The sequence below is a fragment of the Oncorhynchus nerka genome, linkage group LG8 (genome assembly GCF_034236695.1).
Source record: "Oncorhynchus nerka isolate Pitt River linkage group LG8, Oner_Uvic_2.0, whole genome shotgun sequence".
Taxonomy (NCBI): Eukaryota; Metazoa; Chordata; class Actinopteri; order Salmoniformes; family Salmonidae; genus Oncorhynchus; species Oncorhynchus nerka.
The window spans coordinates 70,515,762-70,587,850 of NC_088403.1; the positions used below are offsets into that span (position 1 = coordinate 70,515,762).

The 72,089-nt window shown below is 42.6% G+C and overlaps 1 protein-coding gene, 6 non-coding genes and 6 pseudogenes across 7 annotated transcripts; all 13 read right to left on the reverse strand.

Moving 5' to 3' along the window:
* Nucleotides 1-1,101: 1,101 nt before the first annotated feature.
* Nucleotides 1,102-1,173, reverse strand: trnat-cgu (transfer RNA threonine (anticodon CGU)). The gene has a single exon. It is a non-coding gene; the product is annotated as a tRNA-Thr (tRNA).
* A 454-nt stretch (nucleotides 1,174-1,627) lies between these two features.
* Nucleotides 1,628-1,699, reverse strand: trnaa-ugc (transfer RNA alanine (anticodon UGC)). Its single transcript has one exon. It is a non-coding gene; the product is annotated as a tRNA-Ala (tRNA).
* Nucleotides 1,700-6,470: 4,771 nt separating this feature from the next.
* On the reverse strand, nucleotides 6,471-6,543 carry trnaf-gaa (transfer RNA phenylalanine (anticodon GAA)). The gene has a single exon. It is a non-coding gene; the product is annotated as a tRNA-Phe (tRNA).
* An 82-nt stretch (nucleotides 6,544-6,625) lies between these two features.
* Nucleotides 6,626-6,699, reverse strand: trnai-aau (transfer RNA isoleucine (anticodon AAU)). Its single transcript has one exon. It is a non-coding gene; the product is annotated as a tRNA-Ile (tRNA).
* A 12,533-nt stretch (nucleotides 6,700-19,232) lies between these two features.
* LOC115121277 (uncharacterized) lies at nucleotides 19,233-30,864 on the reverse strand. Its single transcript, XM_065022036.1, has 21 exons — nucleotides 30,705-30,864; nucleotides 30,544-30,602; nucleotides 30,374-30,454; nucleotides 30,150-30,274; nucleotides 29,359-29,502; nucleotides 28,960-29,058; nucleotides 28,688-28,849; nucleotides 28,449-28,548; nucleotides 28,049-28,269; nucleotides 27,238-27,394; nucleotides 26,826-27,049; nucleotides 26,353-26,473; nucleotides 25,844-26,040; nucleotides 25,618-25,732; nucleotides 25,242-25,411; nucleotides 25,049-25,146; nucleotides 24,755-24,885; nucleotides 24,245-24,431; nucleotides 19,613-19,754; nucleotides 19,424-19,520; nucleotides 19,233-19,350 (listed from the first exon to the last, which is right to left on the reverse strand). Exons 1-21 carry the CDS (start codon nucleotides 30,725-30,727, stop codon nucleotides 19,343-19,345), a joined length of 2,661 nt encoding a protein of 886 aa, XP_064878108.1. The 5' UTR covers nucleotides 30,728-30,864; the 3' UTR covers nucleotides 19,233-19,342.
* Nucleotides 30,865-53,745: 22,881 nt separating this feature from the next.
* On the reverse strand, nucleotides 53,746-53,864 carry LOC135573033 (5S ribosomal RNA). The gene has a single exon (XR_010464612.1). It is a non-coding gene; the product is annotated as a 5S ribosomal RNA (ribosomal RNA).
* A 232-nt stretch (nucleotides 53,865-54,096) lies between these two features.
* On the reverse strand, nucleotides 54,097-54,213 carry LOC135573049 (5S ribosomal RNA; annotated as a pseudogene).
* Nucleotides 54,214-54,467: 254 nt separating this feature from the next.
* Nucleotides 54,468-54,585, reverse strand: LOC135573039 (5S ribosomal RNA; annotated as a pseudogene).
* Nucleotides 54,586-60,975: 6,390 nt separating this feature from the next.
* LOC135573042 (5S ribosomal RNA) lies at nucleotides 60,976-61,084 on the reverse strand (annotated as a pseudogene).
* Nucleotides 61,085-61,310: 226 nt separating this feature from the next.
* On the reverse strand, nucleotides 61,311-61,428 carry LOC135573053 (5S ribosomal RNA; annotated as a pseudogene).
* A 247-nt stretch (nucleotides 61,429-61,675) lies between these two features.
* Nucleotides 61,676-61,794, reverse strand: LOC135573043 (5S ribosomal RNA). The gene has a single exon (XR_010464614.1). It is a non-coding gene; the product is annotated as a 5S ribosomal RNA (ribosomal RNA).
* A 260-nt stretch (nucleotides 61,795-62,054) lies between these two features.
* On the reverse strand, nucleotides 62,055-62,173 carry LOC135573036 (5S ribosomal RNA; annotated as a pseudogene).
* Nucleotides 62,174-62,415: 242 nt separating this feature from the next.
* Nucleotides 62,416-62,534, reverse strand: LOC135573041 (5S ribosomal RNA; annotated as a pseudogene).
* Nucleotides 62,535-72,089: the final 9,555 nt, after the last annotated feature.

The window sequence follows — 72,089 nt, forward strand, 5'->3', positions numbered from 1 at the left end:
TTTATTCCTCTTCATGCAGTGATATCGATAGACCGGTCGTAGTCAAGGTATTGTAGCCCAGGAGTATGCTAGGAGCTCTGGCCGGGCTAGCTTCAAGCTACGTGGGTGGAAACGCTAGCCAGGAGTAAACAACCAGGGTTGCTGTTTAGCTCGATAGCTAGTTGCGAAGATCCAGCTGAAGAATGTTCTGTTTGTGGTGGGAATCTGGGGGTAAAAAAAATTAAATAGGTCCGTTATGCTCTGGTTAGCGTCGCGTTGTTCGAACTGGCGGGAGCTTTCCGAGCTAAAGGTTAGTTGATGACCGGTTAGCTGAAGACCGCTAGCATAGCTGGTAGTTAGCAGGCTAGCTTCAGTTGAGGGGGTCCGTTTCCGAAGTAAATATAACTACTTTAGGAAAAGTAGCTACATTGGCGGGTTGCAGAAGAGTATTTGGAAGCTTAGGTTTAGCAATATGTTTTTAAAGATATGCGAAGAAAAAATATCTAAAAATATCTAAAACGAAAAAGAGACGATATTTACAGAGAGACGATACGACAGGACACTTACTGCTACGCCATCTTGGAAGAACAGGACTTACAGATGACCTGGAGCCAGTGGTTCTGGCGACGAGTTACACATGGAACAAACAAGCGCACAGTCAATAACAAAATAGCCAGTGGTTCTGGCAACGAATATGTAGCGAGGGCCAGCCGACTAGAGCATACAGGTCGCAGTGGCCATATCAAGACAATTTACCTTTTCTTTACACTGTTGTGATGAAAGTACATTTCCATAATATCAGCTATCTACCATAAACGTCGAACAGGGATTGAACCCATGTGCTTCAGTTAACAAAAACAGATGGCTTTGCGCATCTATTTCATTCTTAGAATGTCAACATTGTGGAAAGTGGGAGTTGTGCAAAAGCTAATTTAACAAGTGAATACTCTCAAAAGACAAGTTGGGGAATACTGTAGGACAGGAAACATGTAAAGTGGCTCTATCGTAGAGATACTTCCCCTTAATATAATAGTTGTGTTCAAATATTGTTACAACATGATTTGTCTACAAAAGTCCTCCAATGAATGTAAATTTCCATGGAATTTAAAGCTTTTTCTATAAAGGCACGGATGGGATTTGAACCCATGATCTTCGGTTTACGAGACCGACGCCTTACGACTTGGCCACCATGCCACTCTATACTGCAATATATATATATATATATATCAACATTCTGGAAAGTAGTAGTTGTGCAAATGTGAATTTGGCACACAAACTCAGTGGAGAAAGGACCTCATGCATATATAGCATGCCCTCCCCTCTGAGCTTCCATTAAAATTTAATTTGCAGATAAAACGCAATATCAATACACTGTACTTTATATATACACCACTCCATTGAAACTACAATGAAATGATAGCAGCAATTCTTAAAACAGGTACGGACAGGGATCGAAAACATGAACTTCAGTTTTTGAAAATGATGCCATAAAAGATGGGAACCATGCCACTTCTGTTCTATAAATGTACTAACAGGGATTGAACGCGTGTTCTTCAGATTAAAAGACCAAATTATTTAGCACATCTCTGTTTCCTGCTTAGAATTTCAACATTCTGGAAAGTAGAAGTTGGGTCTTTGCAAAAAAACATGGAGAAGCTGGGGATTGAACCCAGTACCTCATACATGCAAAGCATGCGCTCTACCACTGAGCTACACCCCCTTTCTGGGAAATAAAAAATTGTTTCTTATTTTCTTACATTTCTCCTTTATTATAGCAGGTAAGCCAGTTAAGAACAAGTTCTCATACACAACTGCGACCTGGCCAAGGTAAAGCAAAGCAGTGCAATTCATTTGCAGTCTGGACGCGGAGGGGTGAACATCTCCTGCTCTGACTACAGCTGGAAGGGACTGCTGCGAGAGGACTAGGCCGCCTGTGATTGCCTTGATAAGGCGGAGCTTTACCTAGCATAGACTTACAGATGACCTGGAGCCAGTGGTTCTGGCGACGAGTTACACATGGAACAAACAAGCGCACAGTCCATTTGGTCCACATGTCCATTTGGTGATGTTTTTTCACTATAGAATCATATTGCAAATGCACGTGCATTTGCAATATGTTTCAATGGGCATTTATCATATGAAATTTGACATGCTCAAAAATCCTGCAGAAATGCAAAATTGACTGGCCAGATGAACTCGGGATGGCCTGGCAGTGATAGTTGCTCCTTTCCATCGCTCATTGTGTTGACTTCATCATGTCCATTTTTTGATGTTTTTTCACTGTTGAATCATATCGCAAGTGAACGTGCATTTGCAATATGGTTCAATTGGCATTTACCATATGAAATTTGACATGCTCAAAAATGCAAAATTGACTGGTCTGATGAACACAGGATGGCCGAGCAGTGATAGTTGTACCTTTCCATCACTCGTTGTGTTGATTTCATCATGTCCATTTGTTTATGTTTTCTCACTTTTGCAAAGTCACTGTGCATTTGCAATATGGTTCAATGGGCAGGTACCATCACGAATTTGTCATGCTATAAAAATCCTGCAGAAATGTGAAATTGACTGGCCCGATGAACTCGGCATGGCTGGGCAGTGATTCTGGTTCATCTCAATGGCTCGTTAGGGTTGATTTCAGAATGTCACTTTTGGTGATGGTACCTCACTGTTTAAACATATTGCAAATGGACAAAAGTCACCAGCAAGTCACCGTCCATCAGTCAATTAGATATCAGTCTGACACCAAACTGATACAAACTGACACTAAACCCACTTTTTCCAACTCGTTTAGTAGCCAACTATCACATACTTCAGAGCTGGCCCAAAATTCACAACGCCTTTGGTTCAAATCATAAAAAAACATAAAACACGTAGTTACGTTCTAGCTGCGGGTCCATTTCTTATGTTACGTGTAGGCCTAGCTGAGGCGACCCCGAATCCCAAGTTTCGGCTCGATCGGTCATTTGGTGTCCGAGCAAAACCCTAATTGGTGCTGAAAATCCACTTTTTTCCATGACTTGCTACGGGGTCCTTGAATGAGCTATCGGACAGAAACGTTGGGGTCTGTCTATATGGGCCGAGACGGTCGCAATGCACCTAGGCTTGTGACTCTGAGACATTTCTAAATGTCGCTATTTTCGTAATGGTCAAAATGAATTGAAGTCATTGCAAATGTACGAAGCTGTTTCTCGGTCCGAGAACCGTGTAGAGCCACGTAACTCACCACGCACTATCGACCTGACGTCTAGAACAGGATTCTAAAGTTTCGGAACTCTAGGTCTGACGGTTCTTTAAAAGTTCCAACAAGGTTAACTAATGCAGGCAGTGTATGTCTCTACGCACCCCAATGGGTCCCTACTTCCAAGCTGTGTGTGTGTGTGATTTAGTTTTCCTTTGAAATTTTATGGGAAAAATGACTGATTTACAGTTCATGGGGGTTGCCTAATCACATATATGAAGTTTTGGAAAGATCTGACTTTTTTAACCCCTCGAAACAGCCCAAGAGACACCAATTATGGTACTTCCGGTTGGCACAGGAAGCTATAAGTAAACACATATCCTCACTGGGGTATGCTTTTACAGAATCCTGAGTTTTAAGTCCTTACGTTAAGAATTGACTGATTTACACAGGGTTGAATGCACAATGTCTATCAAACTGCAGGCAGGGTATGGATAAACACTTTTAGGGTGATTTTAACCACTTCCGGTTGGTCCAGGAAGCTTAGAATCAACACAGGTAGACCTCATACTAGCCTGATGGACTGTTACCAAAGACAGGTTCATACGGCATTCATAACCCATATAGGCTTCAGGTTGAATTTAGGGGTGCAGGCAATGTAATCCTATGGGGAGAGAAGTCAATGCAAACTCTTTGAAGTAAACACCTTCTTTTAACTATTAAGGGTTAATGCCACACGGTCAAGGTTAGGCTTGCACAGATCAGAAGGACCTTAGGAACATACCTGAGGTCGAATTGTGCTTCTCACCCTAACGGTTCTCTCACTGTCACCCAAAAGCAAATGACGTTGTGGGGCAGGCTTCATTTTGGGCCTACTTTTCTAATGGTCGCTGCGCTTAGACCGAGCGAGCTACGGTCAAGCGGGATATCTCGTTGAACTCGGCACGGCCTAGAGATTATGTTTATGCCATTGCCTGCTCTCTGTGTCTTTCAGCACCGCACTTTTTAACTCCATCCTTGCTGTGTGTGCGTGTGAGAGCTTTTCTTTGACATCTGTTGGGAGAAATGACTGATTTACAGTTCATGAGGGTTACCTAGTCACACATATGAAGTTTAGGAAAGATGTGACTTTTTTTAACCCTTCAAAACAGACAGTGTGACCCCATTAAAGGCACTTCCGGTTGGCACAGGAAGCTATAAGTAAACACATGTCTTGATTGACATAGACACTTACAGAATCCTGAGTTTTAAGTCTTTAAGTTAAGAATTGACTGATCTACGATCTACACAGGGTTGAATGTAGTCATTTTCACCTTTGAAGGTTATGTACATCAAAACACCTTTTGGGTCAATTTAACCACTTCCGGTTGGTCCAGGAAGTTTAGAATCGACACAGGTAGACCTCATAGTGGTCTGATGGACTGTCATAGAAGACAGGTTCATTAGGCATTCATAACCCACATAGCCTTCAGGTTGAATTTAGAGGTGCAGGTAATGTATTCCTATGGGGAGAGAAGTCAATGCAAACTCTTTGATGTAAACACCTTCTTTTAACTGTTAAGGGTTAATGCCACAGGGTCAAGGTTAGGCTTGCACGGATCGGGAGGACCTCAGGTACGTTCCTGAGGTCGATTTGTGCTTCTCACCTTAACGGTTCTCTCACTGTCACCCAAAAGCAAATGACATTGAGGGCCAGCCTTCATTTTGGGCCTACTTTTCTAATGGTCGCTGTGCTTAGACCTAGCGAGCTGCGGTCAAGCGGGGCATCTTGTTGAACTCGGCACAGGCCTAGAGAATATGTAAATGCCATTGTAGGCTTTGTGTGTCTTTAAGCACCGCACTTTGTCACTCCATCCTTGCTGTGTGTGTGTTTCTGTGTGTGTGTGTGTGAGAGAGAGCTTTTCTTTGACAACTGTTGGGAGAAATTACTGACTTACATTTTATGGTGGTTGCCTAATCACACATATGAAGTTTTGAAAAGATCTGACCTTTTTAACCCTTGGAAACTGCCACTGTGACACCATTTAAGGCACTTCCGGTTGGCACAGGAAGCTATAAATAAACTCATATCCTGATTGGGGTATGCCTTTACAGAATCCTGAGTTTTAAATCTTTACGTTAAGAACTGAGTTATTTACGGAGGGTTTAGTGAGTGTGTGTTATTTCAGAAAATCATAGAAAATCACAGAAATCTCGCAGAGCTCCGCAGCACACTTTAAAAAGATTTGTAAGAACACCCTGCAACTGGATCTGTAACCGTTGAAAAAAAAAACACCTATCCGTGAACATCACCAATCTGTCGTTGTACGATTTCTCTTAAATGACGAAAGATAAATGGCTGGTTCTTTTTTTATTGACACCGGAGGCTCCTTGACTTTGAGGTGAAGTGGAATTTTTTTTTCTCTATTTTCATTTTGGACCTTTAATCCCAGATAAATGGCCATAACTCAAAAACCGTTGAGGCCTAGACGCCATCTTGTTCGGGGCCAACTGCCCATTATGCCAAACATACGCTCACCGAGTTTCGGCTTCGAAATATTTTCCGTTTTCGAGATAAGGCCCCGTCGTGAATCGTGATGTTTTGTCCAATAGCAATATGATTGCTTATGCCCTCTTGTGGGATATTCCGGGACAGCGGAAAAATTACCAAAATCGTATTATTTTTGTAAAATGGAAACCGAATGTCCGACAAAGTTCATTTGATGACTTCCTGGTAGGTCCGGCCCTGCCGCTCGGCCCGACGCCGTCCGGGAATTTTACAAACGATTTTGGACGTCTAGTAAGGGACCGTACATTTGCAATATGGACTTTCTCACTAACCATACAGCAACTGCCGAAATCTAACCGGCCGCTGGCTACAGAGCACAATTGTTGAGATGCACCGAGCCTCTGCAAGTGCTGGAGCGCAAACTAACAAGTCCACCAACAGCATAGCCTGACAAGACTGGACACGCTTGGTTGCTCCTTGTGGCAATTCCAAACAGCTGGGGAATTTGATCAATTGGTATTGTGTTTGCTTAGCATGCTATAGGTAGTGGGATCGATGCCCGCATTCCCCAAAAACACATTTTTTTGTGGATCCAAGAAAGCTGCAGTTCACACTTCATGCAGCCTTGTCTTACGACAACCTACTGTCATGTAGCAATGACAAGCAACTTTAATGTAACACTGATGTCAAAATGTCAGATGAAAAAGCAAGACATTACTTACTTTCAGAGGAGCAGCGTAGCACACACCATTGAGGCCCACAAACAAAGCTGTGGAAAGTTTCCTTGAAGCCAGAGCATAAATAAAGAACAAATACAAACGCTACAACCTGGGATCGAACCAGGGACCTTTAGATCTTCAGTCTAACGCTGCCCCAACTGAGCTATTCCGGCAATTCACTCAACATAATTCTGTGGCACCCTTGACAATTCACATGCATGTGACTCATAATTTTGACACTCAAAATATACATAATAGCCAGTATGGGGATCGAACCCATGACCTTAGCGTTATTAGCACCACACTCTAACCAACTGAGCTAACCGGCCATTTGCTATTTTGCTCAATTGTTGAAATGCACCGAGCCTCTGCAAGTGCTGGCACGTCAACAAACAAGTCCACCAACAGCAAAGCCTGACAAGACTGGACCCTCTTGGTTGCTTCTTAAGGAAATTCCAAACGGCTGGGGAATTAGCTCAAATGCTTTGCACGCGTGAGGTAGTGGGATCGATGCCCACATTCTCCAAAAGCACATTGTTTTATGGATCCAAGAAAACTCCAATTCACACTTCATGCAGCCTTGTCTTACGACAACCTACTGTCATGTAAACAATGACAAGAAACTGTCATGTAACAATGACAAGAAACTCTCATGTAACACTGATGTCACAATGCCAGATGAAAAAGAAAGACATTACTTACTTTCAGAGAGCAGCGTATCACACACTCTAACCAACTGAGCTAACCGGCCGCTGGCTACAGAGCACAATTGTTGAGATGCACCGAGCCTCTGCAAGTGCTGGAGCGCAAACTAACAAGTCCACCAACAGCATAGCCTGACAAGACTGGACACTCTTGGTTGCTCCTTGTGGCAATTCCAAACAGCTGGGGAATTTGATCAATTGGTATTGTGTTTGCTTAGCATGCTATAGGTAGTGGGATCGATGCCCGCATTCCCCAAAATCACATATTTTTGTGGATCCAAGAAAGCTGCAGTTCACACTTCATGCAGCCTTGTCTTACGACAACCTACTGTCATGTAGCAATGACAAGCAACTTTAATGTAACACTGATGTCAAAATGTCAGATGAAAAAGCAAGACATTACTTACTTTCAGAGGAGCAGCGTAGCACACACCATTGAGGCCCACAAACAAAGCTGTGGAAAGTTTCCTTGAAGCCAGAGCATAAAGAAAGAACAAATACAGATGCCCTCACTTTGAAATAAGTAATCAAGGTTAGTTTGTATTTCATCCAACGTGATTGCTACATTATATGCAATTTCTTCCACTTTTTGAGTGACACAAAGATGCTTATCTAAATGGTGAAACTGCAACATATGTTAAATCAGACTCACTTTGACTTTATATAGTGCACCAAGAGATAATTTCTTGCTTACGGCCATACCGGCCTGAGTGAGCACTTCCTGTTTGGAAAGTGAGACAGGTGTTGGTGATTAAGTCGTGAGTGAGTGTTTGTTTGCTTGAGAGTGTTTGCTTGAGAGCTTTTTTGGTTATTTTCAACGTTTTTTGAAGTATAATTTAGATTTTTGCATTTGAACAAGTTTAAGTTTGCCTCGTTTTTTTCCCCCTTTGCAGTTTTGCTGCTTGGGGGAGAGTTTTTGTTCTCATTTTTGTTTACTATGACGGACAACATGGCAATGACTAGTGGAATGGACAAGGACAAAGAATATTCTCAACGGAAGAAACATGGAGATGAAGGAGGACTGAAATATGGCAAAGAATTTACGGTGGCAGTGGAGTTGATGGGAGAAGATAAAGTTACAACAATGGAGTTACTACGTTCGATTAAAGAGGTGTGTGGGGAGGTGGTGGGATGTAGAATGAAAGGAGAAATAAAGTACGAAATTACAATGCGAAATGGAAAAGGAAAGGATTGGTTAATGGATGGTTTAATGATTAGAGATACAAGGATCATGGCGAGAGATATGATTGCCAATGAGCTAGTTGTATCTTTCATGAATCTTCCGTTATACATCGAAGACAAAGTCATACTGGATAAGCTGAGTAGCTGGGGTGTAACTGCTGTCTCAGAAATAAGGAGGAGAGTTTGGCCAGGTACAGAGATCGTGGACGGGACGAGAATCTGTAAAGTAAAATTCACTGAAACAGTACAATCGTTGCCATTTTCGACATAATTTGAGACACTGGAGGGAGGAGAGTATTTCCGAGTAATACACGATAAGCAGGTCAGGGTTTGTCGACGGTGTATCCAGTCTGGGCACATAGTCAAGGACTGCCCTGAATTTAAATGTTTCAAGTGTGGTTAACAGGGTCATTATGTGAGGGAATGTGTTGGAGGGAAGGGCAAGGTCTTTTTGTGGTGGATGCTGAAAGAGACTAGAGGAGTGCAACTGTGGAGAGGTTTTGGCTGAAGAGGGGAGTAAGGAACTGATAGAGGAATTTTAGATTCCTCTATGCTTTAATTGCCAAAACCAATTAGCACTCATTTCTAAATTCATTAATGAATTGTAAGTTCATTAATTATGCATGAAATAGATTGAGACCAGTCTTAAAAGCCAGGTAAGAGTGTTTAATTCCAGAGAGTACTGACCCAAAATACAAAGAACATTACATTATAAAGAAAGTGAACATAAAATGACGTCATCAGTTTCACACCCTCTCCCAGCCTTACAATGGCGTAGTATTCGGTCCTGGAGATAGTTTCACTCCCCTCATAAACTACATTCCAACCTGTCTAAAGGATATACTTCTCTCCCCTAATGGAATCCAACCAAAACATTCTTATCTGTTTGAAAAACTATCTTATCCCTCCTTCTTAAACTTTCCCAGGAGACACAGACACAATTCATTTCTGCTTACATTTTCAGTAACAGTTCAACTAAAAACCCATACTTTTCAAATCATAACATAATAGTATTAGCATAAATGGTTCTAATCATTAATGTATACATAATTGATCATCTAAACTATATTTTCCTCTAACAGGAACTTTTTGAGGAAGCAATTGTATCACCACAAGAAGGAGAAGAAGATGGAAGAGAGGACGTGGTGGAGGGTGGAAGGGAGAAGATGAAACAGAAGACAAATGAAATAGGGAGCAGTATGGATTCAGAAATAAGAAGAGGGAGTTTTCAGGAGGAGGGGGGAGTGGGCTGGGTGGAGGAACTGGGGACTCACAGACTTTGGGGGGACCTCGAGCGATGTGGGTGCCTCGGAAGGAGGTGAAGTGGAGGGGAGTGGGATGCTGACAACGATACAGGAGACACAAATGGGCACAGGAAAGAAGATTTTGAGTTGGTTGGATGAGATGGATTTAGAGTCAATTTCAGATTCAGTTGACATGGAAAATATTGATAGAACAAGGGGAGGCTACAGGAAGAGGAAAGCGGCGGTGGAGGTGAAAAAGTGATGATTGATATGTGGAGAGGAAAATCCAGACAAAAGATAATTTTCTAGAAGGCAGGTGGTTTTAGGGGATTTGAAACAAACAAGGATAGATCTGGTTTTAGTAAAAGACGGTTGAAGGAATTTCATGAAGGATATTATGTATGTTTTGCAACTTTTAGTGCTCATGCAGGTTTAACATTTTCAGTGGGCTTAGATAAGGAAAGAGCAGGGGGTGGAATATGGTGTATGAATGCAGGGTATTTAGAAGATGAGGAATATGGGAAACAACTTAAATATTTGATAGCATGTGAAATGGAGGACAAGCAGAAAGAGAATGATAAGTGTTTATGGTGGGACAAGGTTAAGGAAAAAATAAAAGTTTTTAGTATAAGATATGCAAGGAAAAAGAGGGGTAGGATGAAAAGAAAAGAAAATGAGTTGAGAGCTAAATTGGAAGAAGAAATGGGGAAGTGTGACAGTGAACCTAATTATAATATAGAAATGTTTTTAGAGTTGAAAGAAAAATTTAGTAAATATGAAATAGATAAGTGTAAGGGGGCTTTTATAAGAAGTAAAGCAAAGTATTTTTGAGGGGAAGAAATGCACTTTGTTTTTTCTTGGATTAGAGAAGAATAAACAGAGGAGAACATTCCCTGCTCAAAAAAATAAAGGGAACACAAACAACACAATGAAACTCCAAGTCAATCACACTTCTGTGAAGTCAAACTGTCAACTTAGGAAGCAACACTGATTGACAATACATTTCACATGCTGTTGTGCAAATGGAATTGACAACAGGTGGAAATTATAGGCAATTAGCAAGACACCCCCAATAAAGGAGTGGTTCTGCAGGTGGTGACCACAGACCACTTCTCAGTTCCTATGCTTCCTGGCTGATGTTTTGGTCACTTTTGAATGCTGGCGGTGCTTTCGCTCTAGTGGTAGCATGAGACGGAGTCTATAACCCACACAAGTGGCTCAGGTAATGCAGCTCATCCAGGATGGCACATCAATGCGAGATGTGGCAAGAAGGTTTGCTGTGTCTGTCAGCGTAGTGTCCAGAGCATGGAGGCGCTACCAGGAGACAGGCCAGTACATCAGGAGACGTGGAGGGCAACAACCCAGCAGCAGGACCGCTACCTCCGCCTTTGTGCAAGGAGGAGCAGGAGGAGCACTGCCAGAGCCCTGCAAAATGACCTCCAGCAGGCCACAAATGTGCATGTGTCTGCTCAAACGGTCAGAAACAGACTCCATGAGGGTGGTATGAGGGCCCGACGTCCACAGGTGGGGGTTGTGCTTACAGCCCAACACCGTGCAGGACGTTTGGCATTTGCCAGAGAACACCAAGATTGGCAAATTCGCCACTGGCGCCCTGTGCTCTTCACAGATGAAAGCAGGTTCACACTGAGCACATGTGACAGACGTGACAGAGTCTGGAGACGCCGTGGAGAAAGTTCTGCTGCCTGCAACATCCTCCAGCATGACCGGTTTGGCGGTGGGTCCGACATGGTGTGGGGTGGCATTTCTTTGGGGGGCCGCACAGCCCTCCATGTGCTCGCCAGAGGTAGCCTGACTGCCATTAGGTACCGAGATGAGATCCTCAGACCCCTTGTGAGACCATATGCTGGTGCGGTTGGCCCTGGGTTCCTCCTAATGCAAGACAATGCTAGACCTCATGTGGCTGGAGTGTGTCAGCAGTTCCTGCAAGAGGAAGGCATTGATGCTATGGACTGGCCCGCCCGTTCCCCAGACCTGAATCCAATTGAGCACATCTGGGACATCATGTCTCGCTCCATCCACCAACGCCACGTTGCACCACAGACTGTCCAGGACTTGGCGGATGCTTTAGTCCAGGTCTGGGAGGAGATCCCTCAGGAGACCATCCGCCATCTCATCAGGAGCATGCCCAGGCGTTGTAGGGAGGTCATGGTTTTCCACTTTAATTTTGAGTGCGACTCCATGGGTTGATAAATTTGATTTCCATTGATAATTTTTGTGTGATTTGTTGTCAGCACATTCAACTGTGTAAAGAAAAAAGTATTTAATAAGAATATTTCATTCATTCAGATCTAGGATGTGTTATTTTAGTGTTCCCTTTATTTTTTTGAGCAGTGTATATTAGAAAGATATCAAATGTAAAGGGTGAAGTTGTCAATGTTTATGTAGAGATATTAGAAACAGTGCAGAATTTTTATAAGGATTTATTTAAGAAAGGGGAGGTGGATGAGGGGTGTGTAAAGGAGATATTGGATAGTGTGGATGTGCAAATTGATGTAGAGGATAAACAAATGTGTGATGGGAAGATAACAGTGAATGAAGTTAAAGATGCGATTAATGGTTTACAAGTAAATAAGAGTCCTGGAGTAGATGGGATAATTGCAGAGTTTTATAAAATATATGAATGTTTTTTAGCACCTATTTTATTGGAAGTTTATCAATATATGGAGGATAATAATAGTATTTCAGAATCTATGGTGACAGGGCTGATTTTATATAAAAATAAGGGGAGCAAATTGAAACTGGAGAATTATAGGCCAATTAGTTTATTAACCTCTTAAGTCGACCCTCTACTTTTTTGAACATTCTGTTAAAAATCGCGCAACATTTCAGCGCCCTGCTACTCATGCCAGGAATATAGTATATGCATTTGCTTAGTCTGTGTGGATAGAAAACACTCAGACGTTTATAAAACTGGTTAAATCACTGCTGTGGCTTTACCAGAACGGCATTTACATCGAAAAGCACAGGAAAAACTGATCACTGAAAATGGGAAAATATATCCATGCGCTACTTGAACCCATTGATAAAGGTGAACCACAATTAATTGACTGAGGTTGCAGTACCTACAGCTTCCACACGGTGTCTAGAGTCTTGTCATTTCCCTTCAAGTTTTTTCTTGGTCAAACACATGCAGGGCACCGTATCTCCTTAGGTCTAGGACCGGATATTTTCGTTGAGTTTCTAGCCGGACATTTTTCCAGACGGACAGCTAATGATCTTTACATCGCCTCCTGATGAATTTTATCGCTTATTAACGTTTACTAATACCTAAAGTTGCATTACAAACGTATTTCGAAGTGTTTTGTGAAAGTTTATCGTCGACTTTTTGAATTTTAAAAAATGACGTTACGTTTTGAAACGATGTTTTTTTCGTTTATCACACAGTCTACATATAACGATATCTAGGCTTTATATGGACCGATTTAATCGAAATAAAGACCCAAATAGTGTTTATGGGAAATCTAGGAGTGCCAACAAAGAAGATGGTGAAAGGTAATGAATGTTTTCTATTTTATTGTGCGGTTTGTGTAACGCCGAAATGCTAATTATTTTGTTTACGTCCCCTGTGGGTCTTTTGGGGTGTTACATGCTATCAGATAATAGCTTCTCATGCTTTCGCCGAAAAGCATTTAAAAAATCTGACTTGTTGCCTGGATTCACAACGAGTGTAGCTTTAATTCGATACCCTGCATGTGTATTTTAATGAACTTTTGAGTTTTAACTAATACTATTAGCATTTAGCGTAGCGCATTTGCATTTCCAGAGTTCTAGTTGGGACGCAAGCATCCCGAGTAGAAGCAACAGGTTAAATTCAGATAAGGTATTACACCTAAGATACTGGCAAATAGAATGAAGCAAGTTTTAAATGATATTATAGCACCTACACCTAATTATAGTGTGCCCTGGTAGAGATATTGCTGATACAATTAGAGATGTGATTTAAAAAAATTAGTTTTAAGCATAGATTTAAATAAAGCTTTCGATAGGGTGGAACATGATTTTATGTTTAGGGTAATGGATAAATATGGTTTTGGTAATAGAATAGTAGGATGGATAAAATTATTATATAAGAAGGCAAGAAGTAGGGTGAAGTGTAATGGGGTTTTAACTGATTATTTTATTCTTGAGAGATCTGTGAGACAGGGGTGCCCTTTATCAGCTTTATCGGTAGAACCTTTAGCAGCATTTCTTAAAAAAATATCTTATAAATTGTGTACAGACTCCACAAGGACGTTTTAGTTTGATTCATCAATACGCAAATGATACCACTATAACAGTTAGAGATGAGGGAAGTGTAAAAAGGGTGATGGAGTGTTTTAAAGTATATGGACAGGCATCGGGTGCAAAGGTTAACATGGATAAGTCAGTAGTAATGAGTAAGATTAATGAGGGGAATTTTGTATTAAGTCATGCTAGATATGCAATAAGATTAAGGAATTTAGGTCATTATGAAGGGAAAATTGAGAGTGTGGATTTTTGTTGTGGTATTTTAGAGAAAGATACATAATATATAGAAACGGTGGAGGAAACTGTGTGTGAGTACTGTAATTGAAATTCTATCAAATGGAAAACTTGTAATTCATTATTAATTGGTTTTAGTGGATAATTGTGTTACTTTTTCTTTTTCTGATTTTGTTAAAGGGTGAATTGTTCATCTTTTATTGTCTGAATGTTGTAAATAGTGTGTTTTTTATATTATATATATATATATTTTTAACCTGTTAAGACTCTAGGGGCAGTATTTCATTTTTGGATAAAAAGACGTGCCCGTTTTAAGCGCAATATTTTGTCACGAAAAGATGCTCGACTATGCATGGAATTGATAGCTTTGGAAAGAAAACACTCTGACGTTTCCAGAACTGCAAAGATTTTCACTGTGAGTGCCCTAGAACAAAACCTTCAGGCAAAACCAAGATGTTTCAGCAACCAGGAAATGAACAGGATTTCCGAAGCTATGTTTTCCATGATCTCCTTATATGGCTGTGAATGCGCCAGGAATGAGCCTGCACTTTCTGTCGTTTCCCCAAGGTGTCTGCAGCATTGTGACGTATTTGCAGGCATATCATTGGAAGATTGACCATAAGAGACTACATTTACCAGGTGTCCCGCACGGTGTCCTGCGTGGAAATTGGTGCGTAAAACTCAGCTACTAGTATTTTTCCATGCGATTCTGAGGACAAAGCAAGCTTCCAGGAACGGCATTTCAATGAAGAGATATATGACAAAACACCTTGAGGATTGATTCAAACAACGTTTGCCATGTTTCAGTCGATATTATGGAGTTAATTCGGAAAAAAGTTCGACGCGTAGGTGACTGAATTTTCGGTTAGTTTCGGTAGCCAAATGCATAGTAACAAAACGGAACGATGTGTCCTACACAAAGAATCTTTCAGGAAAAACTGGACATCTGCTATGTAACTGAGTCTCCTCATTGAAACATCTGAAGTTCTTCAAAGGTAAATTATTTTATTTGATTCCTTTGCTGGTTTTTGTGAATATGTTGCGTGCTAAATTCTAACGCTAAATGCTAAGCTAGCTATCAACACTCTTACACAAATTATTGATTTTCTCTGGTTCAAAAGCATATTTTGAAAATCTGAGATGACAGGATTGTTAAGAAAAGGATAAGCTTGAGAGCAGGCATATTTATTTCATTTCATTTGCGATTTTTAGAAATCGCTAACGTTGCGTTATGGTAATGAGCTTGAGGCTGTAGTCAGGAACCCGCATGCGGGGGGGGGGGTGTGTAGTATGAAGTTAATGTGCCCGATCTCGGAAGCTAAGCAGGGTCGGGCCTGGTTAGTACTTGGATGGGAGACCGCCTGGGAATACCAGGTGCTGTAAGCGTTTTGCTCCAGTAGAGGGTTCTCTTGTGTCATGCGTGGAGCAACTGCCTTTTATTTATCACCCTAATAACGTATTTTTATTGGACTAAAAGGCAGTTTGTTAGTGCTTCCCTGCCATGCCCTGATCAAATCCAATAATAGGCAGTGCATTTCCCTCAATCTAGGCAGTGCATTCAGCATTTGTTTTTAGGCTAGGAGACTGTCAATGTCTGTAGTCATTAGGGCCCTGTAAAATCCCTTCAATGTTTTGCCTGATCCCCCCCAAAAAAAAAACAATTCCCCCTATTCTCCATTTACATTTCCCCGTTGACTGTTTGTCCCTGCATCTGTAGGTTTTTGCTCTCAAAAGAACCCCTTTTTATAACATGATTGGATGTTCTGTCCACGACAACGTTTAAAACCCTAGCAGGAAACTACTTTTGAGGTCTGGGAAAAACGGAAGACATATCGATTTTTCAATAAAGCGTTTCACATTCTCCACTGGTTGAAATACTATCCTGTGTCCTCAGATTAATGGAGTTAGATAGGTTTTTTCCTCTATATATGAATTAAGAAATCAATCATGTTTAGTCTATTGTATAGTTACAATGTGTAATCATTGATATCCCAGGAGCAGTAAACACTTTAAGTGTATAATTGTAATACATACATGCAGACACCGCATCGTTTGATATGACTGAAAGTGTGTCATACCTGAACCGCACCTTTATTTGCCAGGGAAGAGTACATGGTCGGTGAATATATTCAATGTACAGGCTACAATATGGGAATCTCATACGTGGTAATAACTAAAATACATGTGTATATAGGTCTTGCATCCTTGGCACAAAAGGTATATTCTACTCTTGGCTTCATTAATGCCATTCAGACTTGCGGTTCATTGATTGGTATGAATATTAGTTTAGAACTGTTTTAGGGTCCATACCCAGAGCGGCAACAGTTATTTTTTAATCCGACTCAAGCAAGTAAATAGCTAGCCATGTTCCTTCAGCTGCATTGCAAGGCAAGCTTACAATTGTGCAGTCAATGCTATGCGGATTCACAGCTGTACATTTCAATGAAACATGGTGAAGCCCCAAAATTGCCCTCGCTAGAAGCATGTGTTTCAGACATAAGGAAGTGGATGGCTGCAAACTTTCTACTATTAAACTCGGACAAAACAGAGATGCTTGTTCTAGGTCCCAAGAAACAAAGAGATCTTCTGTTGAATCTGACAATTAATCTTAATGGTTGTACAGTCGTCTCAAATAAAACTGTGAAGGACCTCGGCGTTACTCTGGACCCTGATCTCTCTTTTGAAGAACATATCAAGACCATTTCGAGGACAGCTTTTTTCCATCTACGTAACATTGCAAAAATCAGAAACTTTCTGTCCAAAAATGATGCAGAAAAATTAATCCATGCTTTTGTCACTTCTAGGTTAGACTACTGCAATGCTCTATTTTCCGGCTACCTGGATAAAGCACTAAATAAACTTCAGTTAGTGCTAAATACGGCTGCTAGAATCCTGACTAGAACCAAAAAATTTGATCATATTACTCCAGTGCTAGCCTCTCTACACTGGCTTCCTGTCAAAGCAAGGGCTGATTTCAAGGTTTTACTGCTAACCTACAAAGCATTAAATGGGCTTGCTCCTACCTATCTCTCTGATTTGGTCCTGCCGTACATACCTACACGTACGCTACGGTCACAAGACGCAGGCCTCCTAATTGTCCCTAGAATTTCTAAGCAAACAGCTGGAGGCAGGGCTTTCTCCTATAGAGCTCCATTTTTATGGAACGGTCTGCCTACCCATGTCAGAGACGCAAACTCGGCCTCAACCTTTAAGTCTTTACTGAAGACTCATCTCTTCAGTGGGTCATATGATTGAGTGTAGTCTGGCCCAGGAGTGGGAAGGTGAACGGAAAGGCTCTGGAGCAACGAACCGCCCTTGCTGTCTCTGCCTGGCCGGTTCCCCTCTTTCCACTGGGATTCTCTGCCTCTAACCCTGTTACGGGGCTGAGTCACTGGCTTACTGGGGCTCTCTCATGCCGTCCCTGGGGGGGGGTGCGTCACCTGGGTGGGTTGATTCACTGTTGTGGTCAGCCTGTCTGGGTTGGCGCCCCCCCCCCTTGGGTTGTGCCGTGGCGGAGATCTTTGTGGGCTATACTCGGCCTTGTCTCAGGATGGTAAGTTGGTGGTTGAAGATATCCCTCTAGTGGTGTGGGGGCTGTGCTTTGGCAAAGTGGGTGGGGTTATATCCTTCCTGTTTGGCCCTGTCCGGGGGTGTCCTCGGATGGGGCCACAGTGTCTCCTGACCCCTCCTGTCTCAGCCTCCAGTATTTATGCTGCAGTAGTTTGTGTCGAGGGGCTAGGGTCAGATTGTTATATCTGGAGTACTTCCTCTGTCCTATTCGGTGTCCTGTGTGAATCTAAGTGTGCGTTCTCTAATTCTCTCCTCTCTTTCTTTCTCTCTCTCGGAGGACCTGAGCCCTAGGACCATGCCCCAGGACTACCTGACATGATGACTCCTTGCTGTCCCCAGTCCACCTGACTGTGCTGCTGCTCCAGTTTCAACTGTTCTGCCTTACTATTATTCGACCATGCTGTTCATTTCTGAACATCTTGGTCATGTTCTGTTATAATCTCTACCCGGCACAGCCAGAAGAGGACTGGCCACCACACAAGCCTGGTTCCTCTCGGTTTCTTCCTAAATTTTGGCCTTTCTAGGGAGTTTTTCCTAGCCACCGTGCTTTTACACCTGCATTGTTTGCTGTTTGGGGTTTTAGGCTGGGTTTCTGTACAGCACTTTGAGATATCAGCTGATGTACGAAGGGCTATATAAATAAATTTGATTTGACTGCTTTAGCCAGCTCGATTCTTTACATCCACTGTTTCACAAGACAACTGCCTGGTTTGTTGGTTCTCAGGAGTCCCTGAAAGACGATTTACAAATTCATTCTCCTAACACCAGCTAGTCTAACTTGCTAAATAGAGATTTGTAATTTAACTTTGACCAAAAAAAGCCATTTCTCTACATTATCACATTCCTCTCAAATTGTACATTTGCTTGACTCGTTAAGGCAACTTCCATCTGTTTTGTCAGCAATCTTCGTTGAGCGCCACAAGGCAAGGGTGGCTCGTGTCAAAAGTAGTCTTTGGTCATCAAAGCCTTGGGACCCAAATGCATAATGATTGCGCAAACTCCCCCTTGTGGTGGTCTGGAGCAATGAAGCCGTCCTGCGGTGCAAGCTCGCAACTTTTTAAGGAGTGTCTTCAGACCCCGCTGTTCCGTACGGTGTGTTTGAAATCTTATCCTGATGCGGAATAGATTGCAACGTAATCATAGAGACCTTCGTAGTTCGGACTTGGAGATTGTGAAGAGATGTCTTGTGGGGAATGCATGGGTGTCTGAGCTGTGTGCTAGTAGTTTTAAAAAACAGACAGCTCGGTACATTCAGCTTGTCAACACTTCTTACACAAACAAGTAGCGATGAAGTCAAGCTCTTCCCATTTGAGCCATGAGAGATTGACATGCATATCATTAAAGAAGAAATGTCCATATTTGGATGGAAACCAAGCGGTATCAAGGAAAGTTGTAATTTCAGTTGAAAATTACCAACACTGCATCCAACCACAGCCCTGCTGGTTTCACTTTGGCAAACCACTAACATTGAGTCAGTTCATCCTACTGGACATTGGAAAGCTTTTGTTTTGACACCCATCGTTTGTCCTAGACGGGAAATTGGTGTGCAACACTTATCTCCCTCCGGTGGATGGTTCAGAGTTCCATGCTGATTGATACATGTCAGATGACAAGCCTACTACATGCCCCTTGGTGTTAAATGCAAATCAGATACAATTAAGGTAGCTCCAACGGTTAGGATTGTTTTATATAGAACACTTTATTTGACATGTTAGAACAAGACATTACACCCAAAGAATGTATCCAGAAGAAACATATAAATGACGCTCCTCAAAGAGGTCTTTGACATGTCATTGACCTGTTAAAAGAGAGAGAAACTATTAGTTCAGTTATGGTCTGGCAGGGTCTGAAAAGCATGAAACAAGACCTACCTCTTTTCGAGTTCTCCTGATTCACACATTGTCCACTACAGGGGCCGCCAGAGGGACTACTGGCATCACAGATGACCACATCACAATGGACAAAGACCTAGGAATCAAAGATTTGATGGTGTCATAAAAATGTATGATTGCCACTCACACAAAATTAACCAATAAAGATTGTTGGGGTAACTTTGTTACCTGGCCACTCGGCTCAACCGCATCCTCGGCGAAGGAAAACATATAGGCCTCAAAGCGTTTGACGTGAGGGGGGAAGTGGACCCTGGCATCAGCTACTACCGGGTGGAAGACGACACGGTATGGATCCTCGGGGTTCTCACAGCTGCCAGTGTAGAGAGAGGGACTAAGTTAGGAACAAGAAAACGCTGCAAACCCCAACCGCCTTGTGTACGAAGTCTTGTGGTGGTGTCATGACTGTCCTGTGAGGATCAGATCAATATACAGCAGAAGTGGGTTCTTTCTCCCCCTCCAGTACAACTAAAGGAATGTTTTTGCTAACAGGCTTTTCCCAACAAAAATAACCTGTCTTGAAAAAACATATTTCATATACAATGTAAAGGCTCGAGACTTCCTACCTGTAGAGTGAGGACGTTTCTAGTAAAAATAAAAACCAATAGGAATGGTAACAGAAATTAACATTAACCAGAAAACAGTGAGGCGCAAGCTACACGTTTGGAACTTTCCTAAACTCACAAGTACCTAGAAAAATGAACTTAAGTGAGATCATTCTGCTACTATATCCAAACCATCCTACTCATCACCCACTGAGGAATCAGCGACAGGGTTGATTAGCCCATCTTCCAGAACGAGTGAAAGGAAAACCCATCCTGTAGTTCTGTTCAAGACTGGAGCCACGGACAACCAACGACATTGTGATCTCATGTAGCCAATCAGAGAGAAGACCAACCACCTACCTTTCCACGTCGGGCATCCCGCATAAATACATTCATGCTTTTACTCCAAGCTGGTGCCGGTTCGTGTGTTCAAAAATGTAGCAATGATAAGTGTCCCTTACGGAACGGTGGGGGGTGTGAAGAGAAACCTTGTAACAAGCTGTCATATTGTGTCACCTGTGTGTTTAGCCTGTGTTATTTAGTTAGCTAGTAATTCAATTAAACCAACTTGTATAGTACTGAATCATAAGGCTGGGGTTTTTGCAGCTGCAAGGAGGATACGATGTAAGGGTTAATAAGTTAACTATCAATTTAATAGATTTATACCGTCTAGAGTTTAAGTCGGGAGACGGTAACTCTAAAACCGCTTCCTCGGCACCCCAAATCCTAACATGATTCATTTAGAGTCGGCTAACAATTAAACAGTCCTCAGATAATTCAAGGTCACGTCACGACAGTGGTTTGTTGGTTTTAATTTCTGATCTTTTGGCCCATCAGACGTGGATGAATCTGATTTAGTACGTTTTTATTTTATAGAACAGAAATTGGGCTTTCCATCAACAATATTTATTTATTTTGGTCTACTGCAATGGCTTGTTAAATGACGGATGTCAAACATGTATATTCAAGTCCATTGACATGAGGTGAGATGTCCCTCTAAATGGTTCTTAAAATTCTAAATGACCCAGAATGGTCAGACTACAGGCGACCTGAATATTGATCAATTGACCGTGTTTTAACCAAAGTTGCCGAATAGACAGTCGGTATCATCAACAAGGCAATCATATTTTTCAACACGAGTACTTCATTTTAAACAAGAATTTCATGCAATGCGCCAGAGCAAATCTTCCGCTGTTGGAATAATTGGTCACACATAATCAATTCTACACCCACGACATCGGATTCACATGTGGAGGACTTCTGTGAACGGCGCAGCTCTACTATACAAGTAACCTACGCAGACAGTTTAGGCCTACTTTTTTTATTTGCATCTTTGGGAGGTTTATCCTTTACTGTTTAACTGCCAGATATTAGCAAAAAGGAATTTGTGAAATCTGAAGACGTTACATTAAGAAACAAACGCCCACACCAGTACAAATCCACTTGAGCTGAATGACGATGGTCAGGATTTTGCACAACGAGATAGTTGCAGTTGCAGCTGAAGTGACAAATCTGAACTGCCCATTTAGTGCACAGCCATGTGAATATTGTGCCTTTTCCTATGATATACAAAACATTTCAGCCTGTTTCAAAAAAAAAACTGCTATGACATTGCTGATTTAATAAACAGCTGCAAAATTACTCCGTGTCCACATGGCCAAATTTAGGTTTTTGATTCCATTTCATAAAAATGGTAAAATAGCGTGATTTCATAGCATTTTGCAAACCCGATCCCCCAAATGAATGGTTTTGACCAATAAAGTTGCTTCACTACACTGCTTGGTGTAACATGCATCCACATACTGAAAAGGCACCCGCAAAATAAAGTCATTTGCATTTGCAGCGTGCATAATCACGGTCAAAGTCATTGTAGCCCATTACAATGTAGTAAAAAGTCATCTTTCAATAGTTAACCAATTTAAATTCTTGAGATAAAAAATTAGGCCAGCGTGTCCATCTGTGGCAAAGTGCTCACCCAAATCAAAAATGTAGTAACATTTTTTCAAATATGAACATTAGCTAGCTAAATAAGGTTAGCAAGATGCTGCTACACTTGACCGTGGTATTTCTTCATGTTTAGCAACTCCCAATTAGCGCATTCCTCTAGGACAGGAAATTCAATTGAAAGCGGCATCAACTTCTGGGGATCCTGTCAACTTATCCTATTCAGTTTCAAACATCCATGCTGCACAGGCATCTGAACCATCCTTTAGGTTTAGTGCAATAACTGAATTCAACCCAAAACCAACAACTATTCAGTCAGTGTTAAGAGCAGTTGTATGAAACCAAATCGGAAAGCCAAGCCAAGCTTGCCAGCCGCTCTTGATTTCCATTCGACTGACCATCAGCTTGGCACAACACGCAACTGTAGCAAACCAAAAGGATAACATTGAGTAAAAAGGTGTAGGTAACGCCAACATTAACCTTTTCACACGCGAGTTCCAGATATCTTCAACAGTCGCCCCAGTGGGAGTTGATTTTATGCGCGTGATGTGAGAATGCACTCACTGTTCCAACATGTGGACAGTTAACCCGCGCTGACCTCAGACCAAGGCACACTACCTGCTAATTTTCTATAGGCTGTTTCAACTTCTAATTTTGCCTCATTCATTCACAAAAGTAGCCCATTTCACTGTTGCAGACCATTTCTATTTGAGAATTTAATGAGCCGGACAAACTTTCCTTCAAAAGAAAGCCCAAGCACTTCCCCAGATCAAGTATACAGTCCTTGCCTTCCTTACAAATAACTGTGGACATGTGCATTCCTATCAAAGTGCCTTATTTTCTGTGTAACGTGTTGTCGTTTCTACTGAGTACCGTAAGTATAATGTACTTAGCGTTTTATTAACGCGTTCTGATTCTTCCCTAGATTGTAATGGACACGTGTGTAAAACACTTTTGAAGGTGGTACTGAATATGAGCTAACATCATACAATCACGTAAGCGTCTGTCAGACTAATATTGATCTCAACTGGAGTACCCCCATTGTCTTAACACTGAAGTCGTCAGTTGATTTCAACACTGCATAAGAGTGTAAACTATGGTACCTCCGTGTTGCCAGATAAGACCGCCCTTGCCAGGGGTATATAGCTTAGAGAAACTGTCTTCCCCGCCATGTATAGTTGATAAATTCCCAGATCTTTGTAATATTTCCTGCATCATCCTCTTCACAATACCTTCCCCAAAGGACTTAACTATATCTTGCAACTCTGTTTAGCTTTCGTGCTACGGTTGTATTTGGGGAGGTGACGACAATTGGCATTTTGTATAGGTACCTGTAAACTACTTGTCATGTGTATGTCATAACAAGTACAAAGATTTGTCACATGCTGAAGTGGCCAAACTAAGTTAAGATCTCAGGCAACGGGCGCAGTGAACGGCATTCTAGGAGTTCTTGCTTGACAAACATGGCTGCCATAGTTTCTAAACTAGATTTACATGGCTCCCTTGTACCGCATCATACTGTAAAACAAGTCAACCTGTTATTTAGACTAGATGATAACGTTAACATTTATATATTTTACAAGCAAAGGTGGAATAAAGTTGTGAAGACCTTTATTTATCATCAGTACAAAACATTGTTTAGATGCTTTTCAGACAACGCGGTTTAGAGTCGTTTGATGCAGCATACGTTCCGTTCCAATGATACGCTGCAGGGACCACTCAGTGATAACAAGCATGTGATCGTACCCGCCAGAATCTCCCATAAGTGTTCAATTGGGTGGAGATCTGGTGACAGACCGCACATGGCTCACATCGTTTTTAAGCATTGTGACCACTCGACCTATGGATGGGGGCATAGCCACGGTAGCCAAAGTAAATTGCCTGCCAAGCATGATAGGTTGCTAATTACTCAGGAACCACACCTGTGGAATAACATCCACCTCTGGCCTGCTCGCCTCCCTACCACTGAGGAAGTACAGTTCCCGCTCAGCCCAGTCAAAACTGTTCGCTGCTCTGGCCCCCCAATGGTGGAACAAACTCCCTCACGACGCCAGGACAGCGGAGTCAATCACCACCTTCCGGAGACACCTGAAACCCCACCTCTTTAAGGAATACCTAGGATAGGATAAAGTAATCCTTCTCACCCCCCCCCCTTAAAAGATTTAGATGCACTATTGTAAAGTGGCTGCTCCACTGGATGTCATAAGGTGAATGCACCAATTTGTAAGTCGCTCTGGATAAGAGCGTCTGCTAAATGACTTAAATGTAATGTAAATGTAATAACACTTGTTTAGGCCCAAAAACAACATGTTACCCATTAATGATGAGATTCCACCGGGGTCGGGAGTCGCGGTCCTCGTTGAGGGTGGCCCAGCAGTGGTCAAGCACCAGCGCTACCTTGGGATCAGATGTGGTCAGCTCCACCTCAAAGTGCAGAGGCTGTCTCAGGTACCTCACCACTGGATAGTCCTCCTCCTGGTGGAACGTGTTATACGAGGCGTCTGGAACACAGAACAACCGGGGGTCGTGTTCAGTGGGCAGCATCTGAACTTGTCCATTAAGAAATGCTCATTTATCATATCCTGTTGTGCCTTAATGAACACAATCCATTTATAGCTAACACTACCCACCCCCCACCAGAGGCTTCTGACAAATTCCCACATCAGCTCCTCACCGTTACTCCATAGCCACACCTGTAGATCTCAGAAAGCAAGAGTAATATATCATAAGGTTTAGATTTTTGGGAATGGTTTTGTAAAGGAGACCTTCCAAGATACTTTGAGGCTAGGGGTCAAGTTGAAATTCTGAATTTGTACACGCTTACCCTGAGCGAGTCTCATTCTGACCATTAGTCGACCCGTCCCAGTCTCGGCAAAAGGCTCATTGTCACGCGGCCTGGTCAGGAAGGCCAATGTGCGAGTGATGTTGGCCACATAGTAGCAGGAAACCTTTAACCTAAAAAGAGGGATGTAAGCAACTTCAATAGGGAAACTTCAAGCAGTGGAGTGGACACTGGTAGTAGAGGCACATTTTCCCTGTATACAAAGTATTGAGCAATTGGTGAAGAGAAATAAACCTATGAAAGCTAATAGCTACAACTGATGAGTAATGCACTTACTGATATTCATCCTCTGAAGACGTCGTGGCATTCAGCTTCACCTCAAGTTCATCTGGCAAGGAGATTTCGTTCTCATACAGCATGACATTGTTGATAAACTATGTAGTAGAGGGGAATTGCTTATTACAGCCTGCAGAAGCAAACAGTCCGTAAATACACAGTACCCATCACCTCAGGGTAATAGTCATTTTACCTTCCTGGTGGTACCACAGGAGTTAACAGTGAAGTGGAAGTAGGCGAACCGATCGTCGCTGTAGGTGGGACCACAGGCGGGGTCGCTCAGGGTCAGCTGACCGGGGTTCAGACCGGGAACAGCCTCCACCTTAACCGCCAGCGCAGTCATCGTTCCGTTAGAGAAACACTCTTGGAGGTGGGGGAGCAAAAGACAGGTAGCCATCAGACCTGGGTTCTGTATTTGTTACACTTATTGAGCTTGAACCAATGGAATGGCACCAAAAGTGCAAACCATGCCCATCTGGTACTATTAGACTCACAGTATTTGCAAGGAACCCAGGTTTGGTAACCATGTTAAACACCTATTTATCGGAAGTAATTGTTTGAGAACCAACCAGTCAGCGTTTTGAGGAAGCTGCAAGCCAGGGAAAAGTATTTGATGGTCATGTTGTTGTAAGGATTCAACAGAGCCACATCCAGTCTGCTCCTGACAGAGGACGAGTGAACTGACTGGGAACCAATGGGAGAGTTCATTAGTCCAATATTGTATGCATGTATACAGGGTAAGGAAAGCGAGGCTAGCTAAAGCAATTTAGGTTATGTTTTGGGAGAGCGTCGTACCTCAAACACTGCGTCCGGCGAAGAGAAGGGCAACGTGATGGTGAAGTCTGTGTCGCCTTCTGTTAAATACTGTTGAGCAAACTCATGGTTAAGCAGCCGCTTGCCAACCAAGACCACAAAAAAGGGCTCTTGGTTCCTGTAGTCCACAGTGATGTGGAAGTTCTCCGAATCACAGTTGCCAGTGACTGAGGGTGGCACTACAAGGACAAACAGGGTTGTGTTCATTAATTAAGCACAGAAAACAGGAAGGTACTACTTGAACTGGTCCAAGAAGAAACCCTTGTTTAGATTGCAAAATGTTTTGCTAAGGTGGGACTGAATAAACACGATCCTGGCAAATCAGGAACAGGGTCCAAATACTCTAAAGCTTAACATTTTCTTTGTAGAAAGACCGCATAGGAAAACCCTACAGTATGGCTAGTTGGGCTTTCACTGCCCATTTCCTTTCAGGGCAATTATTAACGAGAGGAAACCATTCAACAGTAGTTTGGCGTAGTCCAGAGGCATACCAATGTCCAGCAGTACAGCGTCCACAACGGCAGAGTGAGAGAAAGGAGCGTACTCTGGAAAGATGACCAGGCCGTAGATCAGCTGAAGAGTGAAGGTTGTGACACCTTGTTCCGCCCTTCTCTGTAGTGAGGTTAAAAGCATTGGTCAATTGGTCAGCATTATTGTTGTAACAGAACTCTATTCAACATCAAGTGACAACTAAGTACATATGGGGACTATTAAAACAAACTATATACTTAAAGTAATGTTGCCCTCATTCCTCTAAATCAAATGCATGCAACTGCCAACATAATGGATACAAAGTACATTTGTGCCATTATTTATTTTGTTGCCCTCATTCCTCTAAATCAAATGCACGCAACTGCCAAAATAATGGATACAAAGTACATTTGTGCCATTATTTTGTTGGTGGCCCACTTATTAGGGCATGTACAAATCACTGTGCGTGGCTTTGCATTTAACAGAAACACACCTCCTTAAAGACCACCGGGTCTGAGAAGGGCACCTCCATCCTGAAGGTCTTCAAGGTGTTGTCCGGGGATCTCTGCTCATGAACATTGAAGCCCCTGGCGTTGCACTCTGCAACAGTTAGCACCATGGTGGGAAAGGTGATGTTCAGCAGCTCCACATCAAGGTTGAAGGTCCCCAACTCAAGCACAAACACTGCCTGCTCAGGAACGGTGTCTAAGGGCGTGTCTGTTCATTGGCAAACAAAGGAAAACATTTTGAAATGCGGTAAAATGGAAGTTGAAAATTGACATTTGTTATTGGGTAAGTCCAGGTATTGCCTCCCCATTTCATTACATTTTCTTCTGTTTTGTGCCTAATGAACAACCCAGGCATCCCAAATTACCATAGTCTGGTTTAGTTAAATAGTGCCTCACAGTTGCGAACTTGTGGAGGCCTGGCCATCGGAGGCGTTGTGATAGGGAAGAGGACTTTATAGCTGGTGTCCTCATGTGCGACCTCCTCGATCCACAGCAACTCAAGCATGGGCTCAATGGTGTAAGTGACAAAGTACTGGTCATCCTGAATATGGCTCTGTAAGGGAGGCAAGTGATGAAGTCAGGCTGTAATACACAATTTGAGTGCAAAAACAGGTAAATGTTCCTTATAAGCCAGAAAGTTAAATACAATTATTCCACCGCTTGTCTTTTTGCCGCTCGTAATGTAAGACAAAATATCCAAAAGGAAAGTATTGGTTACCAGACTTTAGAGAGCTGGTAGGTGTATGGTTGTCAACTTGCATTTCCGGCGGTGTGCATTTTCAAAGCAACTGACACGCAAAGTAAACACTTGCACAATATGTAAACAGCAGCCGAGTGTGGCTTGCATTCAGTCGACAGTGGCAAAGCTACCGGCTACCTAAAAAGTCAGGTAAACAATCCTTTAGTGTGGATATTTGGTCTCAAATTTCAAGCGGCTAAAGGACAAACTGCAAAGACAAGCGGTAGAGTATGTTTAAATGTAATTTCATGCAACATTCACACAATTTTGCAATCCATTGTATATTAGCCTGATTAAGCAGACAATTGCTCAATAAGAAACATTTTACACAAGACAACGTTTCTAGGAGTTTACCCATGAGAGATGGCAAAGGGTTACTGCAAAGCACTGACAACTGCTGTAGTAAAAAGGGCTCTACAAATAAGACTTAGAAATTAAACAGGAACATTTTACTCATCCAATGCTGACCTTGAAGTAGCCGCCAACCGCCCCCACTGGAATTTTAACAATAATATGAGCCTCTGTGACTAAAACCGAGTAGTTTCTGGCAGCCATTTCCTCAGTGTCCAGCCTCTTAGCGTCAATTCCCATGTACACCTCCAACATGGTGAAGGCATCAGAGGACAAAAGTGGGTCTATGTGCTTGGGCATGTACCAGGTGATCACTTCTGGAGTAAAGGTCACTGCCTCTGCAGTGAAACAAGAAGCCAAGTGCACATCAAAACAGAACATTTTGCAACTGAAAACAACTGTGCCATTATTTGGAAAAAGTTCCAAAACATTTTTCCAACTGAACACTACATGAAAGTCTTGTCTGGAGCCAATTAAGAACTGGGCTTATAGGATCTTAAATTATTTCGCACTCAACCTGGTGTTGGACAAACAGCCGTGGCATCTACTCGAGTAACCAGCCACTTCTGCTCAAAGAAGGTTGAGGTTGAGAGCACCCGCATCGGAACCCCAGCTACCTGTTCAGGGGGCAACCACACCAGGGCCGTGTTCAGTAGGGCACAACGTATTAACAATATGTTGTAGAGTTCAGGTAGGGCCACCGTTTCCAAATGTTTGCTCTACTGAACATGACCCAGTTCATGGAGGTCAGCTTACATTCTGGAGGTATGTCTCCTCTGCATTATGAGGGCTTCTTAACACCAGCCGTGTGGGAGTGTTGGCTATTGCATAGCCCTTTCTTTGGACCTCATCCACATTCATGACATTCTTGCTAGGACTAAAGACGACTGCTGTCATTTTGTATCCTGAAGCAACAGCCTGTCTCAGGAAATGGAAACATGAATTAAACAAAATGTTCAACAAACGCACATTGTTTAGCGCCATCCTGTCATTTTGTAGTGAAATTACAGAAACTGAAATACGGCTACCTCAGCTCCTCTCCGGAAGTTGCCGCTCCTTGCTTTCGGGCGCCCAGTGGGCTGTTCGGGGATGGTTTGGATGTCTGGAAGAGTCCTTCTGACAGACACCTAGAGAAGAAAGGCCATTATTCCCTATGCATTTTCTCCCTCCCATACAATAGGAAATCAAGGGCCAGTTCTCAATCTGTCCACTCGCCTCCTTAAATGCATTGAGAATAGGCCTCTAAAGTTCTCCTATGTGCATTTTGAAGAGGCGAGTGGAATTGAGATAGAGAGTCAAGACCTCTACGTTGTGTCGCAGAAGAAATGAAACACTGGACAGTTGTAGCTCTAGACAGATCATTTATACAGGCAGTACGACAAGCACGACTGTAAACATGTCCATTGGGGCATGCTCTGCTCACTTGCCTCCATGTAGTTGCGGGCGCACAGAATCTCTCGGGAGGTCCAGGGGGTGTAGCTACAGGTTTTGCCCACTCTATACACAGGGTCTTCAGTTATGTGGTTTCCTGGCAGCCTGAACTGCATGACCAAGCTGAACATCTTATCATCCTAAAATGAAGGGGGAAGGGAAAAATGGCTTCATTATATAGCAAAAAACTAAATTCAGGTGACATTCATGCAAGTTATAGACTGTGGAAAAATTGGCTAGATGAATGCAGCTGCCACTGTATTGAAGCCACACTACAGGAGTAGAGCTCAATAGTTCACATCACTGCAGTCTGTATCAGAAAGTTGGCTGGCCCTCTGAAAGCCCTCCATAAACTTCTGCTGTACCTTACGTCATCGTTAACTTAGAGGTAAGAGATACCAGACCCAGGGGTGGCGGACAATGGAGATCCTTTTGATATCCACAGAGTTAAGTAAAACTGCTTCAATGTTCTGGAACCAGACTTCTAATAACATCCATGCGCTAAATTGTATGTATTAGCAACTCTACGGCAACTCAGGCTTATTGAGGACATTTTTTTACTGAAGAATGGGTTTTCAATTATTTCATTTTTCCATCTAGTGATGCAAATATTGACTTGTATCTTTGTGTATACAGGGCTCATCTGTAAAAGAGCCTGGTCTCAGCATGACTCCATGTCAAAAGTAAATAAAATGACCTTGCTACAGTATGAGTTGCAAATGCAGTGACACTGAAAGGCAAACTGTCAATTTGAAGTACAAGCAAACGCTACAGTTCTTAGGGTTACCATGTTTTGGGAAAAGCAGTTTTGAAGAGAAGCAAAAAACATGGCATTCCCCATGGGGTCAAATTTAAAGCTGAATCCACACTGAGTAGCAAGGTCAGGCGTCAGGTTTATGATTTGTGTGTCATCTGGAAGGGATGGAGATGGTGTGAACACAATAGTTGACAAGCAATATCAAGCCATGAATTATGAAAGGAGAGAAAGAGAATCATAAGAGGCAAACTCACTGAAGACAGCATCAACCTCTTCAAAAAGAGGAGCGACACTCAAACGAATAACGTTACCAAGGCATTCAGCGTTGAGGTCATCTGGAATAGGAACGGTTAGTTGAAAAAAAATCTTTTACAAAAATAGTCAAACGCTTAGTCCTTAAATTTGCAAGGTACAAAATGCATACTTATAGAAGGTGTCTGTTGTGCTTGTATGCCCACAGCTGCCATCAATAGGCAAAACAACCTGTAAGGCATTTGAGAAATTATTATGATTGATTAAAAGGAGGAAGAACACAACTCAAATGTTTGCGTCGCATAAGACTCTCCTAGGCCTGCTACTACTTACCCTGAGCTAAGGAAAATAATCATTGTAGAACAGATTTGTTCTGATAAAATACACAGCTACAGAACCTGATATATGACCCAAAGTGTGCAGCCTACAGCCCAGGGGTATGCAACTTTTACCCTATGACAAAGGCTTCCCACATTCAGTCACCTGAACCCCAAACCCCAGATTTTCTTTTTATTCCCCTAGCCCTACAAAGCTGATTCAAATAATAATCCAGCTTTGTTAATCTGAATCAGCTGTGTAGTGTTAGGACAAAAACCTAAATGTAAGGCAACTGTTCAATTTTAGAAGGGTGCTCCGCCCTCACCGCTTTTATCCATTCATGTCAGGGGCCATGGACCGGTGCACCTCGGCTCAGGTTAATAGAACTCCCTCATTAGCAGCACAACAGCCTTTCACAGGTGAAAAGCATAATTACCCAACCGTCTACAATTGTAGCCCAGACAGAGAGAAAGATATTGGCCTCTAATGGCCAAAATGCTGCATTTGCATGCACTTTCACAATTTGAATGTAGTCAACTGGGTGGGACTACCAACTTCATTGGCTGAGCCCTACTGGTGACCCTGTTGAAGTCATGTCCAATCGGGTCATCAGAAGGGCTCAGACAATTGTGAAGAAGAAATGTTACTACTTTAATGTGAAGATAGCCTCATTGGCGCTGCCCATGCTGTCACAGACACTATATTGGCACAGATACATAGATGAGTCTTTTGGCTTCTTATTATCTTCTTGTCCAGAGGTGCCCAGAGTAAACTGCCTGCTACTCAGTCCCAGAAGCTAAGATATGCATATTATTAGTATATTTGGATAGAAAACACTCTGAAGTTTCTGAAACCGTTTGAATGATGTCTGTGAGTATAACAGAACACATGGCAGGCAAAAACCTGAGAAAAAATCCAACCAGGAAGCGGGAAATCTGAGGTTGGTCATTTTTCAACTCATTCCCTATTGAAGACACAGTGGGATATTGGTCATGTTGCACTTCCTAGATGTCAACAGGCTTCCACTAGATGTCAACAGTCTTTAGAACCTTGTTTGATGCTTCTACTGTGGGGTGAGGGCGAATGACAGGGAAATGAGTCAGAGGTCTGGCAGAATGCCTTGAGCTCGTGACGCTCGTTCACATGAGAGCGAGCTCTGTTCCATCGCAATTCTACAGACAAAGGAATTCTCCGGTTGGAACATTATTGAAGATTTATTTTAACAACATCCTAAAGATTGATTCTATACATCGTTTGACATGTTTCTACGGACTGTAACAGAACTTTTTGACATTTCGTCTGCTCCTAATGAACACGCTTCGTGAGATTGGATTTGTTTACAAAACTCGCTAACAAAAGTAGCTATTTGGACATAAATGATGGACATTATCGAACAAAACAAACATTTATTGTGGAACTGGGATTCCTGGGAGTGCATCCTGATGAAGATCATCAAAGGTAAGTGAATATTTATAATGTTATTTCTGACTTCTGTTGACTGCACAATAAGGCGGATATCTTTTTGGCTTGTTTGGGCTCTGAGCGCCGTACTCAGATTATTGCATGGTTTGCTTTTTCCGTAAAGCTTTTTTGAAATCTGACACAGCGGTTGCATTAAGCAGAAATATATCTTTAATTCTGTGCATGACAATTTTATTGTCATCACCATTTATTATGAGTATTTCTGTAAATTGATGTGGCTCTCTGCAAAATCACCGGATGTTTTTGGAACTACTGAACATAACGCTCCAACGTATACTGAGATCTTTTGATATAAATATGAACTTTATCGAACAAAACATACATGTATTGTGTAACATGAAGTCCTATGAGTGTCATCTGATGAAGATCATCAAAGGTTAGTGATGAATTTTATCTCTATTTGACTCTTCTCTTTGGCTGGAAAAATGACTGTGTTTTTCTGTGACTTGGCTCTGACCTAACATAATCGTTTGTGGTGCTTTCGCCGTAAAGCCTATTTGAAATCGGGCACTGTGGTGGGATTAACAAGAAGTGTATCTTTAAAATGGTGTGAAATACTTGTATGTCTGAGGAATTTTAATTATGAGATTTCTGTTCTTTTGAATTTGGCGCCCTGCACTTTCACTGGCTGTTGTCATATCGATCAGCCCTAAGAAGATTGATCTATCTCTCTGAGGCAAGACAATTGTCATTCAGGATTAAAAGGTGACTGCACTTCCTGATTTGGCCTTAGCTGTGTTCGAATACTCGCACTAACTGTACTGTTTGTGACATGAATTGAGTATTTAGTATGCTTATTGGTCATAGTATACCTGTATAAATATATCATAGTATACCTGTATACCTCTGGCCCTTCTTTAGACACTGTGTTAACTAACCTCCAGATGAGCTTCAATGCCATGCAACTCTCCTTCCGTGGTCTCCAACTGCTCTTAAATGCAAGTAAAACTAAATGCATGCTCTTCAACCGATCGCTGCCCGCACCTGTCCGCCCGTCCAGCATCACTACTCTGGACGGTTCTGATTTAGAATATGTGGAATACAAATACTTAGGTGTCTGGTTAGACTGTAAACTCTCCTTCCAGACTCACATTAAGCATCTCCAATCCAAAAGCCCCATTTACTACCCACCACTGCAACCTATATGCTCTCGTTGGCTGGCCCTCGCTTCATACTCGTCGCCAAACCCACTGGCTCCAGGTCATCTACAAGTCTCTGCTAGGTAAAGCCCCGCCTTATCTCAGCCTACTGGTCACCATAGCAGCACCCACCCATAGCACACGCTCCAACAGGTGAATCTCACTGGTCACCCCCAAAGCCAATTTTTCCTTTGGCCGCCTTTACTTCCAGTTGTCTGCTGCCAGTGACTGGAACAAACTGCAAAAATCACTGAAGCTGGAGACTCAGATCTCCCTCACTAAGCTTTAAACTCTAGCGTCGAGCAATCCCGTATCCGGGAGCGTAATCATAGCCTCAAGCTCATTACCATAACGCAACGTTTCCTATTCATGAAAATCGCAAATGAAATGAAATAAATATATTGAAACACAAGCTTAGCCTTTTGTTAACAACACTGTCATCTCAGAATTTCAAAAAATGCTTTAACCAAAGCTACACAAGCATTTGTGTAAGAGTATTGATAGCCTAACATAGCATTAAGCCTAGCATTCAGCAGGCAACATTTTCACAAAAACAAGAAAAGCATTCAAATAAAATAATTTACCTTTTTGAAGAACTTCGGATGTTTTCAATGACGAGACTCTCAGTTAGATAGCAAATGTTCATTTTTTCCAAAAAGATTATTTGTGTAAGAGTTTTTTTCTTCTTTTTTCTGTAACATCAGTTCTGTGGCACTCACAGACAATATCTTTGCAGTTTTGGAAATGTCAGAGTGTTTTCTTTCCAAAGCTGTCAATTATATGCATAGTCGAGCATCTTTTCGTGACAAAATATCTTGTTTAAAACGGGAACTTTTTTCATCCAAAAATTAAAATAGCGCCCCCTATATCCAAGAAGTTAAGCACCAGCTGTCAGAGCAGGTCACAGATCACTGCACCTGTACATAGCCCATCTGTAAATAGCCCATCCAACTACCTCATCCCCTTGCTGTATTTATTTATTTATCTTGCTCCTTTGCACCCCAGTATCTCTACTTGCACATTCATCTTCTGCACATCTACCATTCCAGTGTTTAATTGCTATATTGTAATTACTTCGCCACCATGGCCTATTTATTTAAAAAAAAAAAATTTTTACCTTTATTTTACTAGGCAAGATCAGTTAAGAACAAATTCTTATTTTCAATGACGGCCTAGGAACAGTGGGTTAACTGCCTGTTCAGGGGCAGAACGACAGATTTGTACCTTGTCAGCTCGGGGGTTTGAACTTGCAACCTTCCGGTTACTAGTCCAACGCTCTAACCACTAGGCTACCCTGCCTTACCTCCCTTATCATTTCCTTATTTGCACACACTGTATATAGACTTTTTCTACTGTATTATTGACTGTATGTTTGTTTATTCCATCTGTAACTCTGTGTTGTTGTATGTGTCGAACTGCTTTGCTTTATCTTGGCCAGGTTGCAGTTGTAAATGAGAGCTTGTTCTCAACTAGCATTAACTGGTTAAATGAAGATGAAATAAAATAGAAATAAAAAAATACTATGGATATATTTAGTATGCCAAATGTTCGAGGATGTCGTACTAAATTAGCCAAAATATGAGGAATACACGAAGAGGACACTATTTCCGTACTTTAGGGCCAATAATGCAATTCTTCGGGAACTGGGTGTGGCTTCACATCGTTTCCAGATTTGTTGAAAATGGCGGAACATATGCAGTCGAAGTACAACGAGAACGGATACAAATTCATTGCTTTAACTAATTATGACAAATATTAAGAAAATGTTGAGCAATGTAATAAAGTAATTACTTTTGAAATAAGTTAACTTACACGTTATATTGGCTGACAATTTGTTAGTTACACTGGTCTTACGAACCACATAGCGTATCAGTACAGCAGTATGTACCGGTATGTTGTTAGCTAGATACCTAACGTTAGTTGGCTACTTATAGATCAAACTTGACAATATAATAACTATAGGCTATCTAACTAACTACACAATGTTTGACGTGATTATTCCCGTCATTCTGAGCTTAGCTAAATGGTATAGTCATTGTGCGTTCTCAATGGACATTCGGGTGCTTTCGTAAATTCGCTCTGGCTGTCTACTCTGCTCTGAATTTACAAACAGACAATCTGACAACGCTCTGAATTCATGAGCGCATTCTGGAACTCCCGATTGAATTTAAGAACACCCGAAGTCGTATAATGTCTAACCAGTCATTTGTTATGCTAGATAGCTAGCAAGAGGTTGCATAGCAACAGCATCAACTTCCGGTAGACAGGTGAAAAGCTAGTGCGCAATTGAAAGCATACTTTTATCTCCCTCACCAACTTCAAACATCAGCTATCTGAGCAGCTAACCGATCGCTGCAGCTGTACATAGTCTATTGGTAAATAGCCCACCCATTTTCACCTACCTCATCCCCATACTGTTTTTATTTATTTACTTTTCTGCTCTTTTGCACACCAATATCTCTACCTGTACATGACCATCTGATCATTTATCACTCCAGTGTTAATCTGCAAAATTGTAATTATTCGCCTACCTCCTCAATGCTTTTGCACACATTGTATATAGACTCCCCTTTTTTTTCTACTGTGTTATTGACTTGTTAATTGTTTACTCCATGTGTAACTCTGTGTTGTCTGTTCACATTGCTATGCTTTATCTTGGCCAGGTCGCAGTTGCAAATGAGAACTTGTTCTCAACTAGCCTACCTGGTTAAATAAAGGTGAAAAAAAAAAAAAATTGTAGCTATTAGCTGTTATAGGGTGTTTTTTTTTCCTTCACCAATTGCTCAATACTTTGTATACAGGGAAAATGTGCCTCTACTATCAGTGTGTCCACTCCACTGCTTGAAGTTTACCCTATTGAAGTTGCATATTTCCCCTATTGAAGTTGCATACTCTTTTAAGGTTAAAGGTTTCCTGCTACAATGTGGTTAACATCACTCGCACATTGGCCTTCCTGACCAGGCCGCGTGACAACGAGCCTTTTGCAGAGACTGGGACGGGTTAACTAATGTTCAGAATGAGACTCGTTCAGGGTAAGCGTGCACAAATTCAGAATTTCAACTTGACCCCTAGCCTTTAAAATAATCTTGGAAGGTCTCCTTTACAAAACCATTCCCAAAAATGTAAGCCTTGTGATATATTACTCTTGCGTTCTGAGATCTACAGGTGTGGCTATGGAGTAACGGTGAGGAGCTGATTTGGGAATTTGTCAGAAGCCTCTGGGGGGGGGTAATAGTGTTGGCTATAAATGGCTTGTGTTCATCAGGGCACAACAGGATATTATAAACAAGCTTTTCTTAATGGACAAGTTCAGATGGTGCCCACTGAACACGACCCCCGGTTGTCTTGTTCTGTGTTCCAGACGTCTCGTATAACACGTTCCACCAGGAGGAGGACTATCCAGTGGTGAGGTACCTGAGACAGCCTCTGCACTTTGAGGTGGAGCTGACCACGTCCTCTGACCCCAAGGTAGCGCTGGTGCTTGACCACTGCTGGGCCACCCTCAACGAGGACCGCGACTCCCGACCCCGTTGGAATCTCATCATTAATGGGTAACTTGTTGTTTTAGGGCCTAAACAAGTGTTATTCCACAGGTGTGGTTCCTGAGTAATTAGCAACCTATCATGCTTGGCAGGCCATTTACTTTGGCTACCGTGTCTATGCCCCCATCCATAGGTCATGAGTGGTCACAATGCTTTGAGCCATGTGCGGTGTGTCACCAGATCTCCACCCAATTTAACACTAATGGGAGAGTCTGGCGCGTACGATCACATGCTTGTTATCACTGAGTGGTCCCTGCAGTGTACCATTGGAACATGTAAATTTAGTTTAGAAAATATGGCAGCCATGTTTGTCAAGCAAGAACTCCCTAATCCCAGAATGCCGTTCACTGCGCCCATTTCCTGAGGTCTTAACTTAGTTTGGCCACTTCAGCATGTGACAAATCTTTGTACTTGTTACGGCGTACACATGACAAGTAGTTTACAGTTAACTAATGAAAAAGCCAATACAACCGTAGCACGAAAGCTAAACAAAGTTGCAAGATATAGCTCAATCCATTTTGGGAGGTGAAGTCCTTGGGGGAAGGTATTATGGAGAAGATGATGCAGGAAATATTAATAAGATGGGGGATTTATCAACAATAAGTGGCGGGGCAGACACCCTTTTCTAAGCTAAATACCCCTGGAAAGGGGGTCTGATCTGGCAACCCCGAGGTACCATAGTTTACACTCTGATGCCGTGTTCAAATCAACTAACGACTTCAGTGCATTCAAGACAATGGGGGAACTCCAGTTGAGATCACCATAAGTCTGGCAGAAGCGTACGTGATAACCTGACTGCATTGTATGGCGTTAACATTAGCTCATATTCAGTACCACCTTCAAAAGTGTTTTACACACGTGTCCATTACAATCTAGGCAAGAATCAGAAAGCATGAATAAAACGCTAAGTACATTATACTTACGGTACGCTACAGTAGAAACGACAACATTTTACACAGAAAATAAGGCACTTTGATAGGAATGCACACATGTCCACAGTTATTTGTAAGGAAGACAATAAATGTGCAAGGACTGTATACTTGATCTGGGGAAGTGCTTGGGCTTTCTTTTGAAGGAAAGTTTGTCCAGCTCCCTAAATTCTCAAATAGAAATGGTCTGCAACAGTGAAATGGGCTACTTTTGTGAATGAATGAGGCAAAATTAGAAGTTGAAACAGCCTATAGAAAATTAGCAGGTAGTGTGCCTTGGTCTGAGGTCAGCGCGGGTTAACTGTCCACATGTTGGAACAGTGAGTGCATTCTCACATCACGCGCATAAAATCAACTCCCACTGGGGCGACTGTTGAAGATATCTGGAACTCGCGTGTGAAAAGGTTAATGTTGGCGTTACCTACACCTTTGTACTCAATGTTATCCTTTTGGTTGGCTAGAGTTCAGTGTTGTGCCAAACTGATGGTCAGTCAAATGGAAATCAAGAGGGCCTGGCAAGCTCGGCTTGCCTTTCCGATTGGTTTCAAACAACTGCTCTTAACACTGACTGAATAGTTGTTGGTTTTGGGTTGAATTCAGGCATGAATAGGATCAGTTGACAGGATCCCCAGAAGTTGATTCCACTTCCAATGGAATTTCCTGTCCTAGAGGAATGCGCTAATTGGGAGTTGCTCAACATGAACAAATACCACGGTCAAGTCTAGCAGCATCTTGCTAACCTTATTTAGCTAGGTAATGTTCATGTAAAATCCCCTTTGCCTGATCCACATTTGATATACATAACCTGCAATTTTGAAAATCACTGCATTCAACCCTGTGTAGATCAGTCAATTCTAAACATAAAGACTTAAAACTCAGGATTCCGTAAGAGCCTACCCCAATGAGGATATGTGTTCACGTTCAGCTTCCTGTGCCAACCGGAAGTGCTTGAAAATGGTGTCATAGGTGCTGTTTCGAAGGGTTAAAAAGGTCAGATCTTTTTAAAACTTCACATGTGTGATTAAGCAACCCTCATGAACTGTAAATCAGTCATTTTTCCCAACAGATGTCAAAGAAAAGCTCTCTCACACACACACACACACACACACAGCAAGGATGGAGTGACAAAGTGCGGTGCTTAAAGACACACAGAGCCTGCAATGGCATTTCTATATTTTCAAGGCCCTGCCGAGTTCAAAGAGATGCCCCGCCCCGCTTGACCGTAGCTCGCTCTGAGTGCAGCAACCATGAAAAAAGTAGGCTCAAAATTAAGCCTGGCCCTAAATGTCATTTGCTTTTGGGGGACAGTGAGAGAACCGTTAGGGTGAGAAGCATCATTCGACCTCAGGTACATTCCTGAGGTCCTCCCGATCTGTGCAAACCTTGACCGTGTAGCATTAACCCTTAACAGTTAAAAGAAGGTGTCTACATCAAACAGTTTTCACTGACTTCTCTCCCCATAGGAATGCATTGCCTGCAACCCTAAATTCAACCTAGAGCCTATGTGGGTTAATATTGCCCTGTGAACCTGTCTTCGATGACAATACAATCATGCCACTATGAGATCTACCTGTGTCGATTCTAATTTTCCTGAAGCAACCGGAAGTGGTTCAAATCACCCTAAAAGTGTTTTTCCAAAACCAAACTGATGTTTGATAGAAATAGTGAATTCAACCTTGTGTAAATCAGTCAGTTCTTAACGTATAGACTTAAAACTCAGGATTCTGTAAAAGCATACCCCAATGAGGATATGTGTTCACGTTCAGCTTCCTGTGCCAAACGGATGTGCCTTAAAATGGTCATAGGGGCTGTTTCGAAGGGTTAACAGATGTTGCATTTTCACCATTTAGATAAGCATCTTTGTGTAACTCAAAAAGTGGAAGAAATTGCATATACTGTAGCCATAATTTGTAGCACAGATCGTTGGATGATATACAAACTAACCTTGCTTACTTATTTCAAAGCGAGGGCACATATTTCAGCCTTGTGGGAAAAAAACGGACAAAGAGTTGAAATTCCACAAGGCAGTGATGCTGATGAAATGATGCAAGACAAAAAGCTTATAGCACCTGGTATTCCCAGGCGGTCTCCCATCCAAGTACTAACCAGCCCCGACCCTGCTTAGCTTCTGAGATCAGACGTACTTAAAAAAATATATATATATTATAAAAAAAGTTTAAATTACAATATTTTATAAAATGTACAATACACAAAAACCGAGACTAACATAGGCAGGTGAACAATTCACCCCCTATCAAATCAAAGAACTCAAGTAAATAAAATACAACAAATACTAAGAAAAACATGACATAAATTCTAATCTCACAAAACAGGCATGTTGAAATCAACTTACCAATCAACTATAAAAACCAAAAGGAAATTAACATACCAATACTTTCAAAATGATAAGTAATTCTTCCTCCATCCACCCTTGAAATCAACCCACTCCCTTCCACAAAAGCTTCATCAAACCATTCACTTCCATAATAATGAAACATAAACATATCTATAATCCTTCTCACCCCCCCCCTTAAAAGACCTAGATGCACTATTGTAAAGTGGCTGTTCCACTGGATGTCATAAGGTGAAAGCACCAATTTGTAAGTCGCTCTGGATAAGAGCGTCTGCTAAATGACTTAAATGTAATGTATGTAAATGTCTATATGCTTCTTAAAGAATACTACAAAAATATCCCACACCCTTACCCTCTTCCCCTCAAGAAAAAGCATAATTCCTCCTACAAAAAATAGCATACCTCACAAAACTCAAAGCAACATTCAACAAAACAACATTAACACCCTCGCATTTACCAGCCACGCCAAATAACATCAATTCATTATTTCCACACATATATTTTTTTAAATATCACCCTTCCAGTTTCTATGTATCATTCCCTTTACCTTACAAAATAATTATTTTAACGCCTCACATTCCACAAACAAATGCAGTAAATTCTCCGGTGACTCATGACATAAGTTACATTCTCTTTTTATTTCCCTATTGATTTGATGTAACACCACCTTTGTATATATATGATTATGCCTTATTTTAAAATCGTTACTTTCACATTCCATGCTATTATATTTTACATTTAAAGTTTTCCATATCTTTTTTACATCCAAAGTTGGCCTTTTCAATTTTTCTCTACCATTATTTTATAGAATCTTTTCACTTTAGCCAAGTCACTTGGCTCTGTCATAACCTCACATTTTCTCTCCTATCATTTTATAGAATCACAATTAATCTTCTCCTTTCCCCCTTCTGATGATCAGGTGGCGAATCGCATCTCTGCATGTCTGGCAGACATATCAGTGTGGATGACGGATCACCACCTCACTGAACCTCGGCAAGACGGAGCTGCTCTTCCTCCCGGGGAAGGACTGCCCGCATGATCTCGCCATCACGGTTGACAACTCCATTGTGTCCTCCTCCCAGAGCGCTGATCGTGATGGACAACACCCTGTCGTTCTCAACTGCATCAAGGCAGTGGCCCGTTCCTGTAGGTTCATGCTCTACAACATCCGCAGAGTACGACCCTGCCTCACACAGGAAGCGGCGCAGGTCCTAATCCAGGCACTCGTCATCTCCCGTCTGGATTACTGCAACTCGCTGTTGGCTGGGCTCCCTGCCTGTGCCATTAAACCCCTACAACTCATCCAGAACGCCGCAGCCCGTCTGGTGTTCAACCTTCCCAAGTTCTCTCACGTCACCCCGCTCCTCCGCTCTCTCCACTGGCTTCCAGTTGAAGCTCGCATCCGCTACAAGACCATGGTGCTTGCCTACGGAGCTGTGAGGGGAACGGCACCTCAGTACCTCCAGGCTCTGATCAGGCCCTACACCCAAACAAGGGCACTGCGTTCATCCACCTCTGGCCTGCTCGCCTCCCTACCACTGAGGAAGTACAGTTCCCGCTCAGCCCAGTCAAAACTGTTCGCTGCTCTGGCCCCCAATGGTGGAACAAACTCCCTCACGACGCCAGGACAGCGGAGTCAATCACCACCTTCCGGAGACACCTGAAACCCCACCTCTTTAAGGAATACCTAGGATAGGATAAAGTAATCCCTCTCACCCCCTTAAAAGATTTAGATGCACTACTGTTCCACTGGATGTCATAAGGTGAATGCACCAATTTGTAAGTCGCTCTGGATAAGAGCGTCTGCTAAATGACTTAAATGTAAATGTAAATACTAGATAAATGAGCCTTCTCCTTACTGTTACCAATAAACAATTTAGGAAAGACAAAATTCATCTTCTCTAACAACTTCACTATTCATTAAATCCACCCATGTGCTTGGTATACTTTCTTTTATCATTTCGTACATATTCTTCACTGTTCCCCATACCCACCTCAACATCCCATTCATGGATGGTGTCAAAAATAGCTTCTTCAGGATAAAAAACTGGAATTACCTCATATGTGTAATCTTTTATCTGTCTAAGACCTGCACTCATAAATACTTCACTATATAACACCTTTTCTTCGTACTTAATTTTCTCATTCAGAAAAACAGGATGATTCATAATTAGGTCAATATGCCCACACTCATAATACGCATTAGGCAACAACTCTGCCCATGCATTTAGCACTTCTTTATAAAAATCTGGTACCTTTTCCCACATTTTCCTTTTAAGACCCATCAACAAACCATTATCTTCACATCCACCACTCTCATCCAAATAGACTTTGAAAAAATGTTTCCAGCCATAATCTAAGCTGTCATACAAATATTTCTTTACTGTTTTTATCCTAGTAGCTTTTCTTTTCACGTCAAAATCTACAAGTTTTAAACCTCCATCATCATAGTCTGCTATCAATGTTTTCTACACAATTCTAACACCTTTACCATCCCATATAAAATTAGACACCACATTATTCAATTCATTTATAACCCACTCTGGCATGTCTAGAACTCCCAAAATATACACAAGTTTAGATGATACCAAAGCATTTACATACAATTACTTTACCTTTTAACTTTAATTTTCTATTTTTCCAGAAATTCAAAGTTAGCTTGATTTTATTGAGGATCCCCGTCCAAGTTATATCCCTTGCCTCTTTCTCCTCTACACCAATATTTACTCCCAGCACCTTCATAAAATCCTTAGCTACCTTAAATGGAATCTCACACTTATTTGCATTTCCAAAAAACATAATTTCTGTCTTCTCTATATTAACTTCAGCCCCCGATGCCTTACAGTAGCTATCTATGATTTTCATAATGCTTTCAATGCTACCTACATCCTTCACAGTAAAAGTAGTGTCATCAGCGTACTGATGTATAACACTGACATCACCACCTGGGATTCCAACACCCCTCACCTCTTTGTCTCCAAGTATTAAAACAGCTAAAGGTTCCGTAGAAACACTGTACAATAGAGCTGACAAAGGACAACCCTGCCTTACTGACCTCTCTATAGGGAATGTATCTGTTAACACTCCGTTACATTTAACACAACTTTTTGCTCCACTATACAACAAGTTAATCCAAGATACAAATTTAGGCCTAAAACCAAACCTCTCCAAAGTCTGTAGCAGAAAACTATGTTCCACTTTATCAAAAGCTTTCTTAAAATCTAAACTTAAAACTATACCACCTTCATTTTTAATTTGCTTACAACATCTCTAATTGTACAAATTACATCTGCAACATCTCTTCCAGGTATTCCCTAGGCTTGTGTTGATGTAATAATACTTCCAATCACCTTTTTCATCCTATTAGCTAAAACTTTAGTCATTATTTTATCATCTGAATTTAGAAGATGCTAGGTAGGTACCATAAACATTTATCACGGTTTCTTCACAGAACACTGTCGGTGCTACTAGAACAGTTTTGCGTTACGGAGCTATACTGCTTGAGACACACACACACACACACACACACACACACACACACACACACACACACACACACACACACACACTTGAGAGCTGCTGCACTTTTTTAGTTGCTAATATTCTCACTGGCCTTTAACCTACTGCCTCTATTTTTAAATAAGATGGTTAACATACCAATTGACATAGACTCAGGGATTTCCTTATTCTCTTCCATATACTGAAAAACCTTCAATAAAACGGGTGCCAAAATATCCACAAAAACTTTATAGAATTCATTTGTTAAACCATCCAAACCTGGACTTTTATTTCCTTGAGTATTCTCAATTGCTTCCTTGATTTCTATAATTGAAATCTCTTCATCACACATCCTTCTATCTGTCTGAGATACTTTGGCACTGATTTTCTCCAACACTTTTTCAACACACACTTTATCTACATCATTCTTTTTATAAAGATTTCTGTAAAAGGATTCAACTGAATCTACGATGTCAACAAAATCATTTACCTTTACACCTTTTTCATTTTCCAATTCCACAATATAACTCTTAAATTGCTTTCGTTTTTCAAGCCCCAGAAAAAAGGAAGTACATTTCTCTCCCTCCAAGGCATACTGTGCCTTACTCCTAACAATGGCACCGAAACGTTTCTTTTTTTCATAAAACCCTAGCTCTGCCTGGATTTTCAAATAGTTCACTACATCATAGTCTGGATCAGCATCTGCCTTTTCAAGTTCATGTAACATCCTATTTCTAAGCATTTTTTCTTTCAACTTATCTACACGGTTACGATTTTTGGAGTACCTAATACTCTTGTTTGTTACTTTAACCTTCACTTCCTCCCACCATAAACACACATTCTCCTTTAACAGTACGTTAGACATTTCACCTTCGATACATTCAACAATTTCCTTTATATAACTTTCCTCCTTTAACAGACTGGCATTTAAACACCAGACACCTCCCCCTCTCATCTCCACAGCAAAACCTATCTGGAATGACATTACTGCATGATCACTGTATGCTGTAAAATTATATGACATCTTCTGAACCTGCTGTATCACATCTTCTTTTACTAAACGTAAATCAATTCTGCTTTGTTTTAGTTCATCTTGTTAGAGAAGTGCTTCCGCTGTGGGAATCAAATCAGCGGACATTTCAAGTGCGCCACGTATAGTTTTTGATAAAACTCAAACTTTCATTAAAATTGACATACAATATACTGAATTAAAGCTACACTCGTTGTGAATCTATTCACCAAGTCAGATTTGTAAAATGCTTTTCGAGGAAAGCATAAGAAGCTATTATCTGGTACCATGCACCCTCAAAAATACTTCAATGTCACCTAACGACAGATTTTGCGTTAGCGTCGCAAACGAAAAGGCTGAAATAAAATATAAAACATTTATTACCTTTGACGAGCTTCTTTCTTGGCACTCCTAGATGTCCCATAAACATCATTTAGGGTCTTTTTTCGATTAAATCGGTCCATATATAGCCTAGATATCGAACTCGGAATACTGCGAGTAAAGAAAGAAAAACAGATTTTCATGCACTATTCGACGGAAACGCACGTTCTGTAAATGGCACAGGCGTGATTTAAACAGTTTTGGAAACGTCTGAGTGTTTCCTATCCACACACACTAACCATATGAATGTACTATATTCCTGGCATGAATAGCAGGGCGCTGAAATGTTGCGCGATTTTTAACAAAAACTGCGAAAATTCGCAAGATCCATAAAAGGTCACCACCTGCCTTCTCGAAAACCCTCTTCTATTTAAATTTTCAGCCCTCCATATATCTACAAGATTCTCATTTTTCATTAATTCCCATAAAGCATTTCTAGACGAATCATGTCTGAAGCTATCACATCTCGAGACATCCATTCTAGTACACTTCACGTTAAAATCTCGTACCAGTATACAATTTTCTGAACACAGTGATCTTAGGTTATTAAACATATCTCTCCTTTCCGATTCAATATTCGAAGCATAAACATTAATTAAACGAAAAATGACATTTTGCACTTCAAACTCAATAACAATAAGTCTGCCCTGATTATCTGCATATAGCTGCTTGACATTTTGAACCACATCATTTTTAACCAAAATAGCCACTCCACATGTTTTTTCACTTCCATGACTACAAAACATTAGCTCAGACCATTTGCTCTTAATCTCCAACATTTTGGAGTCTGTCCAATTAGTCTCTTGAAAACACCACATGTCAGCTTTCACAGACACCAAAACCTGCTCCAATTTGTTCATATTTCTCAGACTGTTCCCATTTAGTGATGCAACTTTAACCATTGTTAATGTATGTAGAAATATAGTCAAAGAAAAACACGTCATTTCAAAATAGACTTTTTCTTTTTACCAGATCCCATCACCTCCCTAGCTTTCGTCAATGATCTCTTATTTCTAGCAAACAACTGAAAATCTTCACTACCTATTTCTTCGTCCGACTCATGACTTGGATTTATGAGAGGAGCAACATTCAAGCCTTTTGTAAAATGCGCTTTAACCGTGCCATCAACTCCAGTGGACCCAGCCCTCTCTTTGGTGTTATTTTCACACAGGCTTAAAGCAGCTTCAGGCACCTGAGAAGCACCTTGCACCATCTCTACCTGTGTATCTAATTCACCAATCCTGTGCTGCTGCTCCACCTTGTCAGCAGCAGAGACCAAGACTGCGTCTCGAGTACTGCCAGAAGGAATTACAAACTCTCCAAGCACATCTATAGTTGTCTCTGCAATAACCTGCGACACACTTTCCATATCACTCTCTTCCCCTCTCTCCATAGCCACACTCTCGTCATCTTCTTCAGTAATGAGGTCTATTGTTTGCAGAAATAAGACATCATTCACCTTTTTACATTTACATCTGCCCTTAGGTCTGTCACACCTTCTACACATATCACCAATGTTCGAACATTCCCTGGCATAATGCCCTTGTTCACCACATTTATGACATATAAATTCTGGACATTCTTTAAGTATGTGTCCCGGTTGAATACAAAGTCTACATACCTTAACTTGGTTATCGTGGATCACTCGGAAATATTCAAATCCCTCTACTGTATTGAACTTTGTTGAGTACAATGATTGCACACTGTCCGTAAACTTCACTTTACAAAATCTCGTCCCATCCACAATGTCCGTTCCTGGCCACATCCTCCTCTTGATTGGTGTTGTCGCATTCACTTTCCATCCTCGTAATTTCTCATATATTTCCTCGTCCGTAATATATGCCGGCAAGTTCAAAAAGGACACCACAAGTTCATCGTTCCCCAGTTCTTTCGCCATGACTTGACAGCTCTTTATTTTTAGCCCGTCTATTAGTCTTTTCCCCTCTCGTGTGACATGGTTATTTCGTACTTATTTCTGTCTTTCGTTCTACATCCCAAAATCGTTCCGCATACTTCTTTGATTCCTCTCAGCAATTCCATCGTTGTAAGGGAAGACCCCCCTGTATTGGACAAAAATGAATGGCAAGTCATTGGCATCGGACAAACCATATACACATTGTCCAATACCACCCAATTCAGCGTTGATTCATGCAAAGCATATTGCAAATGCCATATGGCAATTGCCAGTTGTAACACTTTAAAAATTCAACAGGTGGCGAATCCGCTCCACCGTGGTTTTCATATTGGATATGTAACCCAAGTCAACGTCCAAAAGCAAAATTTTGAAAAAATGAATTTTTGTAAAAAACTTATCACCCCTTAAAAAAGTGCTTTCTAGACCATTAGGTGATGTTTTTCACTATAGAATCATATTGCAAGTGCACGTGCATTTGCAATATGGTTCAATGGACAATTACCATATGAAATTTGACATGCTCAAAAATGTTAAATTGACTGGTCTGATGAACACAGGATGGCCGAGCAGTGATAGTTGTACCTTTCCATCACTCGTTGTGTTGATTTCATCATGTCCATTTGTTTATGTTTTCTCACTTTTGCAAAGTCCCTGTGCATTTGCAATATGGTTCAATGGGCAGGTACCATCACGAATTTGTCATGCTATAAAAACCCTGCAGGAATGTGAAATTGACTGGCCCGATGAACTCGGCATGGCTGGGCAGTGATTCTGGTTCATCTCAATGGCTCGTTAGGGTTGATTTCAGAATGTCACTTTTGGTGATGGTACCTCACTGTTTAAACATATTGCAAATGGACAAGAGTCACCAGCAAGTCACCGTCCATCAGTCAATTAGATATCATTCTGACAACAAACTGACACTAAATCCACTTTTTCCAACTCGTTTAGTAGCCAACTATCACATACTTCAGAGCTGGCCCAAAATTCACAACGCCTTATGTTCAAACCATAAAAAAACATAAAACACGTAGTTATGTTCTAGCTGCGGGTCCATTTCTTATGTTATGTGTAGGCCTAGCTGAGGCGACCCCGAATCCCAAGTTTCGGCTCGATCGGTCATTTGGTGTCCGAGCAAAACCCTAATTGGTGCTGAAAATCCACTTTTTTCCATGACTTGCTACGGGGTCCTTGAATGAGCTATCGGACCGAAACGTTGGGGTCTGTCTATATGGACCGAGACGGTCGCAATGCACCTAGTCTTGTGTCTCTGAGACATTTCTAAATGTCGCCATTTTCGTAATGGTCAAAATGAATTGAAGTCATTGCAAATGTACGAAGCTGTTTCTCGGTCCGAGAACCGTGTAGAGCCACGTAACTCACCACGCACTATCGACCTGAGGTCTAGAACAGGATTCTAAAGTTTCGGAACTCTAGGTCTGACGGTTCTTTAAAAGTTCCAACAAGGTTAACTAATGCAGGCAGTGTATGTCTCTACGCACCCCAATGGGTCCCTCCTTCCAAGCTGTGTGTGTGTGTGATTTAGTTTTCCTTTGAAATTTTATGGGGAAAAATGACTGATTTACAGTTCATGGGGGTTGCCTAATCACATATATGAAGTTTTGGAAAGATCTGACTTTTTTAACCCCTTGAAACAGCCCAAGAGACACCAATTATGGCACTTCCGGTTGGTACAGGAAGCTATAAGTCAACAAATATCCTCATTGGGGTATGCTTTTACAGAATCCTGAGTTTTTAGTCTTTACGTTAAGAACTGACTGATTTACACAGGGTTGAATGCACTATGTCTATCAAACTGCAGGCAGGGTATGGAAAAACACTTTTAGGGTGATTTTAACCACTTCCGGTTGGTCCAGGAAGCTCAGAATCAACACAGGTAGACCTCATACTGGCCTGATGGACTGTTACCAAAGACAGGATAATACGGCATTCATAACCCACATAGGCTTCAGGTTGAATTTAGGGGTGCAGGCAATGTATTCCTATGGGGAGAGAAGTCAATGCAAACTCTTTGAAGTAAACACCTTCTTTTAACTATTAAGGATTAATGCCACACGGTCAAGGTTAGGCTTGCACGGATCGGGAGGACCTTAGGAACGTACCGGAGGTTGAATTGTGCTTCTCACCCTAACGGTTCACTCTCTGTCACCCAAAAGCAAATGACGTTGTGGGGCAGGCTTTATTTTGGGCCTACTTTTCTAATGGTCGCTGCGCTTAGACCGAGCGAGCTACGGTCAAGCGGGATATCTCGTTGAACTCGGCACGGCCTAGAGATTATGGTAATGCCATTGCCTGCTCTCTGTGTCTTTAAGAACCACACTTTTTAACTCCATCCTAGCTGTGTGTGCGTGTGAGAGCTTTTCTTTGACATCTATTGGGAGAAATGACTGATTTACAGTTTAGGAGGGTTACCTAGTCACACATATGAAGTTTTGGAGAGATATGACTTTTCTAACCCTTCAAAACAGACAGTGGGACCCAATTTAAGGCACTTCCGGTTGACACAGGAAGCTATAAGTAAACACATGTCTTGATTGACATAGAAACTTACAGAATCCTGTGTTTTAAGTCTTTAAGTTAAGAATTGACTGATCTACGATCTACACAGAGTTGAATGTAGTCATTTTCACCTTTTGAAGGTTATGTACATCAAAAAACACCTTTTGGGTCAATTTAACCACTTCCGGTTGCTCCAAGAAGCTTAGAATCGACACAGGTAGACCTCATAGTGGTCTGATGGACTGTCATAGAAGACCGCTTCATTAGGCATTCATAACCCACATAGGCTTCAGGTTGAATTTAGAGGTGCAGGCAATGTATTCCTATGGGGAGAGAAGTCAATGCAAACTCTTTGATGTAAACACCTTCTTTTAACTGTTAAGGGTTAATGCCACAGGGTCAAGGTTAGGCTTGCACGGATCGGGAGGACGTTAGGAACGTACCTGAGGTCGAATTGTGCTTCTCACCCTAACGGTTCTCTCACTGTCACCCAAAAGCAAATGACATTGAGGGCCAGGCTTAATTTTGGTTCTGCTTTTTTTAAAGGTCACTGCACTCAGAGCGAGCTAAGGTCAAGCGGGGCGTCTCGTTGAACTCGGCACAGTCTGGAGACTATAGTGATGCCATTTTTTGTGTTGATTTCAGAATGCCATTTTGGTGATGGTCCCTCTCCGTTTAAACATATTGCTAATGTACAAAAGTCAACTAGCAAGTCAGTGTCCATCAGTCAATTAGATGTCATTCTGACACCAAACTGATACCAATTGACACCAAACCCACTTTTTAGGCTTTGGGTGTCTTTAAGCACCGCACTTTGTCACTCCATCCTTGCTGTGTGTGTGTTTCTGTGTGTGTGTGTGTGAGAGAGAGCTTTTCTTTGTCATCTGTTGGGAGAAATGACTGACTTACAGTTTATGGGGTTGCCTAATCACACATATGAAGTTTTGAAAAGATCTGACCTTTTTAACCCTTGAAACTGCCACTGTGACACCATTTAAGGCACTTCCGGTTGGCACAGGAAGCTATAAATAAACTCATATCATGATTTGGGTATGCCTTTACAGAATCCTGAGTTTGAAGTCTTTACGTTAAGAACTGAGTTATTTACGGAGGGTTTAGTGAGTGTGTGTTATTTCAGAAAATCATAGAAAATCACAGAAATCTCGCAGAGCTCCGCAGCACACTTTAAAAGATTCGTAAGAACACCCTGCAACTGGATCTGTAACCGTTGAAAAAAAAACACCTATCCGTGAACATCACCAAGGTGTCGTTGTACGATTTCTCTTAAATGACGATAGATAAATGGCTGGTTCTTTTTTTTATTGACACTGGAGGCTCCTTGACTTTGACGTGAAGTGGAAAAATAATTTCTCTATTTTCATTTTGGACCTTTAATCCCAGATAAATGGCCATAACTCAAAAACCGTTGAGGCCTAGACGCCATCTTGTTCGGGGCCAACTGCCCATTATGCCGCCCCTATGCTCACCGAGTTTCGGCTTCTAAATATTTTCAGTTTTCGAGATAAGGCCCCGTCGTGAATCGTGATGTTTTGTCCAATAGCAATATGATTGCTGATGCCCTCTTGTGGGAATTTCCGGGACGGCGGAAAAATGACCTAAATCTTATTATTTTTGTAAAACGGAAAATGAATGTCCGACAAAGTTCATTTGATGACTTCCTGGTAGGTCCGGCCCTGCCGCTCGGCCCGACGCCGTCCGCAAATTTTACAAACGATTTCGGACGTCTAGTAAGGGACCGTACATTTGCAATATGGACTTTCTCACTAACCATACAGGTACTGCCGAAATCTTCCCTTATGTATGTTATTTTTTCTTCACCAATAACTTCCACGTTCACCGTCAGTACTTTCTCATATTTTCTTCTCCTCAACTCTTCATTCGACGCTCTTTTTTCTCCGTTGTCCATTCTCGTTGTTGTTGTTATTCTTGATGTCGAAGCCATTTGAAACTGTCCGGTTTATTTTACGTAGAATCCCCCAAACAGCTCACGCCCTTGGGGGATAAAAACGCAACTATTTACAATAAACTTATATGTGAACAACAATATATGAACAACAAAAACCAAAAACGATTTTTTCTCTCCAAACAATTCAAACACCTGCTGCTCACTCACTTCCTGAAACTTCCAAAAAGGGGCGTACTCAGTCCAATGGGTCTCCTGAAGACATAATATATCCGCAGAGAAGGCTTCCAACACCAGCTCTAGCTTTTCTTTGCTACGAAGTCCATTGGTGTTAATAGATACAACTCTCAACATTATGACTATAAAGAGGGGATGAATCGAGTCCATCATGATTGATCTTTTATCTTCTTTTTCCTCTTGATTATCATGTTCTTTTTACTATCCCTCCGCAGAGATTGTATGTTCTCCCTCTCTTCCTCCATCAGCTCTTCTTCAGACTCTTTACGCTTGCGAGAGTCATCTCTTGCAGTATCCACCTCCCTAGAGGAGCCCCCCTCTCCACGAGGATCTTCAATAGGCTTGACATTCTGAATAGTCCCGTCAGGTTGTACTTCCTCCATTATAGGCTCTGTGCATGGGTCCTTGCCACACTCAGCTTTCCGTAAATCCATCTGAGCTCTTCCACATCTCGCATCTTCTCCCTCCACACCCTCTGATGAATTTAACCATTCTACCGCACTGTCCATACTGGATCCCAGCTCCGTCACCCCCATCTCTGCAGACTTGCTACGATTTCTCACCCCTTCATGTATCCCACTGATCCCCTCCATATCATTCTCCTCTCCCAGCTCACTTTCCTCCTCACACTCTTCCTCATCTACTGAGCCACTCTCATTCATTATCTCAAGCTCTTCACCCACCCTTTCACCACATATACAGTTAAATGATTCACATTCCTCACATCTCCTTCTTCTCTCAGGACACTCCCGTGCATAATGCCCCTGCTCCATACATTTGTAACACCTAAAGTCAGGGCAATCACGTACTACATGACCAGGCTGAATACAAAGCCTACACACTTTCACCTGCCTGTCATGTATAACCCTGAAATATTCAGCCCTCCAGAGTCTCAAACTTCGTCGAATATGGCAACGATTGGACATTGTTTGTAAATCGTACCTTACAGAAACGCGCACCGTCTGCAATTTCCGTTCCAGGCCACATTCTCCTCTTGATTGTAGACACTGCTGTGACTCCCATCGAGTCAATTTATTTATTATATCCTCATCCGAGATATATGTCGGTAAATTCAGAAAGGACACCACCAGTTCATCATGTGACAAATCCTTCGCCATTACACATGAGTCTTTAATTTTAAATCCATCCATAAGTCTCTCCTTCCCTTTTGCATGACTCATTGTTATCTCATATTTATTCTTCGTTTTAAAACGACACCCCATCACCAAACCGCCTACCTCATTGATCCCCCATCATCGTAGAAGCTCCATCATCGTTATCTTGTCCTCCCCAATGATCTCCACCGCCACTGTTAAACTTCTTTCAAACACCCGGGAACAGCCCGTTGCTCATCCATCTTTTCTCCTGCAGCACCTCTGTCAGTCTTCATTTCCCCTTTCAATTCTTCCCAGTGGTCGATTAGCCATATCGTCCAAAATTCCATATCGTCCCTCCTCGGTCCGAATCAGAAACCACCGCCACTGTTAAACTTCTTTCAAACACCCGGGAACAGCCCGTTGCTCAGCCATCTTTTCTCCTGCAGCACCTCTGTCAGTCTTCATTTCCCCTTTTGAATTCTTCCCAGTAGTCGAAGCCATATCGTCCACTCTTCGGTCTGAATCAGAAACCAATCTCCTACTCACATTCATGCTTCTTTACAAGTCCGTTTGGTCTTTCAAACTTCCTTTAAGGAAATGAAAAGACCTTTCCCCTAACAGCGCAAGCTGCTAGGGAGAATTCTTCAATAAGAATTGTTTAACAAAAATCACCAACCAAAAAAAAGATTTACTTCAAAACAGCAAACAAATGTATTTCTCCAACTCAACAACCAACTCCCTCCAAACACTTCCTCAATCCCCAAAAAATGGGCGTACTCAGGACAGTGTGGCCGTAAGCGAGAAACTATCTCTTGGTGCACTATATAAAGTCAAAGTGAGTCTGATTAACAGCTGTTGCATTTTCACCATTTAGATAAGAATCTTTGTGTCACTCAAAATTGCATATACTGTAGCCATAATTTGTAGCACAGATTGTTGGATGAAATGCAAACTAACCTTGCTTACTTATTTCAAAGCGAGGGCACATATTTCAGCCTTGTGGGAAAAAACGGACAAAGAGTTGACAAAATGCTTACAGCACCTGGTATTCCCAGGCGGTCTCCCATCCAAGTACTAACCAGGCCCGACCCTGCTTAGCTTCCGAGATCAGACGAGATCAGGAGTACTCAGGCCAGTGTGGCCGTAAGCGAGAAACCTTCTCTTGGTGCACTATATAAAGTCAAAGTGAGTCTGATTAACAGCTGTTGCATTTTCACCATTTAGATAAGAATCTTTGTGTCACTCAAAATTGCATATACTGTAGCCATAATTTGTAGCACAGATTGTTGGATGAAATACAAACTAACCTTGCTTACTTATTTCAAAGCGAGGGCACATATTTCAGCCTTGTGGGAAAAAAACGGACAAAGAGTTGACAAAATGCTTACAGCACCTGGTATTCCCAGGCGGTCTCCCATCCAAGTACTAACCAGGCCCGACCCTGCTTAGCTTCCGAGATCAGACGAGATCAGGCGTACTCAGGCCAGTGTGGCCAAGCGAGAAACCATCTCTTGGTGCACTATATAAAGTCAAAGTGAGTCTGATTAACAGCTGTTGCATTTTCACCATTTAGATAAGAATCTTTGTGTCACTCAAAATGTGGAAAAATTGCATATACTGTAGCCATAATTTGTAGCACAGATTGTTGGATGAAATACAAACTAACCTTGCTTACTTATTTCAAAGCGAGGGCACATATTTCAGCCTTGTGGGAAAAAAACGGACAAAGAGTTGAAATTGACAAAGGCAGCAAAATTACAGCACCTGGTATTCCAGGCGGTCTCCCATCCAAGTACTAACCAGACCCGACCCTGCTTAGCTTCCGAGATCAGACGAGATCAGGAGTACTCAGGCCAGTGTGGTCGTAAGGGAGAACTTATCTCTTGGTGAACTATATAAAGTCAAAGTGAGTCTGATTAACAGCTGTTGCATTTTCACCATTTAGATAAGCATCTTTGTGTCACTCAAAATGTGGAAGAAATTGCATATACTGTAGCCATAATTTGTAGCACAGATTGTTGGATGAAATACAAACTAACCTTGCTTACTTATTTCAAAGCGAGGGCACATATTTCAGCCTTGTGGGAAAAAACGGACAAAGAATTGACAAAAAGCCTACAGCACCTGATATTCCCAGGCGGTCTCCCTTCCAAGTACTAACCAGGCCCGACCCTGCTTAGCTTCCGAGATCAGACGAGATCAGGCGTACTTTTTTTTTTTTTTTAATAAAAATTCTTATTTTACATTATATACAAATTTAATATACACAAACCATTTTAATCAACACAATTCTTGACATTGGCAGGCAAACAATTCACCCCCTATCAAATAAAAAATAGAGAAATTCAAATACCAAAACTCAAATTATACTACCATTGCATACAATACTTTGCAAAACCACATTCCACAAGAATAGAGAGTTTCAAAGCACCTCCTTATCAAGTAGAAACTCAGACATTCTCAAAACAATTCTTTCAAATTTGTACTGATATCTCCAAAAATGTTACACATCAAAACCCATACACCAAACCACCATCCTCCCCCACAGCAATAAATCCACAATCCTTCATAAACACCCTCTCAAAATCCTCCTGCTTAGACCTATACATCAATCCTACATCCTTCCTTACCAAACCTTCAAACACCTTCCACACTGTCACCCTCTTTCCCTCAAACCTTGCCAAGTTCCTCCTTATATATACTGCATACCTTGCATGTGACAGCAAAAAATTCAATAATACAATATTCACCCCCTTCACATGCTGACCCACTCCAAACAATACCAACCACCTCCAATCAACCCCGCCTATTAACTCTTCTCCCCAGTACCTTTCTAACATATCCCTCAACCTCACATAGAACCCAGCTACATCAACACAGTCAAACATCATGTGCATCAGATTTTCATCTTTATCTGTGCATACATCACACACACGAGACACTGACCTGTCTACCTGATGTAACACCACCTTGGTAAAAACACGGTTGTGCCTCAACATAAAATCAAAATGAGTACATTCAATACTATTGAGCCTCACTACCATGTTTTCCCACAACCTCTCAACTTCCATCCCTGGAAAAACTTGCCTCCACACTTTCTCCGATGCAGGCGCCCTGACCTTCCTGGTAATAAGCGCCCAGTATAAGGCCCTCACCTGGGTAGAGGATAAGGCTTGCATATTCTCCCCACATTTCACCTGCATCTCAGGCAAGGTCTCTAAGACTCCATTACTCAAATGATTGTCCAACAGCCTCACCCACTCCCCTGGAACACACTCCTTTATCCTATCATACATTCTCAACACCATCCCTTTCCTGACATCCTCATCTACACCCCAGACAGTATCTACGATCGCCTGCTCAGGCAGGAACCCTGGCACCACCTCATACCTAAAGTCCCTCAGTCTTATCATACCCGCCTTCATTATTACCTTACTCTCCAGCATATTTCCCTCTGATTTCAGCATTGGGTTCAGAAAAACTGGTATATTCAAAATCACCCCAATAGAGTCACACTCATAACTTACCTGCGGTAAGAACTCCGCCCATGCCCTGAACACCTCCTGATAAAACTCAGGCACCTCTGCATACATGCTGGGCTTGAAACACATTAACAACCCATAATCTCCACAACCTCCACTCTTATGCAACCAATGCCTGAAAAACTCCTTCCACCCCTGACCCTCCTCCCCATACAAAAACCGTTGTACTCTCTTCACCCTCATGGCTTTTAACTTCACCTCCAGATCTATTAATCTCAAACCACCCCTATCATAATCTGCTATCATTACATCATGAGCAATCTTCACCCCCTTCCCACCCCACAGGAAATCAGACACTAAATTATTAATTCCCTTCAGAACCCATACAGGCATGTCCATAACCCCTAAGGTATACACACATTTTGACATTAACAATGCATTCACCACAACCACTTTCCCCCTCAATTTTAATTTCCTTTGTTTCCAGTAATTCAGAGTCGTCTTTATTTTATTAATCACCCCTGTCCAAGTTAAGTCCCTCGCCTCCCGCTCATCTACCCCAATATTCACACCCAAAATTCTCACGTGCCCCTTAACAGTCTTAAAAGGAATGTTACATGTAGACATAACAGTATCATCAGTACATAACATTTGAGACTTTTCAACATTCACCTTAGCCCCAGAAGCTCTCCCATACACATCAAAACACTTCATCAGACAATTCACACTCTCTCCATCCCGCAAAGTACAGGTGGTGTCGTCAGCATAATGATGCAGTACACTGACGCCTCCCCGGGAGGTCCACTCCATTCACTCCTCCATTCCGCTTTACAAACGCCGCTAAAGGCTCTACTGAGATGCTGTATAGCAGTGCAGACAATGGACAACCCTGCCTAACAGACCTGCCCAGGGGAAAAGGATCAGTTAGCACACCATTACATTTCACGACACTGCACGCTGACCCATACAATAGCTTCACCCATCCTTTAAGACGAGGCCCGAACCCAAATCTTGCCAAGGCCTCTAACAGGAACCGATGCTCCACCCGATCAAAGGCTTTATTCAGATCTAGGCAGAGCACCGCCCCACCCACCTCCCCCATCTGCTTCACCACATCCCGGATAGTGCAGAGGGTGTCCACTACATCCCGCCCGGAACTCCATAGGCCTGAGTAGGTGCTATGATGCTTCCCATCACCTTATTCAACCTATTAGCCATTATCTTAGCAAGCACCTTATTGTCGGAGTTCAAAAGGGTTATTGGTCTGTAGTTCTCTAATTTCAGTCTGCTCCCCTTCCCTTTGTATAACACAGTCAACACACCCATAGCTAAAGATTCAGGGACTACCCTCTTTTCCTCCATACACACATACACACGCAGCATTAGTGGGGCCAGTATGTCACTAAACTCACGGTAAAACTCTGCAGTAAGACCATCTGAACCCGGGCTCTTATTCAAGTTCAGGCCCAATATGGCTGCTTTAACCTCTGCCAATGTAAAATCAGCATCACACATCTCTACATCCTCAGTCGACACCCTAGCCTCCACTGCTTCTAGCACTCTTCTCATACACACTTCATCTACCCCACCCGACGTAAATAATCCCTTATAAAAAGAATGCACTGTATTCAAAATTCCTTCCAGATCTGTCACCCTCTCCCCCCTCTCATTTAACAGCTCAGTTAGAAAACTCTTTTCCTGCTTCCTCCTTTCTAACCCCAGGAAAAAAGCAGTATTTCTCTCCCCTCCACCACATACTGTGCTCTACTCCTCACCACTGCCCCCATACACCTGTGCCTCTCTACGACCCTCAACTCCTCCCTCACCCTCAGGTACTCTGTCACATCATAGCCTGGGCAGTTTTCTACCCTTTCTAACTCCAATAACAGGCGAGATTTAAGAATCCCCTCCTCCCTCCTCCTTATCACATTTGCCCTTCTTGCACTAGATATTGCCAGCCGCTTGAACTCCCCTTTTAATCCTTCCCACCACACACTCACATCAGACTCAAATAGAGGATCTGACACGGCGTCATTCACACACTCTTTCACTGCAGCCCTAAACTCCTCATCCTTCAACATACTGGCATTAAGACACCACAAACCACCCCCCCCCTCCCCTGATGCACCCAGCCTGAAAAGCAGAGCATCATGGTCACTAAAAAATGTGTGTGAATACTTTACCCCCACAACCAAGTGCGCAACCTCTCTATGAGCGAGACACAAATCTATACGTGACTGCTTGAGCTCACCCCTCACCACTTGTCTTCGAGAGAACACCCGCTTATCTGGATTCCTCTCCCTCCATATATCCACCCAATCCTCATCCCGCATTAGCCTTAATAGCGCTCCCCGAGATGAGTCAGAGCTAAAATGTGCGCTACTTGAGGCATCTAGCCTATCCATCCATACATTAAAATCCCCAACAAGCAAACAGTTCTTCCCACATAATCCTCCCATGGACATAAACATAACCCTCCTCTCAATTTCATTATTAGGAGCATAGACATTGTACAACGAGTACTCCACATCTTGATAAGTGAAACCCACTCCCACCATTCGACCCACAGTGTCAGCACATAACAAATTTAAATTAGACACAACATCATGTTTTACCAAAATAGCTACCCCACATGCCCGCACAGTACCATTACTCACGTACATTAGTCCATTCCATCTCTGCCTTACATTCTCCATATACGGCTCAGTCCAATGGGTCTCCTGAAGACATAATATATCCGCAGAGAAGGCTTCCAACACCAGCTCTAGCTTTTCTTTGCTACGAAGTCCATTGGTGTTAATAGATACAACTCTCAACATTATGACTATAAAGAGGGGATGAATCGAGTCCATCATGATTGATCTTTTATCTTCTTTTTCCTCTTGATTATCATGTTCTTTTTACTATCCCTCCGCAGAGATTGTATGTTCTCCCTCTCTTCCTCCATCAGCTCTTCTTCAGACTCTTTACGTTTGCGAGAGTCATCTCTTGCAGTATCCACCTCCCTAGAGGAGCCCCCCTCTCCACGAGGATCTTCAATAGGCTTGACATTCTGAATAGTCCCGTCAGGTTGTACTTCCTCCATTATAGGCTCTGTGCATGGGTCCTTGCCACACTCAGCTTTCCGTAAATCCATCTGAGCTCTTCCACATCTCGCATCTTCTCCCTCCACACCCTCTGATGAATTTAACCATTCTACCGCACTGTCCATACTGGATCCCAGCTCCGTCACCCCCATTTCTGCAGACTTGCTACGATTTCTCACCCCTTCATGTATCCCACTGATCCCCTCCATATCATTCTCCTCTCCCAGCTCACTTTCCTCCTCACACTCTTCCTCATCTACTGAGCCACTCTCATTCATTATCTCAAGCTCTTCACCCACCCTTTCACCACATATACAGTTAAATGATTCACATTCCTCACATCTCCTTCTTCTCTCAGGACACTCCCGTGCATAATGCCCCTGCTCCATACATTTGTAACACCTAAAGTCAGGGCAATCACGTACTACATGACCAGGCTGAATACAAAGCCTACACACTTTCACCTGCCTGTCATGTATAACCCTGAAATATTCAGCCCCCTCCAGAGTCTCAAACTTCGTCGAATATGGCAACGATTGGACATTGTTTGTAAATCGTACCTTACAGAAACGCGTACCGTCTGCAATTTCCGTTCCAGGCCACATTCTCCTCTTGATTGTAGACACTGCTGTGACTCCCCATCGAGTCAATTTATTTATTATATCCTCATCCGAGATATATGTCGGTAAATTCAGAAAGGACACCACCAGTTCATCATGTGACAAATCCTTCGCCATTACACATGAGTCTTTAATTTTAAATCCATCCATAAGTCTCTCCTTCCCTTTTGCATGACTCATTGTTATCTCATATTTATTCTTCGTTTTAAAACGACACCCCATCACCAAACCGCCTACCTCATTGATCCCCCGTAGAAGCTCCATCATCGTTATCTTGTCCTCCCCAATGATCTCCACCGCCACTGTTAAACTTCTTTCAAACACCCGGGGAACAGCCCGTTGCTCATCCATCTTTTCTCCTGCAGCACCTCTGTCAGTCTTCATTTCCCCTTTCGAATTCTTCCCAGTGGTCGAAGCCATATCGTCCACTCTCGGTCCGAATCAGAAACCACCGCCACTGTTAAACTTCTTTCAAACACCCGGGAACAGCCCGTTGCTCAGCCATCTTTTCTCCTGCAGCACCTCTGTCAGTCTTCATTCCCCCCTTTCGAATTCTTCCCAGTAGTCGAAGCCATATCGTCCACTCTTCGGTCCGAATCAGAAACCAATCTCCTACTCACATTCATGCTTCTTTACAAGTCCGTTTGGTCTTTCAAACTTCCTTTAAGGAAATGAAAAAAAACCTTTCCCCTAACAGCGCAAGCTGCTAGGGGAAAATTCTTCAGTAAGATTTGTTTTACCAAAAATCACCAACCAAAAAAGATTTACTTCAAAACAGCAAACAAATGTATTTCTCCAACTCAACAACCAACTCCCTCCAAACACTTGTGTGGCCGTAAGCGAGAAACTATCTCTTGGTGCACTATATAAAGTCAAAGTGAGTCTGATTAACAGCTGTTGCATTTTCACCATTTAGATAAGAATCTTTGTGTGACTCAAAATTGCATATACTGTAGCCATAATTTGTTGCACAGATTGTTGGATGAAATGCAAACTAACCTTGCTTACTTATTTCAAAGCGAGGGCACATATTTCAGCCTTGTGGGAAAAAACGGACAAAGAGTTGACAAAATGCTTACAGCACCTGGTATTCCCAGGCGGTCTCCCATCCAAGTACTAACCAGGCCCGACCCTGCTTAGCTTCCGAGATCAGACGTACTCAGGCCAGTGTGGCCGTATGAACCTTCTCTTGGTGCACTATATAAAGTCAAAGTGAGTCTGATTAACAGCTGTTGCATTTTCACCATTTAGATAAGAATCTTTGTGTCACTCAAAATTGCATATACTGTAGCCATAATTTGTAGCACAGATTGTTGGATGAAATACAAACTAACCTTGCTTACTTATTTCAAAGCGAGGGCACATATTTCAGCCTTGTGGGAAAAAACGGACAAAGAGTTGACAAAATGCTTACAGCACCTGGTATTCCCAGGCGGTCTCCCATCCAAGTACTAACCAGGCCCGACCCTGCTTAGCTTCCTGATCAGACGAGATCAGGAGTACTCAGGCAAGTGTGGCCGTAAGTGAGAAACCTTCTCTTGGTGCACTATATAAAGTCAAAGTGAGTCTGATTAACAGCTGTTGCATTTTCACCATTTAGATAAGAATCTTTGTGTCACTCAAAATTCCAACTGGAAGCCAGTGCATATACTGTAGCCATAATTTGTAGCACAGATTGTTGGATGAAATAGAAACTAACCTTGCTTACTTATTTCAAAGCGAGGGCACATATTTCAGCCTTGTGGGAAAAAACGGACAAAGAGTTGACAAAATGCTCACAGCACCTGGTATTCCCAGGCGGTCTCCCATCCAAGTACTAACCAGGCCCGACCCTGCTTAGCTTCCGAGATCAGACGAGATCAGGCGTACTCAGGCCAGTGTGGCCATAAGCGAGAAACCATCTCTTGGTGCACTATATAAAGTCAAAGTGAGTCTGATTAACAGCTGTTGCATTTCCACCATTTAGATAAGAATCTTTGTGTCACTCAAAATGTGGAAAAAATTGCATATACTGTAGCCATAATTTGTAGCACAGATTGTTGGATGAAATACAAACTAACCTTGCTTACTTATTTCAAAGCGAGGGCACATATTTCAGCCTTATGGGAAAAAACGGACAAAGAGTTGAAATTCCACAAGGCAGTGACAAAAATCCTACAGCACCTGGTATTCACAGGCGTTCTCCCATCCAAGTACTAACCAGACCCGACCCTGCTTAGCTTCCGAGATCAGACGAGATCAGGAGTACTCAGGCCGGTGTGGTCGTAAGGGAGAACTTATCTCTTGGTGAACTATATAAAGTCAAAGTGAGTCTGATTAACAGCTGTTGCATTTTCACCATTTAGATAAGCATCTTTGTGTCACTCAAAATGTGGAAGAAATTGCATATACTGTAGCCATAATTTGTAGCACAGATTGTTGGATGAAATACAAACTAACCTTGCTTACTTATTTCAAAGCGAGGGCACATATTTCAGCCTTGTGGGAAAAAACGGACAAAGAATTGACAAAAAGCCTACAGCACCTGATATTCGCAGGCGGTCTCCCTTCCAAGTACTAACCAAGCCCGACCCTGCTTAGGTTCCGAGATCAGACAAGATCAGGCGTACTCAGGACAGTGTGGTCGTAAGAGAGAAACTATCTCTTGGTGCACTATATAAAGTCAAAGTGAGTCTGATTAACAGCTGTTGCATTTCAAATCAAATCAAATCAAATGTATTTATATAGCCCTTCGTACATCAGCTGATATCTCAAAGTGCTGTACAGAAACCCAGCCTAAAACCCCAAACAGCAAACAATGCAGGTGTAAAAGCACGGTGGCTAGGAAAAACTCCCTAGAAAGGCCAAAACCTAGGAAGAAACCTAGAGAGGAACCAGGCTATGGGTGGCCAGTCCTCTTCTGGCTGTGCTGGGTAGAGATTATAACAGAACATGACCAAGATGTTCAAATGTTCATAAATGACCAGCATGGTCGAATAATAATAAGGCAGAACAGTTGAAACTGGAGCAGCAGCACAGTCAGGTGGACTGGGGACAAAGTCAAGGAGTCATCATGTCAGGTAGTCCTGGGGCACGGTCCTAGGGCTCAGGTCCTCCTCCGAGAGAGAGAAAGAAAGAGAGAATTAGAGAGAGCATATGGGGGTGGAAATACAGTCCTCTTCTGGCTGTGCCGAGGTGGAGATTATAACAGAACGTGGCAAGATGATCAAATGTTCATAAATGACCAGCATGGTTGAATAATAGTAAGGCAGAACAGTTGAAACTGGAGCAGCAGCATGGCCAGGTGGACTGGGGACAGCAAGGAGTCATCATGTCAGGTAGTCCTGGGACATGGTCCTAGGGCCCAGGCCAGTTGAAACTGGAGCAGCAGCATGGCCAGGTGGACTGGGGACAGCAAGGAGTCATCATGTCAGGTAGTCCTGGGGCATGGTCCTAGGGCTCAGGTCCTCCGAGAGAGAGAAAGAAAGAGAGAAGGAGAGAATTAGAGAACGCACACTTAGATTCACACAGGTGTCACGTTCTGACCTTTATTTCCTGTGTTTTGTATTAGTTAGTATGGTCAGGGCGTGAGTTGGGTGGGCAGTCTATGTTTGTTTTTCTATGATTTGAGTATTTCTATGGCTGTTATAGTATGGTTCTCAATCAGAGGCAGGTGTCATTAGTTGTCTCTGATTGAGAATCATACTTAGGTAGCCTGGGTTTCAGTGTTTGTGGGTGATTATTCCTGTCTCTGTGTTTGCACCAGATAGGACTGTTTTGAGTTTCACATTTCTTGTTTGTTGTAGTCAGTTGTTCATGTGTATCTTAACGTATTAAAAAGAACCATGGACACTTACCACGCCGCATATTGGTCCTCTGATCCGTTTCGCCTCTCCTCTTCGGAAGAAGAGGAGGAAATTCATTACAACAGGACACCGAATAGGACAGGAGAAGTACTCGAGATATAACAAACTGACCCTAGCCCCGACACATAAACTACTGCAGCATAAATACTGGAGGCTGAGACAGGAGGGGTCAGGAGACACTGTGGCCCCATCCGAGGACACCCCGGACAGGGCCAAACAGGAAGGATATAACCCCACCCACTTTGCCAAAGCACAGCCCCACACCACTAGAGGGATATCTTCAACCACCAACTTACCATCCTGAGACAAGGCCGAGTATAGCCCACAAAGATCTCCGCCACGGCACAACCCAAGGGGGGCGCCAACCCAGACAGGCTGACCACAACAGTGAATCAACCCACCCAGGTGACGCACCCCCAGGGACGGCATGAGAGAGCCCCAGTAAGCCAGTGACTCAGCCCCGTAACAGGGTTAGAGGCAGAGAATCCCAGTGGAAAGAGGGGAACCGGCCAGGCAGAGACAGCAAGGGCGGTTCATTGCTCCAGAGCCTTTCCGTTCACCTTCCCACTCCTGGGCCAGACTACACTCAATCATATGACCCACTGAAGAGATGAGTCTTCAGTAAAGACTTAAAGGTTGAGACCGAGTTTGCGTCTCTGACATGGGTAGGCAGACCGTTCCATAAAAATGGAGCTCTATAGGAGAAAGCCCTGCCTCCAGCTGTTTGCTTAGAAATTCTAGGGACAATTAGGAGGCCTGCGTCTTGTGACCGTAGCGTACGTGTAGGTATGTACGGCAGGCAAAGACAACTTGTTGACCAAATCAGAGAAATAGGTAGGAGCAAGCCCATGTAATGCTTTGTAGGTTAGCAGTAAAACCTGAAATCAGCCCTTGCTTTGACAGGAAGCCAGTGTAGAGAGGCTAGCACTGGAGTAATATGATCAAATTATTTGGTTCTAGTCAGGATTCTAGCAGCCGTATTTAGCACTAACTGAAGTTTATTTAGTGCTTTATCCGGGTAGCCGGAAAATAGAGCATTGCAGTAGTCTAACCTAGAAGTGACAAAAGCATGGATTAATTTTTCTGCATCATTTTTGGACAGAAAGTTTCTGATTTTTGCAATGTTACGTAGATGGAAAAAGCTGTCCTCGAAATGGTCTTGATATGTTCTTCAAAAGAGAGATCAGGGTCCAGAGTAACGCCGAGGTCCTTCACAGTTTTATTTGAGACGACTGTACAACCATTAAGATTAATTGTCAGATTCAACAGAAGATCTCTTTGTTTATTGGGACCTAGAACAAGCATCTCTGTTTTGTCCAAGTTTAATAGTAGAAAGTTTGCAGCCATCCACTTCCTTATGTCTGAAACACATGCTTCTAGCGAGGGCAATTTTGGGGCTTCACCATGTTTCATTGAAATGTACAGCTGTGTGTCATCCGCATAGCAGTGAAAGTTTACATTATGTTTTCAGAATAACATCCCCAAGAGGTAAAATATATAGTGAAAACAATAGTGGTCCTAAAACAGAACCTTGAGGAACACCGAAGTTTACAGTTGATTTGTCAGAGGACAAACCATTCACAGAGACAAACTGATATCTTTCCGACAGATAAGATCTAAACCAGGCCAGAACATGTCTGTGTAGACCAATTTGGGTTTCCAATCTCTCCAAAAGAATGTGGTGATCGATGGTATCAAAAGCAGCACTAAGGTCTAGGAGCACGAGGACAGATGCAGAGCCTCGGTCCGATGCCATTAAAATGTCATTTACCACCTTCACAAGTGCCGTCTCAGTGCTATGATGGGGTCTAAAACCAGCCATAATTTTGTAGCACAGATTGTTGGATGAAATACAAACAACCTTGACTGACGTTGAGGGAAAAAACAGACAAAGAGTTGCCATTTGCGTATACATTGTTTGTCTTCAGGAAGGCAGTGAGTTTCAAGCCCAGCCTTCTCTAAAAATTTTGAGAGGAATGGAAGATTCGATATAGGCCGATAGTTTTTTATATTTTCTGGGTCAAGGTTTGGCTTTTTCAAGAGAGGCTTTATTACTGCCACTTTTAGTGAGTTTGGTACACATCCAGTGGATAGAGAGCCGTTTATTATGTTCAACATAGGAGGGCCAAGCACAGGAAGCAGCTCTTTCAGTAGTTTAGTTGGAATAGGGTCCAGTATGCAGCTTGAAGGTTTAGAGGCCATGATTATTTTCATCATTGTGTCAAGAGATATAGTACTAAAAGACTTGAGCGTCTCTCTTGATCCTAGGTCCTGGCAGAGTTGTGCAGACTCAGGACAACTGAGGTTTGGAGGAATACGCAGGTTTAAAGAGGAGTCCGTAATTTGCTTTCTAATAATCATAATCTTTTCCTCAAAGAAGTTCATGAATTTATCACTGCTAAAGTGAAAGTCATCCTCTTTGGGGAATGCTGCTTTTTAGTTAGCTTTGCGGACAGTATCAAAAAGGAATTTCGGATTGTTCTTATTTTCCTCAATTAAGTTAGATAAATACATTTTCACCATTTAGATAAGCATCTTTGTGTCACTCAAAATGTGGAAGAAATTGCATATACTGTAGCCATAATTTGTAGCACAGATTGTTGGATGAAATACAAACTAACCTTGCTTACTTATTTCAAAGCGAGAGCACATATTTCAGCCTTGTGGGAAAAAACGGACAAAGAATTGACAAAGCCTACAGCACCTGGTATTCCCAGGCGTTCTCCCATCCAAGTACTAACCAAACCCGACCCTGCTTAGCTTCCGAGATCAGACGAAATCAAGAGTACTTTTTTTAAAATAAAATATATTTATTACTTTCCAAAACCAAACAATAATCTTCAGTAATTTTCACAACTTAAAATCTACCATCAACAAAACTAATCATATCAAAACTAATAAACTATAACCAAATCCAAAAGTCAATATCCAATAACCAATACATACAATATACCTTACCTATATCACAACAAATACTCACCCAGTGCTCCCCTTCTCCATCCCGGCTACCTGTAACCCCACCTCCACCCCCCCTTAACCACCTTCACCCTCCACTGACCACAGAAACAACACCCGGCACATTCTCCACACTCAAATCCATCACCCCCTCCTCCGGACTCCTGACCGGGGATGTTATACCCCCAAATAAAAACCTAGTCTCTCCCTCTATCATCCATGTATTGGCCATAACTGGGAGGTCCAGATCAGTCAGGGGCTTAAAAGTTTCGGAAGACGGAGCCCACGAGGGCCCCGCTAACTCCCCACCCCTCGCTCTGCCCCCCTTCTTATCGCCCTTCCTCCTCCTGATGTCCACACGCTCTCCTTTCTTAGTTCTCTTGTACGGCGGTACATTTACAGAAGGTCTTTGATAAATATAATTCACCACGTGCTCTTCCTTTTCCTTTTCCCCCTCTGCCAAACCCACCACCATCCCTCTTAACTCCTCCACATTTGCCCTCACCACATCACTCTCCCCCAGTCCTTCACACCCTCTCGCCCTTCCGCCTCTCCTTCCGTTACTACCACCTCTCCTTCTTTTCCAGCCACCTCTCCTTCCGTTACGGCCACCTCTCCTTCCGTTACTACCACCTCTCCTTCCATCCCGACCACCTCTCCTTCCGTTACTACCACCTCTCCTTCCGTTACGGCCACCTCTCCATCCGTTACTACCACCTCTCCTTCCATCCCGACCACCTCTCCTTCCGTTACGGCCACCTCTCCATCCGTTACGGCCACCTCTCCATCCGTTACGGCCACCTCTCCTTCCTTCCCGGCCGCCTCTCTCCTTCCCGTTACGGCCGCCTCTCCTTCCGTTACGGCCGCCTCTCCTTCCGTTACGGCCGCCTCTCCTTCCGTCCCGGCCACCTCTCCTTCCATCCCGGCCACCTCTCCTTCCGTTACGGCCACCTCTCCTTCCATCCCAGCCGCCTCTCCTTCCGTTACGGCCACCTCTCCTTCCGTTCCGGCCACCTCTCCTTCCATTACGGCCACCTCTCCTTCCGTTACTACCACCTCTCCTTCCATTACGGCCACCTCTCCTTCCATTACGGCCACCTCTCCTTCCATTACGGCCACCTCTCCTTCCATCCCGGCCACCTCTCCTTCCGTTACGGCCACCTCTCCTTCCATAATGGCCACCTCCTTCCGTCCTGACCACCTCTCCTTCCGTTACGGCCACCTCTCCCTTCCGTTACGGCCACCTCTCCTTCCGTTACGGCCACCTCTCCTTCCGTTACGCCACCTCTCCTTCCATTACGGCCACCTCTCCTTCCATTACGGCCACCTCTCCTTCCATTACGGCCACCTCTCCTTCCATTACGGCCACCTCTCCTTCCATCCCGCCACCTCTCCTTCCTTCCCCCGGCCGCCTCCTTCTGTCCCGACCCTCACCTCCTCCTCCTCTTCATCTCTCCTAGACTCCTTCGTTGCAGTCCTTCCACCTCTGCCACCCCCTTCTTCCCGTTCTTCTCTTCCTTTCTTCCTCCATCCCCGCTCTCGCTCCCCTAGCTGCAGACGAGCATGACCTCTGCCGAGCCGGGCAATCCCGCCACAGGTGTGCTACCGAGCCACACCCGTGGCATGCCTTCGGCTCGGCACAATCCTCGCCTCGTGCTCACCCGATCCACAATACCTGCACCTCCTAGTGCTGCACGAGGCGAGTGTGTGGCCATAGGCCATGCATAGCCTGCAGAAAGGAGGCTGACGGGCATAATTTAACGTCCCCTGTCAGCCCCCAGGAGAACATCCCTAAGTAGGGCCTGAAACTCCTCCTCCCTGTCCAGAATCCCAGGAGTCTGAGCCTCGCTGAGGAGACATTGTCCATATATCTCCCCAGCAAGGCTCTCACCTCATTGTCCGTTACATGAGGGTTATACATAGTCACTGTAACCACACGAAAACTACTCTTCGCCAAGTTAGTGACTTCATACAGGCTCAAGGGCCTTGTCTTACTCCCTTCCTTTGCTTTCTTCAAAATTTCCTGATGTTTCATTAAAAAGGTCACATCAAAAGCTCCACCGGATTATCTTGGAAACATAAACGTACTCAATTTTAATATCCCCATCAATATAGTCCTTCCGAAACTATCTCTTCCAATTGGCTCAGTTTCTTTGTCCCTCCAAGCAAACCTAACCGCATTTGCCAAACCTATTACAGGTACCGATTTATTGGGACGCTCCATTTCAAAAAAAGATAATGAAACTCCACACCCGAAAAAAACAGCTCTCCAAAAAGGAAGCCTCCTTCCAACACGTGCATTTGCAATATGGTTCAATGGGCATTTACCATATGAAATTTGACATGCTCAAAAATGCAAAATTGACTGGCCTGATGAACACAGGATGGCCGAGCAGTGATAGTTGTACCTTTCCATCACTCGTTGTGTTGATTTCATCATGTCCATTTGTTTATGTTTTCTCACTTTTGCAAAGTCACTGTGCATTTGCAATATGGTTCAATGGGCATGTACCATCACGATTTTGTCATGCTATAAAAATCCTGCAGGAATGCAAAATTGACTGGCCTGATGAACACAGGATGGCCTGGCAGTGATAGTTGTTCCTTACCATCACTCGTTGTGTTGATTTCATCATGTCCATTTTGTGATGTTTTTTCACTATAGAATCATATTGCAAATGCACGTGCATTGTTGTGCAACTGGTAACCCAAATATAAAATATGGTTGTAAATGCATTTACCAGGACTCCTATTGTCCATGCCCGCTATGGGAGAGTACCCTACTACGGCCCTCTATCTTTGGGGGCCGGGCCCTGAGTGCTTTATGGACTGTTTAAAATATTCTGATGGATACGCATTGTTGTGCAACTGGTGATTGAAAATAGGCACCTGGTAACCCAAAAATAAAAATATGGTTGTAAATGAATTTACCGGGTCATTCTGATATTAATGCCCACTATGGGAACACAGGATGGCCGGGCAGTGATAGTTGTTCCTTTCCATCACTGTGTGGATTTCATCATGTCCATTTTGTGATGTTTTTCACTGTTGAATCATATTGCAAGTGCACGTGCATTTGCAATATGGTTCAATGGGCATTTGCCATATGAAATTTGACATGCTCAAAAATGCTAAATTGACTGGTCTGATGAACACAGGATGGCCGAGCAGTGATAGTTGTACCTTTCCATCACTCGTTGTGTTGATTTCATCATGTCCATTTTGTGATGTTTTTTTTCACTGTTGAATCATATTGCAAGTGCACGTGCATTTGCAATATGGTTCAATGGGCATTTGCCATATGAAATTTGACATGCTCAAAATGCAAAATTGACTGGCCTGATGAACACAGGATGGCCGAGCAGTGAGAGTTGTACCTTTCCATCACTCGTTGTGTTGATTTCATCATGTCCATTTGTTTATGTTTTCTCACTTTTGCAAAGTCACTGTGCATTTGCAATATGGTTCAATGGGCAGGTACCATCATGAATTTGTCATGCTATAAAAATCCTGCAGGAATGTGAAATTGACTGGCCCGATGAACTCGGGATGGCTGAGCAGTGATTCTGGTTCATCTCAATGGCTCGTTAGGGTTGATTTCAGAATGTCACTTTTGGTGATGGTACCACTGTTTAAACATATTGCAAATGGACAAGAGTCACCAGCAAGTAACCGTCCATCAGTCAATTAGATATCATTCTGACACCAAACTGATACAAACTGACACCAAACCCACTTTTTCCAACTCGTTTAGTAGCCAACTATCACATACTTCAGAGCTGGTCCAAAATTCACAACGCCTTCGGTTCAAACCATAAAAAAAACATAAAACACGAGTTACGTTCTAGCTGCGGGTCCATTTCTTATGTTACGTGTAGACCTTGCTGAGGCGACTCGAATCCCAAGTTTCGCTCGATCTGTCATTTGGTGTCCGAGCAAAACCCTAATTGGTGCTGAAAATCCACTTTTTTCCATGACTTGCTACGGGGTCCTTGAATGAGCTATCGGACAGAAACGTTGGGGTCTGTCTATATGGGCGAGACGGTCGCAATACACCTAGTCTTGCGACTCTGGGACATTTCTAAATTTCGCCATTTTCGTGATGCAAAAATGAATTGAAGTCATTGCAAATGTACGAAGCTGTTTCTCGGTCCGAGAACCGTGTAGAGCCACGTAACTCACCACGCACTATCGACCGGAGGTCTAGAACAGGATTCTAAAGTTTCGAACTCTAGGTCCGACGGTTCTTTAAAAGTTCCAACAAGGTTAACTAATGCAGGCAGTGTATGTCTCTTTACGCACCCCTAATGGGTCCCTACTTCCAAGCTGTGTGTGATTTAGTTTTCCTTTTGAAATTTTACGGGAAAATGACTGATTTACAGTTCATGGGGGTTGCCTAATCACATATATGAAGTTTTGGAAAGATCTGACTTTTAACCCTCAAACAGCACAAGAGACACCACCTTCTCCCCCCCTAAAAGACCTAGATGCACTATTGTAAAGTGGTTGTTCCACTGATGTCATAAGGTGAAAGCACTAATTTGTAAGTCGCCTGATAAGAGCGTCCTGCTAAATGACTTAAATGTAAATGTAAATGCAATTATGGCACTTCCGGTTGGCACAGGAAGCTGTAAAGTCAACACATATCCTCATTGTAGGTATGCTTTACATAATCCTGAGTTTTAAGTCCTACGTTAAGAATTGACTGATTTGCCACAGGGTTGAATGCACTATGTCAAATCAAACTGGTAGGCAGGGTATGGATAAACACATTTAGGGTGATTTTAACCACTTCCGTTGGTCCAGGAAACTTAGAATCAATATTGGTAGACCTCGTAGAGGCCTGATGGACTGTCATCGAAGACAGGTTCATACGATATTCATAACCCACATAGGCTTCAGGTTGAATTTAGGGGTGCAGGCAATGTATTCCTATGGGGAGAGAAGTCAATGCAAACTCTTGAAGTAAACACCTTCTTTTAACTATTAAGGGTTAATGCCACACGGTCAAGGTTAGGCTTGCACGGATCGGGAGGACCTCAGGAACGTACCTGAGGTCGAATTGTGCCTCTCACCCTAACAGTTCTCTCACTGTCACCCAAAAGCAAATGACGTTTGTGGGGCAGGCTTCATTTTGGGCCTACATTTTCAATGGTCGCTGCGCTTAGACCGAGCTTAGCTACGGCCAAGTTGGATATCTCGTTGAACTCCCGCACGGCCTAGAGATTATGTTTATGCCATTGCCTGCTCTCTGTGTCTTTGAGCACCGCACTTATCACTCCATCTTGCTGTGTGTGTGTGTGAGAGCTTTATTTGACATCTGCTGGGAGAAATGACTGATTTACAGTTTAGAGGGTTACCTAGTCACACATATGAAGTTTTGGAG

Excerpts from the sequence above, each read along its gene's own strand:
- LOC115121277 (XM_065022036.1), bottom strand. The coding sequence starts at position 30,727 with ATGATTATTTTCCTTAGCTCAGG. Across the intron at positions 27,395-28,048 it reads CGGTTGGCGGCTACTTCAAG|AGCCATATTCAGGATGACCA; the intron begins GTCAGCATTGGA and ends CCTCCCTTACAG. Across the intron at positions 19,755-24,244 it reads TGGAATCTCATCATTAATGG|CTGTGAGAACCCCGAGGATC; the intron begins GTAACATGTTGT and ends CTACACTGGCAG.